The sequence below is a fragment of the Cornus florida genome, unplaced genomic scaffold, assembly GCF_030987335.1.
Source record: "Cornus florida cultivar Cherokee Brave unplaced genomic scaffold, ASM3098733v1 CherokeeBrave_3.0.0_Hap2_Chr04, whole genome shotgun sequence".
NCBI classification, from domain to species: Eukaryota; Viridiplantae; Streptophyta; class Magnoliopsida; order Cornales; family Cornaceae; genus Cornus; species Cornus florida.
The window spans coordinates 69641243-69694638 of record NW_026775574.1 but is presented as its reverse complement, the minus strand read 5'-3'; the positions used below and the strand labels follow the sequence as shown (position 1 = coordinate 69694638).

General features: G+C 36.7%; 1 long non-coding RNA gene and 1 pseudogene across 1 annotated transcript; one reads left to right on the top strand and one right to left on the bottom strand.

Moving 5' to 3' along the window:
• Positions 1 to 5076: 5076 nt before the first annotated feature.
• LOC132302253 (uncharacterized) lies at positions 5077 to 6151 on the bottom strand. Its single transcript, XR_009480792.1, has 2 exons — positions 6092 to 6151; positions 5077 to 5270 (listed from the first exon to the last, which is right to left on the bottom strand). It is a non-coding gene; the product is annotated as an uncharacterized LOC132302253 (long non-coding RNA).
• Positions 6152 to 17980: 11829 nt separating this feature from the next.
• Positions 17981 to 18078, top strand: LOC132305817 (small nucleolar RNA R71; annotated as a pseudogene).
• Positions 18079 to 53396: the final 35318 nt, after the last annotated feature.

The following is a 53396-nucleotide window of genomic DNA, read 5'->3' as shown; positions in this document are numbered from 1 at the left end:
CTCAAAATGTGAGATGGATCCGGCTCGTACTTTCGTAACATCGATACATGAAAGACATTGTGAACTCTGTCCATCTGTGGTGGTAAAGCAAGTCTGTAGGCAACCTCTCCTACCCGATCCAAAATCTCGAATGGTCCAATAAATCGTGGCGATAACTTGCCACTCTTCCCAAATCTCATCAACCCCTTCCGTGGAGAAACCCGTAGAAAAACGTGGTCTCCCACCTCAAAGGATAACGGTCGTCTCCGCTTATCCGCATAGCTCTTCTGTCGGCTCTGAGCTGTAAGTAACCTCTGTCTTATCAACTTAATCTTCTCAGTAGTCTCGAGTACAATGTCGGGTCCTAAGGCGGCTGTCTCGTCTACCTCAGTCCAACAAACAGGAGACCTACAAGGTCTACCATACAACGCCTCAAATGGAGCCATCTGGATGCTCGCCTGATAACTGTTGTTGTAGGCAAACTCAATAAGTAGAAGGTGATCCTCCCAATTACCTCCCAAATCAAGTACACATGCCCAAAGCATATCCTCCAAAATCTGGATAGCACGCTCTGACTGACCGTCTGTCTGTAGATGGAATGCCGTACTAAGATGCAACGCTGAACCAAACGCTGCTTGAAGTCCTTCCCAGAACTTCGAAGTGAACTTAGCATCCCTATCTGACACAATGGTTACAGGGACTCCATGTAACCTTACAATCTCTTTCACATAAAATACACCAAGCTTCTCTGCGTCGTCTGTTGCCTTAATAGGCAAAAAGTGAGCCGTCTTGGTCAATCTGTCAATGATGACCCATACGGACTCATTGCCCCTTCGTGACCTTGGAAAACCGGTCACAAAATCCATAGCGATATGCTTCCATTTCCATTGCACTACAGGTAATGGTTGCAACAAACCTGCTGGCCTCTGATGCTCGGCCTTCACCTGCTGACAGGTAAGGCATCTGGCCACAAACTGTGCAACATCATTCTTCATCCCGCTCCACCAATACTGACGTCTCAAATTGTGATACATTTTAGTACCACCTGGATGAACTGCAAAACGGGAAGTGTGAAACTCCCGTAGGACATCCTCACGACATACTGTGGGAACCACCAACAAACCCCTGAACCGTAGACCCCCATCTGTATGCAAGGCTCAATCTTTCACTGTCTCACCACTAGAGATCAAAGCGTGGATGGCATCTAAGTCCGGGTCCTGTCTCTGTGACTCAATCACTCGTACAACAAGAGTAGGCTGAGCCACAAGACTAAATAAGAATGCCGACTCACTGTAACCATCATCATCAAAACACTATAATCCCATCTCTGCCAGATCTTCAAGCATCTTCCACTTCCGAATAGCTAAACTGGCCAAAGTTCCTTGAGATTTTCGGCTTAAGGCATCAGCTACAACATTTGCCTTACCCGGATGATACTGCAAATCAAAGTTGTAATCTTCCAAGTACTCAACCCATCGTCTCTGTCTGTTGTTCAAGTCCTTTTGGGAAAAAAGGTACTTGAGACTTTTGTGATCTGAAAATACCTCGAATCTCTCACCATACAAGTAATGTCTCCAACACTTCAAGGCAAATACAACTGCTGCTAACTCCAGGTCATGAGTAGGGTAGTTGTACTCGTGAGTCTTCAACTGTCGAGACCCATAAGCCACTACTCTACCATCCTGCATCAACACACATCCCAACCCGTCACGTGAAGCATCACAATAGATCACATAACCCAAGCCACGCTCAGGTATCACCAACACTGGCGCTGTAGTCAATCTCGTCATCAACTCCTGAAAAGATGAATCACAGGCCTCATTCCAGACAAACTTGACCCCTTTCCAGGTCAAACGGGTCATAGGAGCTGCCAAACGGGAGAAATCCTTCACAAATCTCCGATAGTAACCCGCTGAACCAAGAAAACTGCAGATCTCAAACACATTCTTGGGTCGCTTCCAAGTCAAAACTACTTCAACCTTTGATGGATCAACTGATACTCCACCTTCTGAAACAACATGCCCCAAAAACTTCACCTCCTGTAGCCAAAACTCACATTTCTCATATTTGGCATACAATCGGTGCTCCCGCAAAATCTGTAAAACAATACTCAAATGGACCTCATGATCTTCCTGAGTCCATGAGTACACAAGAATGTCATCCACGAAAACTACCACAAACTGGTCCAAGTAATTGTGAAAGACGTGGTTCATCAAGTCCATGAATGCCGCTGGCGCATTAGTCAAGCCAAAAGGCATAACAAGGAACTCATAGTGTCCATACCGTGTACGGAATTCTGTCTTTGGGATATCCTCATCCCAAACCCGCAACTGATAATAGCCAGACCTCAAGTCAATCTTCGAGAAACAACTGGCTCCCCTCAACTGATCAAATAAATCATCTATCCTTGGCAAAGGATACTTGTTCTTGATGGTGGCATGATTCAACTTCCGGTAATCAATGCACAACCTCAAAGATCCATCTTTCTTCTTAGCAAATAAGACCGGTGCGCCCCACGGTGACACACTCGGTCGGATGAAACCTTTCATCCTCAAATCATCAAGCTGCCTCTTCAATTCTTCCAATTCAACTGGGGCCATTCGATATGGTGCCATAGAAATCGGCGCGGTACCTGGCATCAAATCAATAGAGAACTCCACTCCTCGGTGTGGAGGCAACTCTGTCAAATCCTTCGGAAACACGTCCAGAAAATCACAAACAACCGCAGGATAATCCTCTTTCCCAACATCATCTTCTTCGGCTATAAGGCTAGCTAAGAAGTAATCACCATGACTTCGTCCACGAACTCCATAAAACGATGAAATGTGGGAATCACTCCAATCTCCCACGAAAAAGAAACAGTCTCCCTCGGAAGTGCAAACTGTAACCCTTCCTCTGTAACAGTCGATCGTGGCATGAAATGAAGCCAACCAATCCATCCCAAGAATGACATCAAAGCTAGTCATCTCCAGGAGGATAAGGTCAAACACGAAAGTCCGCCCGACTATCACAATGGGACACTCCCGCACAATTCGGCTCAAAGACACTGAAACCCCAACTGGCGTATCAACACTCAATGCCCGTTCCAAGAAACTAACTTCTAACCCCGATGCAAGTGCAAATGATGATGAAATGAAAGAATGAGATGCACCAGAGTTAAACAAAACACGGGCCCAACAACCAAACACTGGAAATATACCTCGAAGAACTGACGGTCCAGAAGACGCATCGGTCTGTGCCAGTGCAAAAATACGTCCCTGTGGTACCTGTGCCTGAGGACTGCCAACCTGAACACCTGACTGCTGCACTGACATAGTAGGAGTATCCTTCCTAACTGACCGTGAACCCTGTGAAGACATGGCAGGCTGTGGTGGTGGCGGTCTGAAACCTGATTGAACTGTAGCCGACTGAGACGGCCTCTGTCGTGACCCCCTGCCACTACCTGTGCCTGCTCCCTGGCCTGGACAATCACGAATCAAGTGACCCTGCTGGCCACACCCATAACAAGCCTTCGGAGCTGACGAAACTGAAGACGATCTCATCGGACAACTGGACTTGTAATGCCCAGGCTGCTGACACTGATAACAAACAACTGCACTCCTGTCAGATCCAGCTGGCATAGGAGTGGTAGGAGCAGATCTTGTAGACTGTTGTCCTTGAAACTGAGATGAACCACCCTTGTTCTTCTTCCAAGAAGATCCCTCTAAAGATAGCCCTGCACCCCTCTTTTGCTTCCATTGTTCTCTTCTTGCATCTTTCTCTTTATTATCAGCCTCCAACATCAAAGCCCTTTCCACTGCTTCAGAATAAACCTTAATGAACTGTGCCATGATCAACGGCCTTATTCGATCATTAAGACCGGAAACAAACTTTCGAGTCTTATTAGCTTCATCTCTCACCACTTCTGGAGCAAAACGGGAGAGTGAGGTGAACTTGTTCTCATACTCCGCCACTGACATGTTCCCTTGAATAAGATTATGAAACTGGTCTTGTAACTTCCATCTTTTGGAGAGCGGAAAATACTTCTCATAAAACAGCTCCTCGAACCTGTCCCAACTCATCTCTTCATTTTTGTACTGGTTGGTGATCGACTTCCACCAAACCTTGGCATCCATAGCAAACTTGTAAGTTGCTAGGATGATCTTCAAGTGATCCTCTGTCACATCCATTGAGGTTAGTTGGGTTTCAACTTGATCCAAGTAGTCATCTGCTACCATTGGATCCGCATTGCCCTCAAACACTACCGGCATCAACTGAGAAAACCCTTTTATGATCTTAAGATGCTTCTGAGCTGGCGTCTCCTCAACTTGAACTGTAGGTTGTGGTGCCGACTGCGACTAAGCAGCAATCATTGCCCTCACGACATTTTGCAATAAACGATTAAACTCCAGTGCCACAGAACCTTCACCCACTTCTACGGGTACGGGTGTTTCAACATTCTCTCTTCTTGGGGGAACAGTTCTTGGGGGAATCAAGTCCCTAAGAAGCATGTTCTCATCATTTAGCTCCTCCGAATTGGAGCTGGAGCTCTCACCAACATCACCCCTTGTTGGCCTAGGGCCAACTTTTCTAGGTTCCTCACGCCGTGACATCGTGCTATAAAACGAGAAAACGATTCAGAAACATGACACTAAGACTGTGGACGACTCAACAAGAATTGATACCGTATAACACTTAGCATGCAAGACTATGCAAGAAACATTTTAACATAAACAAGTAAGCAGTAAGCACATAGGCAGTTAAGCATGCTCATTTAAGTAAAATATCACGTAGCAAGTAGTCAAGTAAGCAACACAAACAACATTCCATGTGACCCTAAGTAGGCCTCTACCCGTCGTCCTAAAGGTTTTTGAACCTTTGCTCTGATACCAAATTTGTAACGACTCAAAACTAATACTTTTTAAACAAAAAAAAAAAAAAAAAAAAATTCGGCATGACCTCCCCTAAAAAATAGGCCTATCACAACCTGTTTAATTGCATTTTTAACCTGCCATGACTCAAATTCCGAATTCACGGCAACAAAAGATAATGATATAACCAACTAATCTAGACAATGCTTCAAACTAGGATTATCCATCCATTCATCAACAAGTTGCATACTATCAAATCCCCATCCAAAACATCATCAATACTTTAGTTATATTACATGACAAAGTTCCACAAAATAATTATACATCTTTGCACTTCTAGTGTTTTACAAAATAATGGGGAATATACAAAGATACAAAAGTGAACTTCTAACGCCGTTCAAGCTTGAGGTGGGTTGTCATCCACCAGTTCCTTTCCAAGACCTGAAAAAAAAATATATAGATATAGTGGTGAGCATATAGCTCAGCAGGTGACACTTAAGACACAATTCTTGTGTCCTAGTGAGTCCAAATAAAGCATAGGCCAATGGGAGATTAGGGACATGCATTGAAGGGGAAAAATAATTACAAGTACAAGTCAAATTCAATCACACACAAATGCAAATGGAGTGAGATGCAATGTATGCTAAAGTCACTCCCCGTTTTCATTCTCAAAACCATCACGTTCAAAGTTAATGTAACCCCCTTTGGTAACCCCGCCGCGACGAGAGGAGGATTGGCTACCGTCCCTAGGCCCTTGGTGACCCCGTGGCGCCGTCGAGGGGCCCGAATAGCTCAACCACGCTAGGGTACTCTCCCTAGTCCTCCCTAGGCTACATTAACCTCAGGCCCGTTGGTAACCCCGCAGTGACCGGGTTTGTCAAAACTAATTTTTTTTTTTCAAAACATTCATTCCCAAATCCCCATTTTCATTTCAAGACAACCACTTCCCTTTTTCATGCAACCCAATGAGATGTAGGCTCATGTCATGATCTCAATATAATGACAAATGGGAACTTAGCACAAGAATAAATAAGCATGTTCTCATGGCATCATTATAGCATGTTAGTAACCTCAAAAAAAAATGTAAACAACCATCACATAGACATACTTTTCATTCAACCATGTTATACACATTTACATAACTAGCATGTTGTCAATTAAATCATTTTAATCAAAATCAACAACAATTAAACATGCTATAACACATATAGAGGAGCATGATTCATTATAGAGCAAGATTCCATGGCTTAAGATGTCCCTACCTCACAATCCAAGCCGAAATCCCTAGAATAGGTCCTCCAAATTCGAGCTCCAAGGAAGACCCAAATCTTGAAATTGATAGTATGGATGCGTAAAGCTCGCTATAAGCTTCGTTTTGCCTTAAACAGCACCTCAATCCGACAAAAGATGAAGGAGCAATCAACAATGGAAGTTGAAGTGAAAAGAAAAGAAAAAAGAAAAAAGGAGAAGCCGAGAGCAGTCGGGCGAGAGAGAGAGCAGCAGAGACCAATTTTGGTCTCACAAATCACTTAAAAGTGATGTGTGTCTCACTTTATTTTATATTTCTTTTCTCTTTTTCTTTTTCATTTAAATCACACACCACACACACACAATTATGTACACAGACTTCATATCTCCACCTTGACTAAAATTCTTCACCTTGGCAAAAATTTCCAATGAGCCACAAATGTCAACGAAACTCCATATTTGGCAAAATTTGTCCACCTTAGCACAAATGATAAGACAACATCATAAAGAGTCTTTCTTCAATACAATGTGAGTAATAATGCCATCATCATCTCCAACACAAAACAAATTAATAAAGAATTTTAGTTAAGTTTGAGTCATCCTCAAACTTAACCCTCGGGCTCTCATTCTTAAACCCATGTATGTCTTGCATAGCCACAATCATACCTTCAGTATTTCTGTTAAACTTTAAACGCTTATCAAAAACACCATCAGAAATTCTAAGTTTAACATCTCCTTTAGCAACCTTCTCCAACCTCCCACAAACTACCGGCTGATAATAAAAAGTCATCTTCTCACCCTTGTGGAGAATAAGACGCCCTTGACTTTTCCTCGCATCTCTATTGTGACCAAGTACTTACCTCTCACGCATCTTAATGGCACTCCAATGGACTATTTCATTACCACCAAGATTATTGCAAGTCAATATCACATCTGTCCTCATAGGTCTGCCTCCCTATAAGGGCTGTTATAATTTTGGTTGCCATCTGAAAACGGATTTCATTCTCCCACCACGTTGTGTAGTCCTCTCACAACCCTTTTGAGAACTAGGATCGTCACTCCTTTTTCTAACTCTTCTTTTGCCAAGACTTGAACGCAGATTTCTGCTAACTTTAGAAGACCCTGTAGAAGCTCCACCTGTTACTGTATTCTCTTGGAGAAGATTCAAAATTTTCACCTTGGTGCCCTGTAGCACCACAAGAGAATCCATCATGACCATCATTGCTCCAGCCTCTATTACAACCTTGTAACCTTTGGAGTTTAGCACACCTACTAAAATAAGATTCATCTTTAGATCCAATACATGTCACACATTTGACAATGTTCCCACCAACCTATTGTGCATGTTGATCTTGACTGTTCCAATTCCCAAAATTTTGAAAGCTTTCCTGTCCGCCGTAAAAATCGAACCACTTTTTACCTCTTTATAGGAAGAGAAAGAATCCCTACTGGGACACATATGAACGGAACAACGAGAATCAAGAATCCAACTGTCATTAAATGATATACCTGAACACAAGTTTATCATGAGAACATATTCGTCACTTTCTGAATCACTCGTTGTAGTAGTTGCCACAGAAGTTGCTTCTTGAACCTTCTCTTTGCCATTCCCATTCTTTGCCTTTAGTTTAGGACAGTGCTTGATGATATGCCCTATTTCGTGACAGTAGTAACATTCCATATTTTAATGAGATCTAGATTTTCCTCTACTACCAGAACTCTTTGTCTCACTTTTGCCTCTTAAAAATAGACTCTTGGCCTGTTCATCTCCAATATTCTCAGACACCCTTTTCCTCAACTCCTGAGAGTTCAATGAGGATTTAATATCCTCTATACTAATAGTGTCTTTTCCATAGAGCAATGTGGTAACAAAATACTCATAGGAAAGAGGCAAAGAACATAACAAAATAAGAGCTTAATCTTCATCATCAATTTTAATATCAGTATTTTTTAAATCCATAAAAATAAAATTGAAATTATTAATACGCTCCCTAAGAGGCATTCCTTCCTTTATAAGAAGGATGCAAAGTCTCTGTTTCAGGTAGAGTCTATTGGTGAGAGACTTCGTTATATACAGACTCTCCAATTTTAGCCATAACTTTGCCACTGTGTCTTTATCAATAACTTCACGCAGCACCGCATCAGTTAGATTCAAAATAATCACATTGCATGCCTTTTCATCAACCTCATCCTTGTCTTCATTGGGCATAGTTGTTGGCAACTTGTCCTTCCCGAACAACACCTTCTTTAGATCTTGTTGAGACAGCAGGGGCTGCATCTTAATGCGCCAACGACTGAAACTAATCTTGCCATCAAATTTCTCAATCTCGTATTTGGTCGACATCTCAAAAAACTCCCCAAAAATATATCTCGGTGAATAGTATCGTATTTGTGAACAGTACCCGAATAGTATATGTGAATAGTACCATACATATGAACAATACTAGTGAATAGTACCGTACAAGTGAACAGTATTTGTATACAATACACAAACCGAGTTTTGATACCAGTTTGTTATGAAAAAAGGATCGATTAGGAGTTTATGAGAACAAAAAGAAAAATTAATGACAAGAAAAAATTAAATAGCGCACACACAAACGAGATAAGGATTTACGTGGTTCGACTATGCCTACGTCCACGGAGAGAAGATATATCAATATTTCACTATAGAAATAAAGAAATGCAAGGCTAAGTGGCTCACACCCAAAACCCAATTACACCCAAACTCTGTCACTCTCCAACTGATATATCAAACTCACTTTGATGATCTTGGATGCCTTGGATCAAATGTGTGCAAGGCTATATATAGCCCAAGATATACTTGGTGTCCAAGTATATTCAAAACTTCATTTGGAAGCTAATTTGAAAGCTTCACCATCACACTTCTATAACCAATAGATTTTTGCCATGTCATAAATGAATTTTAGACAAATTTCTAACAAAAATGTAATCAGCTTATTTAATTAAGCTTTTAATTTATCAGCTTTAGATGATTCACTGATAGCCAAGACTAAGAAGGTTTTCTCATATGATAAGGTAAAACATGATATTACCTGTGAGCATTCTTGGGAATGATCTTTGAGCAGCTTTAGTTACAAATTCAACAAAAAAGAATTAAAATAAAATATATTGCCTAGTGTTATTTTACACAAAGTGGCTGGTGTCGTCATGAACCAACAAGTTAAAACATGTTAAAGAGTGGCCAAGTTTGAAGTTATAAAATGCCACTACCACTTCTAACTAAAAATATAGTTATAATGAGTAGGGATCGTCCCAAGGGATTAGAAGCGTACTTTTGTTTGGAAACAAGGTCGGATTAGTAGGTCGAGTGATCAAAAGGTGGTTTGATTGGCTAATTAAACTACAATTTTAACTAAATGGATGCAAGGTAAGGTAATTGAAATAGAATAAAATGTAGAGAATATAAGAGAGGGATATTGGGACTTAGAGGTCACCACTAAGCATCACCTTCACAGACACTTAATATGCAATAAATGAGGGGGGTTATATGTTGCATTATTAGTGTGTGTCATTGATTGAATTAGCAAGCATGGATGACCAATTAAGCATACATTGTCTAGACAACTAATGAATAGCATAATATATCAAATTAAGCCATTGTTCCTTCCTTTAAGCTCACAATCAAAACACATTAACAAACTAAGAATTATACTACTTGCATTCATAAGCATGGAACATCAAACAACAAGCATGGATTGTCCTCCCATCTAAGAAAGTAAGGCAACTACACTACAACTAAGCTAGGGACATAAAAATTAAGCTAATTAAACTAAGAGAAAGGCACAATCTATCAAGAAATAAGCATGAACCATCAAACAAACCATAAGAGTATTCTATTTAAGTACCATGCCTTGACAATCTCTAAATTCATAGCATCAACACATATAGACATGCATCAATATCAAAAAACCTAGAGATAACCACATGAACATCTGTTCTAGCATACATAGACATACGAATAGAATGAAATGATCAATTGGAAGTATTAAACCACATAAATCATTATAGAAACAAGATTCATGTATAAATCAACTGTCAAGATAAGAATCACAACACAAATCCCCTCTGAATACAAAACATCAAGGTCTAGAAAGCATGCTTAGGGCTAACTCTAGTCCCAAGAAGATGTTTAGCCACTCATTGATGTAGTCATCTAACCCTCAAGGGCCATCTCCATGGTAGGAATGATCGTCTTCTTCTTGATGGAAACCCTAGATGAGTGGAAGAACTCCCAAATGGTGTGTATCTCTCTAATCTCTAAACTCCTCCAACCTCTCTCTTGTTTTTGATTCTTCAAGATTATATATGTGTAAAATGGCTCAAAATCCTTATATAGGTAGCTCAAGTGTCATACCTAATGGTCAGACCTCGTACACTAGGACCTTCAAATGATTGCACCACGAGCACACCTTTTAATTAGCTGGAACTCTGTTTTTTTTTTTTTTTTTTTTTTTTTTTTTTCTCGCACTTGAGGGGGTTCGATCGATAGAAGTCTGGTGAGATTGATCGAACCATGGTGGCGCCTTTTGGAATACTAACAAATCTGAGATATTTTCGGGATATTTAGGGAAAAAGACAAAAGTGGTAGGTGGGGATAAGATCAAGGGTGTTCGATCGATCAGAGAAATGTTGGATCGATCGAAGAAGGTATTTTAGTGAGGAAAATGACAAAAGTCTTGATCCATCTTGAAATGGTTGGAACGATCACTGTGAGATCGATCTGAGCTTGGTTTGATTGATCGAAGATTGCTGTTTTCCACCACTTTGCTGCTTTCTTCCATTCAACTTGAGGTTGCTTCTTTTATGCTCTAATTTAGCTGAATTAACTTATTTTGGGGATAAGTGCCTGAAAAGGGTAAAAACATGAAATTAGTCTAAAACGGGAAAATAAGATAGATAAATGTTCTAGAATACTCGAGCTTAAGAGGTTTAAATGCGCACTTTTCAGCGCTCATCACACCTCCAAACTTAAATATTGCTAGTCCTTAGCAATGAACTACAAGGTAAAGGAATGAAATGAACAACTATACAACTATGATTTAGAAAGCAATAAATGGATAACGCCACTTTCGTAGGGAACACGATTGCATTTAGCGTATGCAACAAGCCTTTTAAACCCCTAGGTTACCCCTAGTGGACGAGTGAAGTCTCGTGAGGGTTTCTAGAATGATACCCACAAACATTAAGCTCATTCTCATAAAAGAGGCACCAATATTGCAAACAAGTATTGGGAGAAAACTACCTCAAATATGTAATTTTTCAACCATTTTCAAACAATCTCCCAAAGTCTCAATATCAAGTAAGCAAAAATAGTCCTCCATATATCAAGAAAATGATCATGCAAATCAAAACAACTCTAGAATCCTTTTTGAGTGAACCGACATAAAAAATGTTGCTATCTAAGCCAACTAAAGAAATGATCACATCCTTACCCTTAAACTAGCACACAAATCTAGTAACGATCATCAAGACTAAGAGTGGACCTTTTATTAAAGCTTTATTGATCTAGGTGCGCTTATTCTTTTTACTCGAATTTTTTTTTTTTTTTTATTTTTTATTTTTTTTCCCCCCTTAAGGATCAAAGATGGAAGCATAGTGCAATTTGTTGATCTAGTAAACTTTCTAGCGATCCATGAGGTCAAGCGTTAGGTTAATGATTCCAAAATCAGACGACTTTAGGGCATTAAGTGTTTAAACACCCCTAAGGACTTACAAGCTCAAATCAATTAGGCTACAAATCAAAACAACCTCCATCCAATCATTTCCCACTTCTCACCTTTTGGGAGAAATCCTCACTTTTTTATTTACTTTTGCAATAACCCCTTTTTTATTTACCTAGAGTTTGGGCCCTCCACCTTTCGGCGAGAGAAATTCAGTACTTGATGAGGCTAGAATCCTGGCTACTCAATGAAAAGGGTTTGTTACCCACCTTTATCAATAATGAAAGCTTTCAATGCACTACTAGCTTAATTGGGATATAACCAAATCAATAATTAACAAAGCATGTACCCCACAAATCAATGCCAGTGTGCGCTTGTGCTAGTGTAGAATCTTAGAATGAATCTCAAAACAATCACAAAATCAAGATGATGTGGACCACAAGTGCAAGCATGATATCAATCTTTCGAAAAATTTACTCCTAAATGGCATCCACAAAGCATACAAGGAGTATTGGACTCTTAAGTCAAACAATTTTAAAATTTTAAGCAATATAGTCCTCAAAAGATCAAAATCATCGCTAGTCATGGACCAATCATAGAAAATCCCTCAAATACATAAGTCATGCTCAAAATGTTGAATTAAAAATAAACACTGCAAAGAACATACATTACCCCTAAACTTAAATGGCACAGTGTCCTCAATGTGCAAAGAGAACAAAAGGAAAGAGTATACCAGTGTAGCTATGTCAAAAAAATGGTTAGAACATAAGTATCCGAAGTGGGTGGTATAACCCCCCCAAACTTGGGATTAACTTTAGTCCTGAAAAGATGGCACTGGGACAAAATCTCATTAGATAACAAAAGGAATAATAATAGTGCACAGTGGACATGCAAGTGTAAGTGGGATAGTAAATGAACTAAGGAGAGAGGAATAAGGGTGGTCCTGAAAAGATTGGGCAGCATTCTCTCACTGAAGTCACTGGGATGCACTTAATAATAGAGTCAATCACAGATAGATATATCAATATAATAATCTGACATCCAAAAATAGCATGCATAAGATAGAGAAAATAAAAGCAGTATACGGTACAATATAGTATCGGGCCAATAGACTGGCCGCAAAAATATAGTGACAGTATCAAAGTGACAGTAAAAAATCACAGATATATGAATAGTAAAGAGAGAGAGAGAGAGAGTGATCAGACAGATGAAGTCAGTTTGGCGGGGCGTGAACCCCGTATATCTCTGGATATGCTCTGCAGTGCAGTCAAGATATCAGTACGGAGGGTAGTCACATCTACTCGGTGAGAGACAATCGCATCCTCCAAGGTCTGGATACGCTCTCCTAGGCTGGGTGTCTGAGCTGGAGCATCAAGGATGACTAGATTAGGAAACTGAGGCTCATCCTGACTCTGCTCCTGTAAATGTAATGGTGACCCTGCCGAAGAATGATGTGGTGACTCTGCTTGAGGCTCCTGCTCCAGGTTTATGTCCATATATGCATCTGTAGTTGCCGGTGGGTCTGCTGGATCATCTGCTGCTGCTGCCTCCTCCATCTCCGTTAACTCTGCCTCTTCAGCTGCCAAGATGGCCTCGTTCTCTAGACTCTTTATAAGAGTATTGTAGCTCTTGTTCCAGTCCTTCTTGCCATAGTGGCAAGCCCCTATCTCAGTATGCTCCTCTGAATAGAAAGGATAGTGTTGGTCTTTGCGGATCTGAGTAATTAGATGTGCAAAGGGAAGGCTCACTTGGGCTTTGTCTTGCTAATGTAACTCGTGTAAAGCCTCATCATTACACTCTAGTAGAATGCAGGAATAGAAAACCAATGGCCTGTATAGAAAGCATAGAGGGCTGCAAGAAAATCTGAATGACACTGAATCTTATGGCCCGCCATAAATACATTTCGGTATAACGCCGAATCCAAGAACCATAAATCGTCATGCAAATAAGTCCTGGTGGCAAATGTCTCACCAGCACTGGAAGGGCCAGTCAGAGCTATGGCCATGTCTGCATCAGATGGCCTCATGAGAATAGGATAATCAAGGCCGAGAGGGCAGACGTGTGGGCACTGAGAGGATGTGGCCAGTGTTTCAACTGTAATGCGGATACGATGGCCATCAATGGTGGTCCGCAACTTCGCCAAGTTACTCGGTGCTGGCCGAACCTTTTGGTAGAACAACAAGACGAGTCTTGGGTAAACCAGATTGGCCACCGGGGCTAGAATAGGTGAAATGCCGCGGCGAAAAATCTCATCATAAGTCGCCTTGGTCAGAATCAACTGAGAGAAGAAAGTAGTATCAAATATGGACTCATATGCTATTATAAGGCGTGAATATCTGCGTTCAACCTTGTCACGGGCCATGCTGGGCAGTGCCTATGGTGGATTAAGTGAGGGAGGTGGTGTCTGTTCGGCCTCCTTAGCTGATGAAGAAGACGAGGATGTAGAAGCAGAAGAGGAGGAGTGCTCAGACTGAGCTGGAGCTGGCTCCTTAGGCTTCTTTACTCGCTGCCGTACTCTACGCTCATATGTCCATCGGGCAACGGTCTTGACTTGAGCCATGGTCTGCAAAACAGAAAACACTTTTAATTGTAGTCAGTATACGAGATACAGAATTGAAAGCACACAGATAGAAACATGTTTGTCAAGTTAGGATAGACAACTCAGAATAAATTACATGAATCTATGCAAGTTATAATGCAGCCAATGATAGTTAGTGACTATTCCAATAAAGTAAAACGTGCTAGATATAAAAGAGCAAAATGCAACCAATGTGGAAAACGCAGGCATTAGGCATAACTGAGATAGTATGGAACACAAAAGAGGGTATGTAAAATAATAAGGTTCGATCAATCGTGAAAAAGATGAGATCGATCCAAGTTGGATCGATTAGGACATGGTTGTGATTAATCGTGCTCTGATCAGTCAGAGCACAACTGAGATCGATCGAACCTGTAGAAAAACACGAACAGTCACAGATCCGTGACGTGGACAACACGAGGGCACCCGAATATGCTTATAGGCCCCTAAACACCTTAACAAGTCAAGAATAATCACTTAAATCGGCACGTGACCCTCGAAATCAACATCGAAAACAAAATATATACTCAAAAATATATACATTTATATACATATATATACATATGCTCAATAACTAAAAAATGGAACAACAAATCATGTGGAGGTTAAGATTTAAACATGGCAACATCTAAAACATGTATATTAACTCGAAAATAAAAAGAGAGAACCCAAAAACTTACCTAAGCGAGAGGAGAGAAGCGGACCGAGAGAGATAAGATCGGGATGGAGTTTGGAAAGCTTGGGAGCTCGCTGGAGATTCGCCGGAGGTAGGGAAGACAAATGAACAGCGGTGGGAGAGAAGTAGGGCTTTGGATCGATGTTGAAATCGATCCAAATGACCCTTGGGTCATATTTTTAAAAACTATCTCCGACCTGTTTGATCGATCACTTGGGTGATCAGATCGATCGAACCCTGATCAATCATAAAGATATTCAGATTGATCGAACCCACAAAATGACAAAGAATTTTTGAAAATTTTTGATTTTTTTTTTTGAAAATTAAAATTAAAAAAGAAGTCAAAATCAAAATGAAGCACACAGATCGATCGAACATAGATCGATCGATCCAACAGGTGAAAACCTGTAGACATGTTTGAACGATACACAGAGAGGTGATTTTTCATTGTTTTAAAATTTTTTCTAAGTATGGAATGAAGATTGATCCAAAGGAAAACTGGATTGATCTTGGAATTTTTGGATCGGTCAGAAATAAATTTTGCACGATACACAGAGAACTAAAATATGCAGGAAATTTTCGCATGATGGGACAGAGAGATGATTAGATACAAAGATGATGTTCGATCGATCGAACCTCCTTTTGAGATCGATCGAACAAGCATTAAGTGCTTAATTCGAAAATAACAGTGCAAACATTCTCAATCAAAGTCTCCAACAATGTGTAAGAACCCAGAACATATCTAGACGACCCAAGAAATAAAAGGTAAAATAGAAATGAAGGAGGAATAGGGTTGTAAATCCTACGAAGCATTAGTCTTTAACGTCTTAAGTAAGACGTTGGGCTCTTTTAGCCCAGATTAAAAATATTGTTGTGCATCCCCTCCTTAGCGGGGTGAAAAGCACTTTGAACCCTACCTAACAATTTATTCCCTAGAGAACTCATTGGATTTGATTCAACAAAAATTAATAGTCCTTGATCAAAGTAATTCTTGCGCTTCCATGCCCTTTCAACACTTGGTTTGAACACATTTGTCTTTGAATTTTTTTTAGAAATTTCATTGATAAACAAAGACTCATGTTTTTCAAGTTCATTCTCAATGCATTTTTCAACAACACACACTTCTTCATGCTTGTCCATTGAACTCGGGGTTGGATTAAATATATTCAACTTCACTTTCATATGACCAAATGAAATTTTCATTATCCCCGTCCTACAATTGATGTTGGCATTAGCGGTTACCAAGAAAGGACGGTCAAGGATAACCGGAATTTGGCTCCTAGGATTCGGAACCGGTTCTGTGTCTATGACTACGAAATCGACTGGGAAAAAGAATTTATCAATTTTGATCAACACATCCTCAATAATACCTCGGGGCTTTTTGACGGATCGATTGACTAGTTGTAATACTACTGACGTCGGTTTTAAATCTCCTAAGCCCAATTTGACATAAACCGAATATGGAAGAAGGTTCACACTTGCTCCTAAATCAAGAAGAGCTCGATTAATGACATGGTCACCAATAATGCAAGAAGTAGTAGGTAAACCAGGGTCCTTGAATTTTGGGAGGGTGTTGTGTTGCAATATTGAGCTCACTTGCTCAGTCAGGACAACTTTTTTTGGTGTTTGGCTCTTGTTCTTACGCTTTTAGGTGCAAAGATCTTTAAAAAATTTGGCATAAGCTGAAATTTGTTTAATTACATCCAAGAGGGGAAGATTTATCTTCACTTACCTAAACATTTTAATGATTTCGTTGGCTTTGCCTTGTTATTTTTTTAAGAGAATTGGATCCTTTCAAGGCATCCGGAAATGGAGCTTTTGGCTCATAACCCTTTTCAAAACATTTTCAGCATAAGAATTTTTCCAATCATTTTTCAAATCATATTTCATAATTTTCTCAACAAGATGATCATGCACATGTAATAAAGGAGGAATAAAATGTGAAACGGGATGGGTGTCAACTTTTGGTTGCACCGGTTCACTCTCTTCATTTTGAATACCAACTTGGTTGTCAACAATTTTTCCACTTCTCAAGGTTGTCACCACATTGACATGCTCAATTGTGTGACCTTTCGATGAAGAATTTGTCTCCACAACAAATTATTGTTTGGGAGGTGGATTCAAAGGCATCTTCCATTTTTCTCTAGCATTTAAAGTACTAGCTATTTGCCCAACTTGGGTATCTAGTTTCGCAATGGATTGAGAATGGAAATGAAGTAATTAGGTGTTTGCCTCCAAAGTACCAAAAGCGGTCAACACATTTTCTCAAAAGTGGGACTCGTAGAATTTCCTTAAGAATAAGATGATTGATTAGGAAAATGAGAGTTAGAGAATTGGTTTCCATGTGATTGAAAAAATGATATATAACCTTGGGAACCTTGGCTTTGCATTGGGGGCGGAACATACTTGTCTTGAAAACCACCTTGGGGAGGGTTTGAGCCTTCCCCTTGGCTTTTCGAAGAGAAGTTTGGATGGTTCTTCCACCCTGGATTGTAATGTGTGCCATAGGGGTTGTTCCCTTGGTTGACAAATGTGGCATTCACTTATTTATGGTTATACTTTGCACATGTCCATGGGAACAATTGGAAGTAGAATGTAAGACACTAGAACAAGTCACGCAAGATTCATTGGAATTGCGATGTGAATGATTGGGGAGGAAGACACTTGATTCACCGAAATTTAGTTGATAAAAAATTGATCAAACCTTTGAAATAAGGATTTAACCTCAGTGGCTATGTCATTGGAATTGTCAACTTGATACAAGCCGACATTCTTCCTTCCACCTAAATTTTTACCATTTTTAGATGACAAAAATTGATGCATTAAATTCTCACTCATGCTCTCATACAATTGCCAAACATCATTTTCATGCTTATCAAGGTAAGAGCCACCCATAGATGCATCAACCATACCCTTGTGATTATTCGGTAAACTTTCAAAGAAGTATTGAACTAATTGCCACTTAGGAATGTCATGATGTGGACACTTCCTAAGCAAATCATTAAACCTTTCCCATGCCTCATGAAACATCTCCCCGTCCTCTTGAGAAAATTCTTTAATGGAAGTTCTCATAGCATTGGTTTTTGAAACTGGATAGTTAATGAGCGTTGAATATTGCATATTCGAGCCCCTAAATATACGTATGTTAAGACCTAAAGTGATACTTCTATCAATTGTTAGATTAATTTCTGTGTATTTCGTGTTTTCAGGTACTTTCCCAAAGAAACGGTTAAAACCGGGCTTTTATGATGAAAAGAAAGATAAAGAAGTTTACCGCTTCATTACTGGTCGTCCAGAATAAGCCGAGAGCTTAAATGGTGAAGTTTAGAAGAATTCAGGATCCAAAGCTTGAGCCCAAGGCATTGAAGCTCGAGCCTTACATCATCAGGCTCGAGCTTAAACAAATGATGCTCGAGCCTTGACAAAAGGGTGCTTGAGCCTGACCATAGGGTGCTTGAGTCTTGACCCTTGAGCTCGAGCATAAGGCGTTGGAATTTGAAGGAATTGATTTCCAAGCTCCAAGACCTCGTGCCAGACCTTAAGGATCGAGCATTAACACCTAAAACTCGAGCCCACAACCCCAAAGCTCGAGCCCAACACCTTGGGATTGAGCACCATGAAGAGAGGATCGAGCACCATCAATAAAAAGACGTTTCGGATAATTTTTGCTCCCAGAGCTTGAGCCTGAGCTTTAAGGCTTGAGCATGAATCAAAAAGCTCGAGCACCAACACTTCGGGCTTGAGCATGGCTAAAAACTCTAAACTTACTTTAGTTTTTTGGCTATAACTTTTGACTCAGAACTCCAAATTGATCAAACTTAGCGGTTTTAGAAAGAAGACACAAAGCCTGATGTTTTTGTCTCTAATAGCTATCTCCAAATTCGCACTCTAAATGGGTTAAAATCGCATTGCAAAGTCGAACAAAGTTGCTGGCAGGTGATGCTCGAGCATGAACCCAAATGCTCAAGCCTGAACCTCAAAGCTCGAGCCTGGGACTCTAAAGCTCGAGCCTGGACGTCCTGGAAGTCATAAATACATGAAGGAATTACCAAAAATCATATTTCTTTATTTCCTTACGGACCCAATTGTTACAAAAAGCCGTAAAACCAATTTAAAGGGGATTGGGACTTGTTCTCCACTATAAAAAAAAGAGGAGAAGGCCACAGAAAAAGGGATTTGTTGTCTCATATCTCTTTCTCATGTCAGCTTTTAGGGTTTTGAAGAAGAAGATCCCAAAGAAGTTTTGGCGGTCCATGGTGATGAAGACCACAACAACACAGATGATATCTTGCGTCGTCATGAGTAGCTAATTCCTTTCTTAGGTCATTGATGTAGCCCGAATCCAAATACTATGGTTTGATTGTTCTGTACTTTGGGAATTTAATATGTTATGTATTTTGATTGCATGATTTTAGGCAATTGAGCCAACTCAATTGGTGTTTTAATGAATTAATAGTTTCTGAATAGTCATTACATTATCTTAGATATAACCGTTTATAAATTGTTCTCAACCCATTCTTATTGGACGATATCTGGCGGAGCCCTGTTGGACATAAGAATGGAGATCATGTAATGATATTCAAACATTTTTCATGAATGAATGTTTTCATAGTCTATGCCTAAGGAAGACGAGTTATACTGCAATATTAGTTAGAAGTAGATAGGTAGATAATTCGTGCCAACCGAAGATAGGTTATAATTAGCTAAGTTCAATGGAACATCTTTCTTTAAATTTGAATTAAACGAAAGTTATTGAGTTTAATTCCATATTATACATAATTGTTGAAATCCCAAGGTTGAACAGTTGACCATAGTATGAGGTTCATGGTAAAGTTAATTCCAAAGTACTTCTTCTCTTAATCTCAATCCTTTATTTTATTTATTTTTTGTTTATGTTATTGAATTGCAATACAACATAACAAATCAAATCCTCTTTCTAAATTAAAATAGTAATTAATTGAAGACTCGATGAACCACTACAGTCCTTGAGGTTCGACACCTTCAACATAGCCCTATCCTACGAGGATTCGTTCTATTGCGAATGGTATTTTATTATTTATAAATAAAAACACACATCAATAGTACTTTTTCAAAAACTCTTGTTGTATTTCTGCCCAAGAAGTTATCGAAAAAGGCCTAAGATTGTTGAACCAATATTTAGCATTGTCTTTAAGGGTAAAGAGGAAGAGTTTAAGTCTTAAAACTTCTTCCGGCATGTCCGTGTATTTCACGGTGGAACACACTATAAGAAACTCATCCAAATGCTTGTAAGGTTTTTTACTTGGAAGTCCAAGATAGTTGGGAAACATTTGAATAGTTTGCGGTTTAATTTCATAGTGATGTGCTCTAAATGGGGGCAATTGAATGCATGTAGGTGCATTATATTCATTTGGCACATAATGATCACGCAAAGCAAGAGGAGGATTCATAACCGGTGGTGCTACATAAACACCTTGATTTACTTGAGCAATAGGAGGTGGGGGTGGAACAAATATTGGCCGAGGCATTCCCAATGGAACTTGGCCTTGTTGTTGTAGAATGAAAGGTCTTGGCATGCCTAATGGTACATGAATGTTATCATGATACACATTAGGGTGGAGGATACCTTGTTGGTCGATATGACCAAGGTCCTCCACATGGTCGTCATTTTGCTCATCCATTGGTAAAATGGAGTGATGAGAGCTACCTTTTCCCCTAGGATTACGACCAATGGATTCAAGAGTCAAATTAAGTGGGACAAAAGTAGGATTCAACGACCTACGACCATGCATGCACAAATAACACAAAAATAAACAACAAGCAATTACTTTGCCTCCACAACAAACCAATCAACAACAGTCCTCTACATACATTGATCCCATACTCCCATGCTTTGAACAATATTCAAGAAAAATTAAATTGCCTCCATGCGGGCTCATGATTTAACTAGAGATTGAGTTAGAAAAGGCTCACAAAGGGTCCTTAAGCAATTTCAAATTATTTTCCAATTTTTGCTTTGCCTTGTTTTGCTTTGCAATTTTTCTTATTTTTTTATTTTTATACTCTTGCTTAGCTTTACTTGGCTTTCTCTTTTGCTTTGACTCCTTTTGCTTCACTTCTCTTGGCTCAATGCACCTAGCCAATCAAGAACAAACACAATAAGTAACCAAAATAAAAATAAAGTAAAGACACGATCAAAAGAGTACTAGTTCCAAATTGTTTCCAAAATACGGCGTTGCCTAGATCCCCGACAACGGCGCCAAAACTTGGTGTCATTGTGAACCAACAAGTTAAAACATGTTAAAGAGTGGCCAAGTTTGAATTTATGAAATGCCACTACCACTTCTAACTAAAAATATAGTTAGGGTGAGTAGGGATCGTCCCAAGGGATTGGAAGCATACTTTTGCTTGGAAACAAGGTCGGATTAGTAGGTTGAGTGATCAAAAGGTGGTTTGATTGGCTAATTAAACTACAATTTTAACTAAATGGATGCAAGGTAAGGTAATTGCAATAAAGTAAAATGTAGAGAATATAAGAGAGGGATCTTGGGACTTAGAGGTCACCATCAAGCATCACCTTCATAGACACTTAATATGCAATAAATGAGGGGGGTTTTATGTTGCAATATTAGTGTGTGTCATTGATTGAATCAACAAGCATGGATGACCAATTAAGCATACATTGTCTAGACAACTAATGAATAACACAATAAATCAAATTAAGCCATTGTTCCTTCCTTTAAGCTCACAATCAAAACACATCAACAAACTAATAATTATACTACTTGTACTCAAAAGCATGCAACATCAAATAATAAACATGGATTGTCCTCTAAGGCGCACAAATGTGTACCACTTAAAAATACTACTTATAACAATAACACATTCATCGTTGCAGATTAATGCTAGAGTAAGGGGTTGTCGAACCACAAGGATTGTTAGTTTATGGCAAACAGAATTATACAATAACTTCCTCCATTTGATAAAAGAAATGATAAATCAATTGGTTTGTCACTTAACTTACGAATTTAACTTTCAGAAAACAGTAAATAATGTGAATAGGATGGATTGAACTTATAAAGAGAAGGCTAGGGAATTGACTTCACCTCAACCTCATAAACATGTAGAACTTGCACTAAACTTAGGGATTGACAATTATATATATAAAATGATGCGTAGGAGCATAAAACTACTACAACATCGTCAAGAAGATCTTACATTTAGGACTAAGCATAACCCATCTTTGGTTAGCATGGTTTATCCATCTAAACTAGATTATGGTATGAACCATCTTCCCTAGGCATGGCCTATCAAGGTCCTTCAATAGTATGTTGCAGTACATGAAATCAATTAAATATCATAAATAATCTTCAGTTGGTATGGACCATCTACCTAACTACATTAATCTAAGGGTGTAGCATGGTCCATCTTTCTTAGGTATAACCTATATAAATGCTCAACTTCATACCAATATAACCATTCCATAAATTATTTCCCATTGTCACTATAGGAAATTAAATGTAATACTTGTATCAATATGATTTCTAAGACAAGATGACAAATCAGCACAAATATATATTCATATGATAAACAAAAGCATCAATTCAATGTAAAGAACATCAAGTCAATGCAAATACTTCTAATTTATAAAACTAAATATGTACAGTAAAAATCCCCAAATTGAAATACAAATAAAACTATGTTTACATTAACTCCCTAGAAAAGGGATTTAGCCTCATATGAATATGACAACAACCTCCAGGATTGAAGAAGATAATAGAATCCCCTCTCTCACCATTGTTGCAAGCTTAGCCTCCAAGAACCCTAATGAGCACTAAAAAGTGCGTATTTAAACCCCTTAAGCTTAGGCATTCTAGTACCTTTATCTATCTCACTTTACCGTTTTAGATTGATTTTGTATTATTTCCATTTTCAGGCACTTATCCCGAAAATAAGCTAACTCAGCCAAATAAGAGCTTAATTGAAGCAATTCTGGGATTAAATAAGAAATGAGCAAAGTGGAGAAAGAAGGAAGCAAATGAAGCCAAAGGTGGGAAGTAGCAAAGTTCGATCGATCCAACTTCAAGGTTCGATCGATCGAACACTGATCGATCTCAGTACTTCAAGATAGATCCAAGCCTTGACCCAAAGCAAAAAGTCCAAAGTTCGATCGATCCAACACCACCCTTCGATCGATCGAACATTTTTGTCCTTATTCAAATGATTGATCTTATCCACAGCTGTATCACCCACTAACCACTTTTGTCATTTTCCTAAAAATATCTTCCAAAATATCTCAGATTTGTCTTTTCCCAAAAAGCTCAACCAGTTGGATCGATTCAACCTCAGTTCGATGGATCTCAGCAAGTTCGATCGATCTAAGTCTAAGGTTCGATCGATCGAACTTCCTCTAGTGCGAAAAAATTAAATTTCCAGCTTGTTCAATCCGTCCTCTATCCAATCATTAGAGAATATTCTTTACACGACCCCAGCTCATTTGGTGTGTCACTTGACCTACCTATAAAAGGAATATGATGCACTTTTTGAGACATATACAATTCTAGGGTTTATTCTCTTGGATGGCAAGTTTAGAGGAGGAGGAGGCTAGGGACACCATTGGGACTCTTCATCAACCAAGGAGTAAATCTCTTCCATGGAGTTAGCCCTTAAGGGTTGGAGCAACATCACCATGGTGGCTAGACATCCTCTTGGGGCTAGAGTTAGCCCCAAACATGCTTTCTATATCTTAATCTTGTGTATTATTGATGGATTAGTGTTGTAATACATGTTTTGACACTTTTATATATATAGATCTTGTTTATTCAATGATATATGTGGTTTAATGCTTCCAATTGATCATTTCATTATATCCATATGTCAATGTATTCTAAGATAGATGTTCATGTGTTTGCCTTTATTTCTTGTATTATGGATGCATGTTTATGTGTATTAATGCTATAGATTTAGAGATTGTCAAAACATTGTGCTTAAAAGAATGCTCTTGTGATTTTCTAGATGGTCCATGCTCATTTCTTGATGGATTATGCCTCTCCCTTAGCTTAATTAGTTTAATTTCATGTCATTAACTTAATTATAGTGTAGTGGTAGCATAGTTGTTAGATGAGAGGACAATCCATGCTAGTTGTTTGATGTTCCATACTTTTGAATGCAAGTAGCATATGTCTCTAACCTTGTGGTGTATTTGGCTTGTGAGCTTAATGAAAGGATTAATGGCTTGCTAGATATGTTGTGCTTCTCACATGTTATTTAGACAATATATACTTAATTGCTAGATATATTGTGCTTTTCACATGTTGATTAGACAATGTATGCTTAATTGGTCACCCTTGCTAATTAAATCAACCAAACACACACACACATCAATATTGCAACACACATTACCCTCATTAGTCACTTGTTAAGGATATAGAAAAACATTGCTTGGTGGTGACCTCTAAACCCCAAGATTTCTCTCTCTTACTTACTCTTTATTGCATTCAATTATTTAGTTTAATTTGCTCTCTAGTTTAATCAACTAACCAACCATTTGCTTGATCACTCGACCTACTAACCCTAATTGCGATTCCACAACCAAGTACGACTCTAATCCCTTGGGACGATCCCTACTCACCTTTGCTATATATTTAGTGAAGGTAGTAGTGGCTTTTATAAATGTAAAACTCTTGGCCCTCGCCTTAATGTACACTTTTTAAGCTTGGTGGTAGTGCGGCCTCCGGAAATCCATCAGTTTTTGGCGCCGTTACCGAGGATTAGGCAACGTCGTATTTGTGGAATTCATTAGGAATTAGTACTCTTTTGATCGTGTCTTTACTTTGTTTTTATTTTTCTTTAGATTACTTATTGTGTTTGTTCATCTTTGACAAGGAGCATTGAGTTAGGAGACAAACAAAGGAGCATCCAAGCAAAGGAGCTAAGCAAGCAAGGAAAAGTGCTAAAAATTTAATTTTTTTTTTTTTGCTAAGCTAAGCTTTAAATTTGGAGTTGAAGTGCTAAAGGACCTTTGTGAGACTTTCTTACTCAATACCTTAGTTAAGTCGTCGGCTCGCGTAGAGGCTAGTTTTTAATTTCTTAGATAAATCGTGAGCCCGCGTGGAGGCAATTTACTTTTCTTTGCATTGTTATCAAAGCATGGGAGTATGGGAACATTGTCTGTGGAGGAAGTTTGTTGATTGTTGATTTGTTGCGAAGGAGGAGTGCTTGCTTCTTTGTTGTGATTTGTGTGTCACTTGTAGTCTTGTATAGACCTCGTCGTATCACTCATTCTAGGCTTTCACATGGAAAATCTAGAGGGTATCTTGGCTACTTAGGCCCACGGTTCATGCAAAACCTACCTCTTAATCAACGTGACCACGGAGTTCAAGTTCCAATTCCTCCAATGGTCCTTCGTGATCATTATAATTTTCATGCTTACCATGCACCTACTTGCATTGCGTTGCCTAATTTTGAGGCTAATCAATATGAAATCAAGCCCGAGACCATTCAAATGTGTCCACTCTTTTATGGCTTAGATGAAGAGGAACCATATAGGCATCATAATGAATTTCTTGAACTATGTTCCACCGTGAGGTACATGAATGTCCCGGAGGAAGTCCTTAAATTACTCCTCTTCCCTTTCACACTTAAAAATAAAGCAAAACATTAGTTCCATACTTTAGGGATAAATTCAATAACATCTTGGGCACAAATGCAAAATGAGTTTTTAAAAAAATTTTACTCCGTAAGTTTAACCAATGTAATGTGTGCTTCAATTAGAGAATTTTCTCAAAAGGAAGGAGAGGTGTTGCATGAGGCTTGGGAGAGATTGAATGACTTGCTAAGAAAATGTCCACATCATGGTATTCCAAAATGGCAAGTTGTCCAATACTTCTATGAAAGCCTATCCGACATGCAAAAGGACATAATTGATACCTCATGTGGAGGTTCATATTTTGGAAAACATGAAGATGACATTTGGCACCTTTTTGAAAAAATGAGTGAAAACTCTTTGCACAAATATTACATTTCTCGGCTTGATTATAGTTTTACTAAAAAGGAGAAAAGTGTAACAATGTGTCAAATTGAAAATTCAAGGGAAATTGTAGCCGAGGTTAAAACTCTTTCTCAAAAACTTGATCAATTCTTGTTGAATCAAAAACCGGCTACCAATGTATCTCCTTTTCATCATACAACTCATCTTTGTGAGCCTTGCATGACATGTTCAAGTGTTTTGCATACTATTTTCAATTGTCCCCATAGACATGTTGTTAATGAACACTTTGAACAACTTAATGCTACATTTGCTCACCCTTATTCAAAAGTTCCATTGTGGAATGAAAGCCCTTATTAAGCTAAAAATCTTCAAAGAAAATACATTCCACCTTATAAAAGAAATGGAACTTCTCAAGGGTTCGTCTATTCTTCTTTCCATCATCAAAGAATGAATGACTTCTCACATCCTCAAATGTATGATTCCCAAGTAGGCTTCCATTATCCTCAAGCACTTTCTAGTAATTTCACATTTGAAGACAAGGTTTTGATGGCCTTGGGTAGCTTAGAAAAGGATACCAACTTGTTACATTTCCACTCTCAATCTATATCAAAGCTTGAATTCCAAATTGGTACCATAGCTAATGCATTGAATGCAAGAGAAATTGGGAAATTACCTAGTCAACCCGAGAGGAATCCAAAGGCCCAATTTTGTGTGGAAGCAAACCCTACATCGGAGTATTCTTCCCAAGCTTAAGCACAAGCCATCACCACCTTGAGAAGTGGTAAGCAAATGGACAATATGGTTAAACTACCAAAGGAAGATAGTGAATCGGTGTAACCTAAAGTTGTCACCCATCCAACTCCCAATTCCACTCCTACTCCTTTGAATGAAAATGTTCCTAACCGGAATTCTCAATCTTCTCCATCATCCTCTCAATTTACAAAGTCTTGTGAGCCAAAAGCTCCATTCCCTTATGCTTTAAAAGAAACTTCGCCTTATGGGAGGTAAGAAGGGAAAACACATGACATGATGGAAGTTTTTAAGCAAGTTCGGCGCGAGAAGTTCAGTGCTTGATGAGGCTAGAATCCCGGTTACTTAGTGAAAAGGGGTTGTTATCCACCTTTATCAAGAATGAAAGTTTTCAATGCACTACTAGCCCAATTGGGATATAATCAATTCAATAATCAACAAAGCATGTACCCCACAAATGAATGCTAGTGTGCACCTGTGCTAGTATAGAATCCTAAAGTGAATCTCAAAATAATCACAAAATCAAGATGATGTGGACCACAAATGCAAGCAAGATATCAATTTTTTTGAAAAATTTACTCCTAAATGGCATCCACAAGGCATACAAGGAGCATTGGACTCTCAAGTCAATTAATTTTTAAATTTTAGGCAATATAGTCCTCAAAAGATTAAAATCATCACTAACATAGATCTCAAATCTCAATCATGCATTTAAAGTTCAACTTTAAGTAGAATGCAACAAGACACCTTACCCCTAAACTTAAACCACACATTGTCCTCAATGTGTAATGAGAACAATGAAAAAGATGGAAAGAGTATACCGTGGTGATGTAGACATGAAGCCCGGTAGCTATCCAATTCGAAAGACGTCTCCCCCAAACTTGGAATCAACAACCTACTCGAATAACCACACTAGCAAACTCACATCAAATATCAAATGGGATAAGATAAGTAAATCAAGCATTCTAAGGCAATATAGCACAAGATGAAATAGAGATATGAGATCAAGCCCAATATAAATCATAAACTAGCATGACTACACATAAGGGCACAGTGGTGAAAATTTTTTATAATTTTCTTTTTATGAAAGCAAATATATACAAAATACAAGAAAAACAAAGAATAAAATGCATGAACAAAATATAAAAAGGAAAATAAAGAAGGTAAAATGTAATGAAAGAATATGTACAATGCAAGAAATGAAAAACAATATGTATAATGCAAGTATATTCAAAATTTTCTTACTTTTTGTTTTTCATTTTCATTTTTTTTTATTTTTTATTTTTTATGACATAACAAGCATGTACACACACACACGAACAAATAAACCTGCAAGAATGAAAATGCAAGGAAATAAGGGATGCAAAAATTTTTTTATATTGATTTATTTATTTATTTATTTTTAAGAAAGTATGTACAATGAAACAAAATGCAAGAAAAATAAAGAAATAAAAATGAAAATGAACATGTATGATACAAGAGATAAAAGACACAATGTGTCATGTGGGTGCTAAGTTTAACGTCTCTAACAAGACGGAATGGTACTTTGAAAAACCGTCTTCTTCTTTTCTTCATTTTTTATTTTTTATTTTTTTTATGATAATTAAAAATTAAAAATTGAAATATTTTTGAATTTTTGAAAGATAAAACAAAATAAAGAAAAGAAAATATTTTTGGAGTTTTTTTTTTTTTTTTTTTTTTTAAAAAAAAATAAGATAAAAAGGAAATAAAATAAAATAAAATAAAACAAAAGAAAAATATTTTTGGGTTTTTGAAATATAAACAAAAATAAAAATAGAAGTAAAAGTAAAGATAAATTTTCAAAACCTGCAGACATGTTCGATCGATTTGACAAAGTGTTCGATCGATCTGACAGAGAGGTGAAATATGTAGGTTTTCTGGATTCAAATTTTTTTCTAAGTGTTGGAACTCAAGATCGATCCAATAATGAAGTTGGATCGATCGAAGAACTTTAGATCAATCTAGGAATGTTTTCGATCGATCTGACAGAGAGCTAAAATATGAAGGTTGATGCAGGCTCAAAATTTTTCTAAGTGTTGAAACTACAGATCGATCGAACTTGATGTTTGGATCGATCGAAGGTCTTTTGATCGATCTAACTGAGATCTGAAGATTTTCTTGGATCGATGAGACAGAGAGTGATTTGGATGCAGGTTTGCTGCAGGAATGAAGTTCGATCGATCAAACTCTTATTTGAGATCGATCGAACTTATGCAAAATACTCAATTTTCAACATGAAAGTGCATGCAATCCTTATCACAGTTCCTAGGAATGTATATGAACTCAAAACAAATATCTAGGCTTCACAAGAAATGAAAAACAAAAGGAAATGAGGGAGGAATAGAGTTGTGAAACTCTACGAATACTAGTGTTTAACGTCTCTAGCAAGACGTTGAGCCAACTCACTAATCAAAAGAATCAAATACCGGATATGAAACATCCTTATTGACCCTCTTTTCACTTTTCTCATTTAATGTCCCACTTACAACAATGAAATCATCCTCCAAAAGAATGACTTGAAAAGAAATAAAATAGATGATATTGTTCCTTTAATCCACGGTTTTGAAAATAAAATCAATTATGGTTAGCCTTGCCTCAATTTTGTGCTCTTGAAGCGTATTCAAAGAATCATTTCCTTTGTGAATTGGCAAGTCAATGTCTTTTAAAGACTCATTTGGAATATAAAGGAACACTTTCTCTTCATCCTTTTTCTCCTCCTCAAAAATAACCATCTCCTCACCTTCCAAATTAGCTAAAGAGTCCATTAGAGAGTTCACTTCATTTTTGGAGCTTTCAAGGTCAAAACCACAATTTTTATATATTTCAAAAAGGCATGTCTCAAGAGGGTCTTTGGAGATAAAAGAAGGAAGGCCCTCTTCAACAAGTTCCTCCTCCTCCTCTCTTACCTCAAGTGTGGTCACCGTCTCCTCACTCTCTAAAGTAGCAATGGTGGAGATAAAATCATAATAAAAAACAAGAAAAGTCCTCATTAATCATGTTATGCTCTATTGGATTAGCTACTAACTCACTTGCCACTTCCACCTCTATACAAGATAGAGTGTTAGGCATTAGCTCGCTTGTTTCATCCTCTTCACTCTCATCATCCTCATCTATATACATTGAAGTTCTTACCATTTATTCATTTGCCTCTTCCTCCTCCTCTTGACGAGAAAGAGTACTTGCAATTTGCTCAACTTGAGCTTCTAACTTGGCTAAAGTTTGAGAATGAGAATTAATAAGTGAAGTGTGTGAAATATGCACTTCAAGTAAAGCTAACACTTTTTCTTCAAATTCGGGTGAATAAGGTGATGGAGGTGGTTCTTCATAAAATGGTGAGGGAGGGTAATAGTCATAAGAATGATTAAATGAGTGATCAAGTCCATAATAAGATGATGCATGTTGAAATAAATTGGACTTAATCTCATAAGGATTAAAATATGATGGAGGAGCATAAGATAAAGGGATATAATTTCCCCCCAAACTTGGATCAAACAATTCCTCCATTCACAATCAAAATCCAAATGCAAGAAAAAAAAATTGGCCTCCATAAGGGCTTATGCTTGGACTTAAAATAAAGAAATAAAATAAGCCTCAACAAGGGCTATCACAAGCATGTAAAGAAGTGAAACAATTAAAATACAAGAGTTCCAAGAATTGCTCACAACGGTCCTTAAGCAACTTCAAATTTTAATATTAGCTTTAAGCTCCAATTATTGCTTCAAGTTCCAAAGTTTGCCTTCCTTGTAGTCAAGTACCAAATTGAACAAATAATAATGAGAACAAGAGAAAAGAATATACAATGGAAAATAAAATAAAAATAGAAGCAAATCAAATGAACACTATTGTCTAGTTTAATTCCAACAAAACCATTAATCCCCAGCAACGGCGCCAAAATTTGACGAGGCCGCTTGATATACGCCAAAATAATGTAGTGAACGTGTGGTTCAAGAAAAACCACTACCAACACTACTACTAACGTAGTAAGAGTGAGTAGGGATTGTTCTAAGGGATTATACGTGTTGGAATTTAACTTTGACTCTAATGTATCACAAGATTGCAAAGAGAGAGATTGGTTTGATTAAACTAAAGTGCAATGAAATTAAAATGCAAGTAAAGTAAACTAGTTAGAGATAGGGATTTAAGAGATATGAAGAGAGGTCTTAGGGTGTTGGAATCACCACTAAGCTCATGTAATTAACCACTTGCTTTCCATTAATGGGGAATACATTGTTGTAAATAAAATGCGACTACTAATTGCAATATTAAGCATGGACCATCTAATTTATGTATGAATTGTCTACCTAAACTAAGTGTAGCACAACCCATCAATTTTAAGCATGACCCATCTAAGTAGCAACAATTGTAGTACACATCAATCTAGAGAATCATGGAATTTGCAATAATAAGCCATGGAATATCTAAGCAAGCATAGATTGTCTACCTACCTACAAGCATGAATTAAATTGTAGAACAACCCATCAAGCATAAATATAAACCATCAAATTAATTGACAAACTCATTAAATGAAAACCCATGCTTAGCCATCACTAAATCCTTACTTAATCACACATAGACATGCAACCAACATAGAGAATCTAGTGTAGAGATCAATTCCCCAAATAATCACACATAAGACAACATGTAATTAAAATAGAGAGTCATAAGGAAGAATTAAATCAACAATCACAAGGCTAGAGCACTAATCACAACAATATATATATAAATCCCAAAAAAAAGAAATACGAGGGTTTAGATTACACAAGACTTAGGGCTCATCCAAGCCTTAAGTATAGATCTAGCCAATCACGGAGGAGGTGGATGTGGTCATGGAATCAAGCTCCAAATATGGCTCTATCTTCTTTTTCCTCTTCTTCTTTTTCTTCTTTGAAGCTCTAGAGATGGAGAGAGAGTGTGGTCTAGAGATGGATCTGGAGATGTGCCTCCACTTCCCTTTTTTCTTCTAACCCTAATCTCTAACTTTGCTAGAGAGAGAAATAAAAAAAAAATGTAAAAAATAAAAAGATAAAAAACTTCTTTACAAAATGGGTCACCTCCCTTTATATAGAAGGTCCTTTTCTTAGTCACTAAGTCAGGAATATAGCTCAAAAAATATCTAATCACGTACTATGTGGTAGGTGGACTTTTGGGCGCACACGGGAATAAGACAGCTCGTCGTCAGTAAAAGTTCAATCGATTAGAGAAAAAGTTCAATCGATCAGAGAAAAGTTCAATCGATCCAACTTTGATTTTTGATCGATCCAACTTTGATCGATCTCAGAAAAAGTGATCGATCTTAGAAAAAGTTGGATCGATCCAACTAGGCAGATTTACAGCACCAGCCTCTTTTTGCTCCGGATCATCACTAAGACTTAGTTTGACTCCAAAAATGCCTTAAGAAACCATTTTTAGCCCATTTTAACATTATTGACCTGAAATATACAAAAACACAAATAAGTACTAAAACGGAAAAATAAGATAGATAAAGGTCCTAGAATACTCAATCTTAAGGGGTTTAAAAGTGTACTTTTCAGTGCTCATCACAAACTACTGTCTAGTGTTATATTAACAGTACATGGCCATGCTATACAAAACGGATACATTCTCAAAATGAGGCTTTACAAAAGAATGGGTACAAGTGCACAAAAGTTAGCAAAAAGAACTTCAAATCTTCGAACTAAGTTTGTGATGGATCGTCATCCGCCACTTCTTTTCCAAGCCCTGAAAAATGTTAATAATAAAGGGATGAGCATAATGGCTCAGTAGGAGGTGCCTAAGACACACCTCTTGTGACCCCATGAATCCGACAATGAATAGAAGTAAGGAAAATGGAATCATACTATACCGGGAGGAATATAACCACAATATCAATATCAATTGATCGAGTCATGAATAATCTATGATGTGTTATAAAATGCAATGTCACTCCCCATTTCCAAAACGTTTTCGTTTTATCGTTCTAAACCGTTAATGCAACCCGACCCATAGCATCTCTATGGGGTCACGAGGGAAGGGTTGGCTAGCTATCCCCGACCACATGGCTCTTCCATGGTGTCGTCAGGGTCTAGGTATCTCAACCACACTAGGGTCGCTCCCTAGTTCCCTCTAGATTACATTAACCCACGGACCACTAGGCATCTCCTAGGAGTCAGGGTTTTCACAAACTTTTTATCAAACTTTCCCCAAAACCTTTTACTTTTCCTTTAAACTAAAATTCTTCCATTTCATACCCAATGATATACATGGATGTCTCATGCTTTTCAATGCCATGTCAATAGAGAATTTTGTAACTCATCAATTAACATGCTTCCATATTTCCAATTTTGGCAATTTGAACATAATAAGCATAGAAAATCATCACATAAGCATGCTTTCTCATATAAATCATCTAATACAAATAGGCATATGTTTCATATACAACAATTAAGTCATTTTAGAGAAAATCAACGCAAATTTAACATGATAGGCAACAAATCATGGAGAATTGACTCACAAAGGTCTAAAAGGTCATGAATTAGAAACTCTTACCTCAATTAGAGAGTAATTGCACAAGAAGCCCCCAAATTTCCACCCCAAGCCCTAGAATTTTGAAATCCCCAAAGGTGGCCAAATAGAGATTGGCTTTGATTAAAACAACGGCCTCAATGAGTTCTATAACTTTGCCCAAAACGGTACTAGCAAATTTCCGATGGACAAGGCTAGATCAAGCCTTGAATTTGAGGAGAAAAGAAAAAGAAAAATAAAAAGGGAGAATGAGAGAGAGACGTGGGATTTAGAGAGAAAGTGAGAGCAAATAATGGTCTCTTGACCATTTAAAAGAAAGAAAATGGTGGTGGGTCCCACCATAAAAAAATTCCCATTTCATTTATATAATATAACTTAATTTAATTTTCAACCACATAGTTTAACACAACACCACAAAATTATCTATAAAATAGTTATGCGTGAAATGCAATGGACCCGAGACGCAACCCCTGTAACGACCCAAAAAGATACCAAAATAATAATAATAAAATATATAAAATTTCGGCATGACATCCGCAGAAAAAGTCCCTCTACAACTTGTTGAAATACATAAAAATGCAATGGCCTCACTGGACCTTAAAACTAATCTATCATGTCCTAGCGCACAATACAAATATTATATCACATTCCCAAAATAATTACATACATATAAAAAGTCCCATTTCTCCATCCTATCCAAATAAGGAACACACCTTAGTTATTTCAAGTTACAGTTCATAAAATGTAACTAAAATTTAAAAATCCGTAACTTACAACATTATACTAATTAAACTAAAGTTTCACAAAATAGTTAAGATTACATTTACAAAATATGAGAGTTTTAATACAAAAGATAGCAAAATAAAATAGATCTCCAAATTCGTCTGAACTTATAGTGGATCGTCGTCCGCCACCTATTTTTCGTGTCCTGAAAAATGTTAAAAATTATGCTGTGATGACCTGAATTTTTAGGATTTTAATTTAACTATTTTATTATTTTTAGACTATCTAAATTAATTAATTATTTGTTAAAGTTAGTGGTTTTTGAATTTTTGATTTAGTTTTGTATATGTATTATATTTGGATGAAGATATGTTGTATGTTCAAGGTGGTGACGTGGTATCCACTAAAAGTGATTCAATGGGTTTCAATTTTTTTTGTCACCTATTTTATATATATTCTGATGGAGTTGGTGAATGGGAGGTTGGTGAAATGATGGAAAAGAAAAGAAGAAAGGAAAAGTTAGTGTGAAATGGGGCGGTTTTTTTGGACTAATTTTCTTTTTGCTTTTGTTCACGTGGGCTGTTGCTTGGTTGAGAGGAGATGGCAGATGAAATGACTTTTGGTAGGGTCTACTAGGAGGGTTGTGGTTAAAATTCATTTGGGTGCTGGCTGTTCACGTGGGTGGTCTGTTTAGAGTAAGTTTTGGCTTTGTCTGGTGATGTAAAAGTGATGGTAAGCTGTTGGTGATAGTGGTGTGTCGATACAATTTGCCTATATAATTGGGTGCTTGTGACTTGGTGTGTATACAAAGACAGAAGAAAAATTAGAGAACAGAAAGAGAGCCAAGACAGAGAGTTGAGAGAGAGAAAAACAGAGTGATGACATAGAAAGTTTGAGCAAACAGTGAGTGAGTTGAGAGTTGCAGAGGGCGCAGCGGAAGCTTGGAGACTTGATGATCCAGTGAGGAAATATTTTTTCAGTATAGGGTTCTCTATACCTTGAATGGCATGGGGAGGTTTTGCTTCAATGTTTTTATTAAATGTTTTCATGAAATGCATATGTATTTTGTTTATACTCACCTGTATATGTTTATTTTGTGAAGCTGTTTTTGTTAAACCTCCATAAAATTCTTGTTATGGTTTTTCCTACTAGGACTTTTTGTCTCACCACCCTCCAGTTTCAGGTACCGAAGATGGACGGGGATTGCTAGAGATGGGCTTAGGATGAAGAGTTGGCGTTGCAAGTTTTATTTTTTTATTTGGAAAGTTTTATGTATATTTGAGGAAATTGGCTTGTATAAAAAGAGAGCATTTTTTTTAGGTCCTGGGAGTATTTTGGTGTATCTGATTTTGTATAAATTGAGGATTTTAATAGAATTTTCGGGTCGTGACATATGGGGTGAGCATAAGCTCAGTAGGAAGTGTCTAAGACACACTTCTTATGACCCCGTGAATTTACGCAAAGAATAGGAAAAAAAAATAATAGACGGTATCATGCCAATTCCGGGAAAAATACAATCATAATATCAATAGCAATAATCTAAGTCACAAATAAAACATGTCATGCTATAGGATGCAATGTCATGTAATGTCTCTCCCCAATTCCCAAAACAATTCCGTTTCACAGTTCCAAACTGTTAATGCAACCCGACCCATAACACCTCTATGGCGTCACGAGGAAAGGGTTGGCTAGCAATCTCCGACCACATGACACCTCCATGGCATCGTCTGGGCCTAGGTAACTTAACCACATTAGAGTCTTTCTCTAGTTCCCTCCAGATCACTAGGCGCTTCCTAGGCGTCTGGGTTTTCACAAAAATCATTTACATAAGCATTCCCCCAAAATCAATTTCCTTTACCTTTAAGACACTTTTTGTGATACCCTCAGATTTCCGGATGCGGGTTGGCCAGGCCCACGCCCGATTACCCGAGGATATCAGAACAATTAGCAATTAACGAATACAGAGTACAATTTTAAAGTAAATAAGAATAAATAAAATTTGCTGAAATGAAAACTAAAAGAGTAATCCAATATTTGAAAACCTCAGAAAAAATAACTCCATTGATAAATAAGATATTTCAGATACAACTGATTCACTACGAACACATATCGTTCTCCAATACAACTTGGGAATCCATCTAGTGGACCCCTAAAATAACCCACTGAACTCAAAAGACGGAAAACAAAGCCCAAGTCTACACACAAAATATACTCCTATGTCATCGGTGGAGTGAACAACTGTATCTGCTCAGCACGATCAAGCTCTGCAGCCTGGAACTAACGAACACCTGTAAAGAATAATAGAAGAGTGGGTCAGGCCCACGAGCAAGTTCTAATCTAACTGCAATCCATACAGTGACCCGATATGCAGATACACCAGAGATACCTCACAATATCTATCTAGTCCATACATATATATATCCACACTATGGGACATTCACTGCACTACAATAGGGGTCTCAACCTGAATAGAAGGTAACATGCGAAAACGCACCCAAAGGTGGCCATGAGTACCTAGACCTAACAGGGTACACCTTAACCTACTATAGCTAGCTACGCATCCACTGCATATACGCGTCCTAACAAACGAGTCTGAGACTCAAGCTCATCTCGTGGTACCATAACCATATATTTAAAGTCCATTCAAATCCATCCATAGGAACACTAATAAATCATTCAGCTTATTAAGCTGCACAGACTTATATAAGAGATCCAGTAAATCGTTCAGTTTATTCAACTACACAGACTTAAATATAAGGAGAATTATGTTTTTATAATTTGTACCCTTCTTCCCAAAATAGGTAGGACTGAGTATTTTGAATCAGTCTGTCCCTAGTATGTCACCGTCCCATACCGGTACATACAATCCACAAAATCCATATAATTGATAGAACAGGCAAAGCTGTTCACCAATTAAAATCCATAAGGTAGGAACTAGCATTTTGAGCTAAAACATACCTAGTATGCCACCATCCCATACCGGTGCATACAATCCTACATATCCATGTAAATTACAACATTCAAATGATAAGCAAGTAATTTACAATGCAAAACCAAACCCAGATAATTGACAGAATTTTAATGTGAGAATTCAGCAATTAAAATCCAATACATAATTCCAAATAATTGGCCAAATTTAATATAAGAATTCAGCAATTATAATCCAATATATGATTCCAAATAATTGACCGAATTAAGTATAAGAATTCAGCAATTATGTTCCAATACATAATTCCAGGTAAATTACAAGGCATAAATAATAAGCACGTAATTTATAGTCTAAAACCAACCATCCATATCATTGTAGAATAGTATTTAGTATTCCAATAACTTAAATCCAAAACCATGAAAATTACAGGCTATAAATAATAGTACAATAATTTAAAATCAAAAACCAATATCCAAATAATTACAGAAGATTTTTAAATGTTTCAGCAATTTAAATCCAAACAATTAACCATATAGTTGCAGGAGATGATTTAATAAATCAACAACTAACATCCAGAGCCTGCATAGATCACATCTAACACATCAGTGACCCTATAATATATTTAAAACCATTTTATAAATATATTAAATCCCACTGGAATGCCTAAAAATAAGCTTAAGTATTTAAAACTTCATCTATCCACTAACCGTATACAATGTACATAAGTGTTGTACAGTTTGATCCGTTAATTCAGAATTAACCTTAAATCTATTTAGGGTCTTAATAACACCCAAAAATTAACTATTTAATCACTCCGTGAAGTCTCATTAAATTTCTAAAATTTAATCAAGCCATTTAGTTCCTTTCTTCTGTTAATAGCATACACCGTTGTATATTTTTACACTGCTACATCCTTTATCTTAGAGACTTAAACTATGCAACAATAAGTTTAATAACACTTAGAATTAACTACTTAGATCCTCTGTTAAGTCCCTACAGTTCATTAGAATCACTCAAAAACTCAAACAGTGCTCAAAACACCAAACAGAGCCCTAGAAAACACTTTCTGGACGTAAAACAAATTGGAGCCGGCTCTTGGAATGGAAGAGCCGGCTCTTCCCCTATTAGAGCCGGCTCCAATTCCCTAGGAGCCGGCTCTTGCTGAAGGGGAGCCGGCTCTTGACTTTCTAGAGCCGGCTCTGTCCCTCTTGAGAGCCTCCAGTTCATCTCTGCTCGGTTTCCGTCAATCTGCTCCTTCTCCGATCAATTCCTACCCCTCTGTTTGTTTCTTAAACCGATCTAAAGGATCTAACACCCTCCTGATAGAATCCCCAAGGTTTGATTATAGCAATTTAAATCAATTACAAAGCTTAAGTTTGCTACCCAACTTAACATGCTGTTAATATGAACACTGGAACCATATGCAAATTGAAGCGGAACGGTTTGCAACACGTATTTAAAATAGAATAATAGCATCCCTATAAGCTTTGTATAACCCCAGTAGTGTTCCTATATTGTGCTTACAAAAGTTGCAATCAAATACAGAGACTAAATTTACAACAGAATCAATATACTTAACGTACAGGATACTGAAACAAATATACACGAACTGTAAATATATTGGATTTTAAAACAAACAGACTATCACCCAAGCATATAATAAACATGTAGGTTGCAATCATTGATTAGTTATTCCCTAGAGATCATCTAGGTGCACAGAACACGGCCCAAAGGGAAAGAGGAAGATAGAACTTGCCTTTCGGTTCCGATTTGAAACCTTTTAACGTCGTCTTCCTCCTAGACTTTCCGGTGACCACTGCAACACTATCTAGCCTCCTATTACCTCTGCCCTTTCCTTCTCCTAGGTTTGGCCTTGAAACCTTAGTCGAGAACTCACAATTTGCTCTGTTCTCTCAAACCTTACTCTGTATCCCTCTGTGTTTTGCAGAACCCTCTACGTGTATATGCTATGTGATAGATCGTAAAACCCTAGCTTAACGCATAATAGTGTATTTATAAACTAAATACTAAAACCCTAATCCTTGTCACATTGAGATAGAGCCCTAAACTTAATCCGAATTGGCCCATAACAAAAACCTACAATTAAATTCCATTTAATAAAACAATAATAAATCAATTAAATCAAATTATCCAATTAAGTCAATTAATGCAAATAATGTAAAATAATTCAACTAAGGCAATTAAACCAAAATAATAAACGCAAATAAATAATTAACAAATAAATCAATTAATACACACAAATAAACAATTTGCCACATAAGCATTTATTCATAAAATTAATAAATAAAATAAAAATGCACATAAAATAACATTTAAATTCCAATTTTATCCCTTTTTAAAGTAGGGGTATTACATTCTTCCACCCTAACAAAAGGAATTCCATCCTCGGAATTCACGAAACCTTGAATTATTTTAAAAATCTATTTTCGTTCCGTTGTGGACTTTGCCTCTGTGAATCGGCTCTATTTCCATTTTGGTGATCATCTCAGAAATTTCCCTGAAGAGATTCTACACCTCCCACACCCTTTTACAAACCATTGTGGCATTACAGTGGTCTTTATCTACCACAACCCCATGAACACAATCACAATGATATCCACCAATCCTAGGGTGTTGTAAAAACGAATCCCTATCTAGTGTGAAGCATTTCAAACTAATCATTTTAAGATAGCTGACACATATTGAGAGTTCAACTATCCCATCCTATGTAACATACCATCCTGTTACATGTCCAAACCCAAAAGATTGGCTAGACTCCTAGATATTACCAAATCCTATGACACTATATCCACAAATCCTAGCGCATATAGCGCTATTACTCCCTGTTATTACAATAATAGTTGTCTGACATACTTGTGCCCCTACCAAATCCTATTCCAAATCCAGAGCCAATTAACATAAACGAAACACTTAACTATCAAAGATAACACAGGTAACAACAAATTGCAACACAAAATAACAAAGTCAACCACATAGATACACATAATGCAACAAAACAACCAAAATACAATTTCTAATTAAAATATCCTCCATTCCAGAGAAGAAAACCTCCTTCGAACTCAAGTTCGCAAAAGTCTGTTCCATAGTTTCGTTGATAATTATCTAACCCTGAAACTGATCATTAACCGTAGTTTAACGGCACAATCTCTTGCTTAAGAAAATATCAAATGGCTTAACCCTCATCCACCTAATACGCAAACCGTCTATCGTGGCTTTATAAAGCAACGTAGAATGTCAGAACCTAATCCCCATATCCTTCGAATGTGATATAAAATCACATCTTTATTCTGACAAGAACTCCATCCGATTCCCAAACTCCTAAAGAGTACTTTTCAATTAACTCCTTAAGACATGATACGAAAATTCATCCATATGTAGATTAGTTCACACCAACTCTACCAGTATCATTCACTATACTACTGGTGAATGAAAACACACTTGTGCGATTCGTCATCCTCAAATTTCAGTATCCCCTTTCTTGGATACGCCAAAATCTCCTTCCTTAGGATCCTTTTCAGAATCCTACTCTTCGCTTCTCTCCTCTTTGAACACAACTGAAGTTGTGTTGGTCCCAATAAACGATGACCTACCACCTACACCTAAATCCTTCCTTGGCGTATACTTTCTAAGCAATGCTACTCTTAGAACTAAACCTTCAATCCTAAGTTTTGTTTCTTGCAAAGAACTCGACAACACACTCCTTTACTCCGTTAGGTCTATATTGCTTTCGTCTTGGACCCTATCCTCCTCCTAGTGTCAACTATTCCATAACTATGGAATATAATTGACATCCATTCCTCCTAATGAACCGTAAGTAGAGTACAACCAATCCTAATATGGCTCTAAGTTTTAAGAGACGCAACGCGGAAGACTTATAACGAAAACACTCCTAAGGACACTAGAACCTGGAGTGCTCTGATACCAACTGTGATACCCCCAGATTTCCGGATGCGGGTTGGCCAGGCCCACGCCCGATTACCCGAGGATATCAGAACAATTAGCAATTAACGAACACAGAGTACAATTTTAAAGTAAATAAGAATAAATAAAATTTGCTGAAATGAAAGCTAAAAGAGTAATCCAATATTTGAAAACCTCAGAAAAATAACTCCATTGATAAATAAGATATTTCAGATACAACTGATTCACCACGAACACATATCGTTCTCCAATACAACTCGGGAATCCATCTAGTGGACCCCTAAAATAACCACTGAACTTAAAAGACGGAAAACAAAACCCAAGTCTACACACAAAATATACTCCTATGTCATCGGTGGAGTGAACAACTGTATCTGCTCAGCACGATCAAGCTCTGCAGCCTGGAACTAACGAACACCTGTAAAGAATAATAGAAGAGTGGGTCAGGCCCACGAGCAAGTTCTAATCTAACTGCAATCCATACAGTGACCCAATACGCAGATACACCATAGATACCTCACAATATCTATCTAGTCCATACATATATATATCCACACTATGGGACATTCACTGAACTACAATAGGGGTCTCAACCTGAATAGAAGGTAACATGCGAAAACGCACCCAAAGGTGGGCATGAGTACCTAGACCTAACAGGGTACACCTCAACCTACTATAGCTAGCTACGCATCCACTGCATATACGCGTCCTAACCAACGAGTCTGAGACTCAAGCTCATCTCGTGGTACCATAACCATATATTTAAAGTCCATTCAAATCCATCCATAGGAACTCCAATAAATCGTTCAGCTTATTCAGCTGCACAGACTTATATAAGAGATCCAGTTAGTCGTTCAGTTTATTCAACTGCACAGACTTAAATATAAGGAGAATTATGTTTTTATAATTCGTACCCTTCTTCCCAAAATAGGTAGGACTAAGTATTTTGAATCAGTCTGTCCCTAGTATGTCACCGTCCCATACCGGTACATACAATCCACAAAATCCATATAATTGATAGAACAGGCAAAGCTGTTCACCAATTAAAATCCATAAGGTAGGAATTAGCATTTTGAGCTAAAACATACCTAGTATGCCACCGTCCCATACCGCTGCATACAATCCTCCATATCCATGTAAATTACAACATTCAAATGATAAGCAAGTAATTTACAATGCAAAACCAAACCCAGATAATTGACAGAATTTTAATGTGAGAATTCAGCAATTAAAATCCAATACATAATTCCAAATAATTGGCCAAATTTAATATAAGAATTCAGCAATTATAATCCAATATATGATTCCAAATAATTGACCGAATTAAGTATAAGAATTCAGCAATTATGTTCCAATACATAATTCTAGGTAAATTACAAGGCATAAATAATAAGCACGTAATTTATAGTCCAAAACCAACCATCCATATCATTGCAGAATAGTATTTAGTATTCTAATAACTTAAATCCAAAACCATGTAAATTACAGGCTATAAATAATAGTACAATAATTTAAAATCAAAAACCAATATCCAAATAATTACAGAAGATTTTTAAATGTTTCAGCAATTTAAATCCAAACAATTAACCATATAGTTGCAGGAGATGATTTAATAAATCAACAACTAACATCCAGAGCCTGCATAGATCACATCTAACACATCAATGACCCTATAACACCCAAAAATTAACTATTTAATCCCTCCGTGAAGTCTCATTAAATTTCTAAAATTTAATCAAGTCATTTAGTTCCTTTCTTCTGTTAGTAGCATACACCATTGTATACTTTTACACTGCTACATCCTTTGTCTTAGAGACTTAAACTATGCAACAATAAGTTTAATAACACTTAGAATTAACTACTTAGATCCTCTGTTAAGTCCTTACAGTTCATTAGAATCACTCAAAAACTCAAACAGTGCTCAAAACACCAAACAGAGCCCTAGAAAACACTTTCTGGACGTAAAACAAATTGGAGCCGGCTCTTGGAATGGAAGAGCCGGCTCTTCCCCTATTGGAGCCGGCTCCAATTCCATAGGAGCCGGCTCTTGCTGAAGGGGAGCCGGCTCTTGACTTTCTAGAGCCGGCTCTCTCCCTCTGGAGAGCCTCCAGTTCATTTCTGCTCCGTTTCCGTCAATCTGCTCCTTCTCCGATCAATTCCTACCCCTCTGCTTGTTTCTTAAACCGATCTAAAGGATCTAACACCCTCCTGATAGCATCCCCAAGGTTTGATTATAGCAATTTAAATCAATTACAAAGCTTAAGTTCGCTACCCAACTAAACATGCTGTTAGTATGAACACTGGAACCATATGCAAATTGAAGCGGAACGGATTGCAACACGTATTTAAAATAGAATAATAGCATCCCTATAAGCTTTGTATAACCCCAGTAGTGTTCCTATATTATGCTTACAAAATTTGCAATCAAATAGAGAGACTAAATTTACAACAGAATCAATATCCTTAACGTACAGGATACTGAAACAAATATACACGAACAGTAAATATATTGGATTTTAAAACAAACAGACTATCACCCAAGCATATAATAAACATGTAGGTTTCAATCATTGATTAGTTATTCCCTAGAGATCATCTAGGTGCACAGAACACAGCCCAAAGGGAAAGAGGAAGATAGAACTTGCCTTTCGGTTCTGATTTCAATCCTTTCAACGTCGTCTTCCTCCTAGACTTTCTGGTGACCACTGCAACACTGTCTAGCCTCCTATTACCTCTGCCCTTTCCTTCTCCTAGGTTTGGCCTTGAAACCTCAGTCGAGAACTCACAATTTGCTCTATTCTCTCAAACCTTACTCTGTATCTCTCTGTGTTTTGCAGAACCCTCTACGTGTATATGCTATGTGATATATCGTAAAACCCTAGCTTAACGCATAATGGTGTATTTATAAACTAAATACTAAAACCCTAATCCTTGTCACATTGAGATAGTGCCCTAAACTTAATCCGAGTTGGCCCATAACAAAAACTTACAATTAAATTTCATTTAATAAAACAATAATAAATCAATTAAATCAAATTATCCAATTAAGTCAATTAATGCAAATAATGTTAAATAATTCAACTAAGGCAATTAAACCAAAATAATAAACGTAAATAAATAATTAACAAATAAATCAATTAATACACACAAATAAACAATTTGCCACATAAGCATTTATTCATAAAATTAATAAATAAAATAAAAATGCAAATAAAATAACATTTAAATTCCAATTTTATCCCTTTTTAAAGTAGGGGTATTACATTCTTCCACCCTAACAAAAGGAATTCCATCCTCGGAATTCACGAAACCTTGAATTATTTTAAAAATCCATTTTCGTTCCGTTGTGGACTTTGCCTCTGTGAATTGGCTCTACTTCCGTTTTGGTGATCATCTCAGAAATTTCCCTGAAGAGATTCTACACCTCCCACACCCTTTTACAAACCATTGTGGCATTACAGTGGTCTTTATCTACCACAACCCCATGAACACAATCATAATGATATCCACCAATCCTAGGGTGTTGTAAAAACGAATCCCTATATAGTGTGAAGCATTTCAAACTAATCATTTTAAGATAGCTGACACATATTGAGAGTTCAACTATCCCATCCTATGTAACATACCATCCTGTTACATGTCCAAGTCCAAAAGATTGGCTAGACTCCCAGACATTACCAAATCCTATGACACTATATCCACAAATCCTAGCGCATATAGCGCTATTACTCCCTGTTATTACAATAATAGTTGTCTGACATACTTGTGCCCCTACCAAATCCTATTCCAAATCCAGAGCCAATTAACAGAAATGAAACACTTAACTATCAAAGATAACACAGGTAACAACAAATTGCAACACAAAATAACAAAGTCAACCACATAGATACACACAATGCAACAAAACAACCAAAATACAATTTCTAATTAAAATATCCTCCATTCCAGAGAAGAAAACCTCCTTCGAACTCAAGTTCGCAAAAGTTTGTTCCATAGTTTCGTTGATAATTATCTAACCCTGAAACTGATCATTAATCGTAGTTTAACGGCACAATCTCTTGCTTAAGAAAATATCAAATGGCTTAACCCTCATCCACCTAATACGCAAACCGTCTATCGTGGCTTTATAAAGCAACGTAGAATGTCAGAACCTAATCCCCATATCCTCCGAATGTGATATAAAATCACATCTTTGTTCTGACAAGAACTCCATCCAATTCCCAAACTCCTAAAGAGTACTTTTCAATTAACTCCTTAAGACATGATACGAAAATTCATCCATATGTAGATTAGTTCACACCAACTCTACCAGTATCATTCACTATACTACTGGTGAATGAAAACACACTTGTGCGATTCGTCATCCTCAAATTTCAGTATCCCCTTTCTTGGATACGCCAAAATCTCCTTCCTAAGGATCCTCTTCAGAATCCTACTCTTCGCTTCTCTCCTCTTTGAACACAACTGAAATTGTGTTGGTCCCAATAAACGGTGACCTACCACCTACACCTAAATCCTTCCTTGGCGTATACTTTCTAAGCAATGCTACTCTTAGAACTAAACCTTCAATCCTAAGTTTTGTTTCTTGCAAAGAACTCGACAACACACTCCTTTACTCCGTTAGGTCCATATTGCTTTCGTCTTGGACCCCATCCTCCTCCTAGTGTCAACTATTCCATAACTATGGAATATAATTGACATCCATTCCTTCTAACGAATCGTAAGTAGAGTACAACCAATCCTAATATGGCTCTAAGTTTTAAGAGACGCAACGCGGAAGACTTATAACGAAAACACTCCTAAGGACACTAGAACCTGGAGTGCTCTGATACCAACTGTGATACCCCCAGATTTCCGGATGCGGGTTGGCCAGGCCCACGCCCGATTACCCGAGGATATCAAAACAATTAGCAATTAACAAACACAGAGTACAATTTTAAAGTAAATAAGAATAAATAAAATTTGCTGAAATGAAAACTAAAAGAGTAATCCAACATTTGAAAACCTCAGAAAAATAACTCCATTGATAAATAAGATATTTCAGATACAACTGATTCACCACGAACACATATCGTTCTCCAATACAACTCAGGAATCCATCTAGTGGACCCCTAAAATAACCACTGAGCTTAAAAGACGGAAAACAAAACCCAAGTCTACACACAAAATATACTCATATGTCATCGGTGGAGTGAACAACTGTATCTGCTCAGCACGATCAAGCTCTGCAGCCTGGAACTAACGAACACCTGTAAAGAATAATAGAAGAGTGGGTCAGGCCCACGAGCAAGTTCTAATCTAACTGCAATCCATACAGTGACCCAATACGCAGATACACCATAGATACCTCACAATATCTATCTAGTCCATACATATATATATCCACACTATGGGACATTCACTGAACTACAATAGGGGTCTCAACCTTAATAGAAGGTAACATGCGAAAACGCACCCAAAGGTGGGCATGAGTACCTAGACCTAACAGGGTACACCTCAACCTACTATAGCTAGCTACGCATCCACTGCATATACGCGTCCAAACCAATGAGCCTGAGACTCAAGCTCATCTCGTGGTACCATAACCATATATTTAAAGTCCATTCAAATCCATCCATAGGAACTCCAATAAATCGTTCAGCTTATTCAGCTGCACAGACTTATATAAGAGATCCAGTAAGTCGTTCAGTTTATTTAACTGCACAGACTTAAATATAAGGAGAATTAGGTTTTTATAATTCGTACCCTTCTTCCCAAAATAGGTAGGACTAAGTATTTTGAATCAGTCTGTCCCTAGTATGTCACCATCCCATACCGGTACATACAATCCACAAAATCCATATAATTGATAGAACAGGCAAAGCTGTTCACCAATTAAAATCCATAAGGTAGGAATTAGCATTTTGAGCTAAAACATACCTAGTATGCCACCGTCCCATACCGCTGCATACAATCCTCCATATCCATGTAAATTACAACATTCAAATGATAAGCAAGTAATTTATAATGCAAAACCAAACCTAGATAATTGACAGAATTTTAATGTGAGAATTCAGCAATTAAAATCCAATACATAATTCCAAATAATTGGCCAAATTTAATATAAGAATTCAGCAATTATAATCCAATATATGATTCCAAATAATTGACCGAATTAAGTATAAGAATTCAGCAATTATGTTCCAATACATAATTCTAGGTAAATTACAAGGCATAAATAATAAGCACGTAATTTATAGTCCAAAACCAACCATCCATATCATTGCAGAATAGTATTTAGTATTCCAATAACTTAAATCCAAAACCATGTAAATTACAGGCTATAAATAATAGTACAATAATTTAAAATCCAAAACCAATATCCAAATAATTACAGAAGATTTTTAAATGTTTCAGCAATTTAAATCCAAACAATTAACCATATAGTTGCAGGAGATGATTTAATAAATCAACAACTAACATCCAGAGCCTGCATCGATCACATCTAACACATCAATGACCCTATAATATATTTAAAACCATTTTATAAATATATTAAATCCCACTGGAATGCCTAAAAATAAGCTTAAGTATTTAAAACTTCATCTATCCACTAACCGTATACAATGTACATAAGTGTTATACAGTTTGATCCGTTAATTTAGAATTAACCTTAAATCAATTTAGGGTCTTAATAACATCCAAAAATTAACTATTTAATCCCTCCGTAAAGTCTCATTAAATTTCTAAAATTTAATCAAGTCATTTAGTTCCTTTCTTCTGTTAGTAGCATACACCGTTGTATATTTTTACACTGCTACATCCTTTGTCTTAGAGACTTAAACTATGCAACAATAAGTTTAATAACACTTATAATTAACTACTTAGATCCTCTGTTAAGTCCTTACAGTTCATTAGAATCACTCAAAAACTTAAACAGTGCTCAAAACACCAAACAGAGCCCTAGAAAACACTTTCTGGACATAAAACAAATTGGAGCCGGCTCTTGGAATGGAAGAGCCGGCTCTTCCCCTATTGGAGCTGGCTCCAATTCCCTAGGAGCCGGCTTTTGCTGAAGGGGAGCCGGCTCTTGACTTTCTAGAGCCGGCTCTCTCCCTCTTGAGAGCCTCCAGTTCATCTCTGCTCCGTTTCCGTCAATCTGCTCCTTCTCTGATCAATTCCTACCCCTCTGCTTGTTTCTTAAACCGATCTAAAGGATCTAACACCCTCCTGATAGCATCCCCAAGGTTTGATTATAGCAATTTAAATCAATTACAAAGCTTAAGTTTGCTACCCAACTTAACATGCTATTAGTATGAACACTGGAACCATATGCAAATTGAAGCAGAACGGATTGCAACATGTATTTAAAATAGAATAATAGCATCCCTATAAGCTTTGTATAACCCCAGTAGTGTTCCTATATTGTGCTTACAAAAGTTGCAATCAAATACAGAGACTAAATTTACAACAGAATCAATATACTTAACATACAGGATACTGAAACAAATATACACGAACTGTAAATATATTGGATTTTAAAACAAACAGACTATCACCCAAGCATATAATAAACATGTAGGTTGCAATCATTGATTAGTTATTCCCTAGAGATCATCTAGGTGCACAGAACACGGCCCAAAGGGAAAGAGGAAGATAGAACTTGCCTTTCGGTTCCGATTTGAAACCTTTCAACGTCGTCTTCCTCCTAGACTCTCCGGTGACCACTGTAACACTGTCTAGCCTCCTATTACCTCTGCCCTTTCCTTCTCCTAGGTTTGGCCTTGAAACCTCAGTCGAGAACTCACAATTTGCTCTGTTCTCTCAAACCTTACTCTGTATCTCTCTGTGTTTTGTAGAGCCCTCTACGTGTATATGCTATGTGATATATCGTAAAACCCTAACTTAACGCATAATGGTGTATTTATAAACTAAATACTAAAACCCTAATCCTTGTCACATTGAGATAGAGCCCTAAACTTAATCCGAGTTGGCCCATAACAAAAACCTACAATTAAATTCTATTTAGTAAAACAATAATAAATCAATTAAATCAAATTATCCAATTAAGTCAATTAATGCAAATAATGTTAAATAATTCAACTAAGGCAATTAAACCAAAATAATAAACGCAAATAAATAATTAACAAATAAATCAATTAATACACACAAATAAACAATTTGCCACATAAGCATTTATTCATAAAATTAATAAATAAAATAAAAATGCACATAAAATAACATTTAAATTCCAATTTTATCCCTTTTTAAAGTAGGGGTATTACACTTTTCCCTTTTTCTTCCCAATGAATGCATGAATGTTTTATGTTTCCAAATGCCAATTCAATAATGGAATTTCATGTAAACTATTAATTCCCAACAACAAACAATTTCATCATATTTTAAATGGACAATTTAACTATGGCATAAATTGCACATATATTTCATCACATCAACTTAAGCAACATGTATTTGAAACAAATATTCATATAAACCACATTAACGCATAGAACTCTAAAATACCATAAGCTAATAATCAAATTAAACATGCTTATAATTAAATTAAGGAAAGAAAATTCACTAAAACCAAAGAATGTGTGGATTGGAACACCCCTATCCAGTGGAAGTGAAAACCCTCAAAATCCCCAATTTCAAGCCCTAAATTCTAAATCCCTAGGCTTGGCCAAATAGTGCTTGGCTCTATCAAATTGACGGCCTCAACGAGCTCTCCGACTTTGCTTTACAAGGTATTACCAAATTCCAATTGGTGTGAGTAGATCAAGCCTTGAAATTTGTAGAAGAAAAAAAAAGAAAAAGACAAATTAAGCTACTGGAAGAGAGAGAAATACGCAGAGAGATAAAATTGATGAGTTCTGTAAACTCATAAGTCATTTGTAATGACTTTTGTTTGTGGTGGGTCCCACGCCATATAATTTTTTTTTTTATTAACTTAACTCTTTGTGTGTGTGTGTGTGTGTGTGTGTGTGTGTGTGTGTGTGTGTGTGTATATATATATAAACACATCACAACCATTACAACCCCCGTATACAACGACTCCAGTAGCGAGTCCCACCCGGGACTTCTCTGTCCGAAAAACAGAAAAATGCCTAAGTGGCAACCAGTGCATTCCCAAGAGTCCTAAATTCAAGGAAATGTCCCAACCAACTCTCGGACACTCCTGGCACACCCCACGATGTCTGGCACGCAAAACGAGAAAAGACAAAAATACCCTAAAAAAAATCAGAAATTCCGGAAAAAGGAAAATGGTGAAAAACAAAGATATTACACTCACTTTGCTCTAGTCTACTATACATAGGTACATATTTTTACTATGTACCTATACTTATATGGTAATTTTAAATAGTGCCCCCCCTAAAACTGTCAAATTCTTCTAATTTCCATTTGAAAGAAAAAAGTAACATAAATCCCCATTCTTCAAGTATACCATATATTTTTCCTTTTATAATTTTTGTTTTCTTTTTCAAAAAAAAATTATTTTTTCACTTATGTATAATTATGTATTTTTGTATTTTTTTCACTTATTTCTTTTTATAGATTACATTTGTGATTGTATTTAATTAAAATATTATTATTTAATATTTTGATTCTTATATTTGTAACTATATATTTTTTAAAGTATTTATTTATCATATTATTTTACAACTATTTTTTATTTGTTGTTTGCCTTTTGATTTAAAAAATTATAGTTGGTATTTGTTATATTTATTGATTTGTTTTTTTTCAACAAGTACATTGTGCCGCACTGAAATAAAATCCTGGCTCCGCCTTTACATGTGTCATCATTAATCAAAGGAAATTGATGAAACATATTACGAGACAAGATGTACACAAAACCTAAGGCCTCAATTTTATGACCTAAGAATATATATATATATATTTTATATATAGCAATACATATATACACACACATATTGACATATATTCATAGATAAAAATAATAATAAAAAATAAATAAATAAATAAATCCAAAAACAAATGAATAACTACTTACAGTGAAATTGCCTTGTAAGTAATCTATTAACCAAAAAAGAACAGGAATACTCTATTCCCCATGTCTCATCATTATCTCACACCCATGTCTCATCATTATCAATGCAAATTGATCAAAGGGACAAAATCTGCACAATTATAGGACCCCAGGTTTAACATATACAGAAACACGACATATATAAAAGACACATGTATATACATACAGAGGGAAAGGAGTCCGGGAGTACGCATGAGGGACACAATATGAGGGACCTGATGATCCGAAAAAATGAGAAGTAGAACAGACCACAAGGAAATAAAAGTTAAGACACATCTAATGACACCATGGCCAACGTTTTTGCAAAATTAATTTTATCTTGTTATGAATATAATATTTTTATTTTTATTTATTTTATTTATTTATTTATTTTTCTATGAAAGAGGCACATCTAATATTTTGATTCAAAGAAGTTTAAATTTTTATTAGACAAACGAATGATCAAGTCAAAAGAATTCTCCCATCAATAAATTTTATATCCATTTTCTGCTTGCAAGTTATATAAAATTTGAATTTTTTAAAAAAATAAAAGAAACAACTCAAATTCTTAGCCGAAATCCACAAATTGTATTTACCCTTATTATAAAAATATGATCGAATATGAGTTTATGAAAACAAGAGAAAAATAAATGACAAGAAAATAAATAGGCACACACACAAAAAAGACAAGAATTTTCGTGGTTCGGCTATGCCTACATCCACGGGGAGAAGACAGAACAATATTTAACTATGGAAATAAAGAGATAATAGGGCAAAGTGACTCACACCCAAAATCCAATTACATCCAAACTCTCTCACACCCACTAACTGATATTACAAACTCACTCAATTGATTTGGGATGCTTCAACACCATGGAGGGCAAGGCTATTTATTAGCCAAAATGGGACACCAAAATGAGGCTACTTGGTGACCACTCAAAAGACTTGCTGGGCACACATTCTTGGAGGCCAAGAATAAAGCTTGATGAACACATATACTTGGAGGCCAAGAAGATGATGTCATGAGTGATGCAAGCCTCAAATTGAGCCATATGTTCAACAACCCTCTTCTACAAGATTATGTTCATCCAATTAAAATCTAGCTTTCCCATAAGGTAAATACACGATTGTGTGTTCATCGACTCTAATTGTTAGAGTCAAAACAGAGGCAATAAGATTGACAGTACGCGTTCAGAATGAAAACTCTAATTAATTTTTGTTAAACATTAATCACAAATTATCATAAATTCTTAAATCTTTAGAACTTCAATTAATTTCACATCCTTATAACGCATAAATAAATATAGTTAGATATACATACCTCTATTCATGATATCAAACCTTGTTGAAATTAAATCCAATGTCCAGATCCTTTAACCATGAACCAATTTGCAACTCTGATCAACAGGCAAAGGCAGAAACTGGTTTCTCTCTCTTGGCCTTTTGCACACATAAAACTTTCTCATGTTGTATCGTTAATCGTACATAATTGATGGAGTATATGCACTTTTATAAAGGCAGAGAGAGCACCAGTTTTCCTTTTAGTAACATAATTCTACTTTCCATCAAAGTAAGAAATAAGAAAGGAAAATACTTCTCCAATAAGTAATTACCAAAAAGGTAATTATAAGTTGACCATAAATAAATAATATTAATTGATATCTATTTACTTAGCCATCAAGTAATATGTCACATGTCCAAATCATGTGGGCCACAATTAAATAAATAATCTTACATTCTCCCACTTGGCACATATGATAACTTCTGTAGTGGTTTAGTAAAATAGTCATTAGTGTGCACCATAAATCAAATTAAGGTATGAAGTTGGTCATCATAAATACCATGGTAAACAAACTACCAATGTGAGTCATGGCAGTTGTATGTCCCTAAATGACACAGTTCCTTCCATGTACCACAACACTAGTAACCTATTCAACATAGTCTATAAATGAGAAGTATCAATAATGATATAACAATAATGTCTTTTCTAAGACTATTTCTATTACCACTTATTAAAGCAATACGTACATGTACATTAACTAATAGGAAATATCATAAACACATTTAATTAGCGCAAAATGTCAAATATATATAAGCACTGTTAAGCAATCCACAATTAAAAAAAAAAAAATCATTATTGACTACATTCAAAACCAACTTAATAAGTGTCTTGGGTGGTAGTCCATTCGTTAATGAATTGCAATCATAAGTTGTGTGTTTATATATTCAATAGACATTTGTTGTTTCTAAACATCTTCTTTAATGATAAAGTATTTCAACTTTAGAATACCTATCATTTTTCATACAAGAAGATCAACAATTGCAGCATAAATTTTCAGCAATTTGAAAATAGTACTCATAACTCCAAATCCTGAAATAAATTCTGCAATAATAAATTGTAACCTTAAAGCATGCTACAAAATAAAAATTCATAATAGACAAAGCAATAAAAAATTACTTTATACTTTTTCATAATATTGTTCTTCCAACCAAAAGAAACAAATAACCAATTTAAAAAAAAATCTTCCTAAGTGTGAGCATAT